At 45.0% G+C, this 70,938-nt stretch overlaps 3 protein-coding genes across 4 annotated transcripts in view; all 3 read left to right on the top strand.

The window, feature by feature from the left end:
• POLR1B (RNA polymerase I subunit B) overlaps positions 1-229 on the top strand; it is a 24,251-nt gene extending 24,022 nt beyond the window's left edge. For both annotated transcript variants that reach the window (XM_090281729.1, XM_090281728.1), the window contains exon 15: positions 1-229. This exon is cut by the window's left edge and continues 1,663 nt beyond it. The gene's annotated coding sequence lies outside the window, so the exon portion shown is untranslated.
• Positions 230-3,398: 3,169 nt separating this feature from the next.
• Positions 3,399-6,612, top strand: CHCHD5 (coiled-coil-helix-coiled-coil-helix domain containing 5). The gene is made up of 3 exons (XM_090281727.1): positions 3,399-4,264; positions 4,575-4,740; positions 6,487-6,612. Exons 1-3 carry the CDS (start codon positions 4,113-4,115, stop codon positions 6,508-6,510), a joined length of 342 nt encoding a protein of 113 aa, XP_090137853.1. The 5' UTR covers positions 3,399-4,112; the 3' UTR covers positions 6,511-6,612.
• Positions 6,613-45,489: 38,877 nt separating this feature from the next.
• Positions 45,490-60,084, top strand: SLC20A1 (solute carrier family 20 member 1). The gene is made up of 10 exons (XM_090281726.1): positions 45,490-46,120; positions 46,250-46,390; positions 46,578-46,663; positions 51,778-51,874; positions 54,247-54,366; positions 55,791-56,057; positions 56,172-56,730; positions 57,082-57,267; positions 58,049-58,133; positions 58,952-60,084. Exons 1-10 carry the CDS (start codon positions 45,787-45,789, stop codon positions 59,105-59,107), a joined length of 2,031 nt encoding a protein of 676 aa, XP_090137852.1. The 5' UTR covers positions 45,490-45,786; the 3' UTR covers positions 59,108-60,084.
• Positions 60,085-70,938: the final 10,854 nt, after the last annotated feature.

The raw sequence follows: 70,938 nt of genomic DNA, 5'->3' as shown, positions 1-70,938 counted from the left end.
CTGTGACTGGCTTGTTTCACTCAGCAGTGCCCTCTTAAGTTCATCTAAGTTATGCAGATGGCAGTATATCCTTTTTAAGGCTGAATTATCCATTGTGTATACATCGTACATTTTTTAATTAGGTTGTTTCCATAATGAATAACATTAATGCTATAATAAATTAAATGCAATATAGCCAGAATGCCATTTCAACATGTAATGAATATTAAAAATGTATTGAGATATTTTACATTATTTTTCATACTAAGTCTCTAAAACCCAGCGACTGTTTTTCCCTTTTGTATGTTTCTTTGTATTTCATTGTTTTGTACTGTCCATGGATATTTATTTGGGCTGTTCCATTCTTGGCTATTATAAACTGTGTTGGCAGTAGATAGTTTTATATACACTTGTGCCAAGTATAAGATGTTATATAAGTTAAAAAAAAAACAAACCTTCCTAAGATTATTCTTTTCTGAGTCTGGCTTTAGGTGTCTGTCACTAATTATGAGGCAGGTGTTTGTCCCTACTTATGAGACAGAGAAGACTAGACTGAGAAATATTATCCATTCAAGGTATATTCTGGTTTTGCTTCATGAAACTGTTGGAAAAAATTATGCCAAGGACCTTGAATATATTAGCTGATCCCTCCCTCTATGTTAGTAGAATCCCAACTAGATTTTCCCACCCCATTCCAGTCTGCCTGCCTCACAATCCTACCCCTGACATCTATTGTTCAAGTTTCTCCAAGTTTTTTTTAGCAGCATCAAAAATGGTAAAAACTTTCTAGGTTTTATTTTAAATCATAGAGGTACAGCTGCGAGATTCATATTGAGAGTTTACAGAGCTTAGTCCTTTTTCACCAGTTTCAGATGCACTCATTTTGTGCATGTGTGTATAGTTCTGTTCATTTCTGTGCAGATTGATGTGACCACCATAGTCAAGACAGAGCTGGCCCATTTCCACGGGTTCTGCCCTGTGCTCTTCCCTTACAGCCGTCCCCACCCCAAATCCCATCTTTAACCCCTGGCAACCAAGAATCTGTCCCTCATGTCTGTAATTTTATTTCAAGAATATTATATAAATAGAATCATAGTCGTGGCCTTTTGAGATTGGCCTTTCCATTCAACCTAATTGCCCTGAGATGCATCAAGGCCATTATATATATATCAGTTGTTCATTCCTTTTTGCTGCTGTGTGGTCCTTGTGGATATGCCAATGTGTTCAACCAGTCACCTGTAGGAGCACATTTTGGTTGTTTCCAGTTTTTGGTGTTTACAAATAAAGCTGCTATGAACACTCATGTATAGTTTTTGTATGAACGTACATTTTTGTTTCTCTGGGACAGATGTCCAAGAATGAAATTGCCAGGTCACGTGGTAGTGGTGTGTTGTTTTAGAATAAACTACTAAACTTTTTCCAAAGTGGCTGAACCATTTTACATTCCCACCAACAATGAATGATCGATGATCATTTTTTCCACATCCTGACCTGCACTTGATGGTGCTCCTGTGTTTTATTTTAGCTGTTTTGATAGGTGTGTGGTTGATGTGGTTTTAATCTGCACGACTCTTACTGGCTCATGACGTTGAACATCTTTTTGTGAGTTTTTCTGCATTTGTATCTGCTCAGTGAAATGTCTGTTCATGTCTTTTGTTAATTTTCTTTTGCTTTTTTAAAGATTTATTTTCAGAGAGAGGGTAAGGGAGGGAGAAAGGGAGAGAAACATCAATGTGTGGTTGCCTCTCTTTGCTCCCAACTGGGGACCTGGCCTGCAACCCACGCACGTGCCCTGACTGGGAATCGAATTGGACACCTTTCGGTTCACAGGCCTGCACTCAATCCACTGAACCACACCAATCAGGGCTCTTCTGTTCATTTTCTAAGTGGATTGTCTTATTGTATAATTTTGAGGCTGCATTTTATATTCTAGATAGAAGGCCTTTGTCACATAAGCATTCTGCAAATATTTTCTCCCGGTCTGTAGCTTGTCTTTTATCTTCACAGTTCTTTTGCAAAGCAAATTATTTTTACTTTGATGAGGCCCAGTTTATCAATTTTAGGTTTTTGGTGGGTCATGTTTTTGATGTCATGTCTAAGAACTTTTCACCAAACCAAAGGATTTTCTCATACAGTCTCCTACAGGTTTTGTAGCTTAACATTTGACATTTAAAAAATTTAATGTTTATTGCATTCTTTCCATTAACATTTAGTCCCCTTACACCCCCTCCCCCAGCAATCATCACTGTTGTTTACGTCCATCAGTCCCTTTTTCCTTTTTGCTCAATCCCTCCACCCTCTAATACCCACCCCCACTAGCTGTCATCTGCTCTCTGAGTCTGTCCCCATTTTTCTTGTTCAGTTTGATCATTAGATTCCACATGAGTGAAATCAGACGGTATTTGTCTTTCTCTGGCGTATTTCACTTAGTAGTGTTCTCCAGATCCATCCATACTGTCGCAAAGAGTAAAAGTTGTTTTTTTACTGCCGAGTAGCATTGCATTATGTAAATATCCCTTAGTTGTTTTATCCACTCATCTATTGATGGACACTTGGGCTGCTTCCATATCTTGGCGATTGAAACGCTGCAACAATTGCACATGTGTTCGTTTGGCCAGAGCCTAGAGGGCCTCTGGGTGCTTGCAGCTGGACCAGCGCCCCGCTCCGACCCAGGCACAATCAAGCCCAGCCGCCCACCTGGGAGCGCCGGGCCAGGCCCTCCCTCCCCCAGAAGTGTCAGCACACCGCGAGAAATTGCAGAGGAGCCAAGATGGGAACTCACATCCGCCCCCTTCTGAAGTGTGTACCCTGTGGATGGAGCGGAGCAGGGTCCGCTCTGAGGTGACGCCCCTTCCCCCGGCTCCGCGCATGCGCCAGCGGCCGGTGAGGAGGACCGCGAGCTCCTGGGCGAGGCCGAGACCCGGAGGCGTACAGCAAAGCTGCGAGCGGAACAACGTGTTGCGGGCGGGTCACTGGCTCCAGTCGGGTGTCTGGGAGCTTGTGTGGCTGTAGTCCAGCCCCACAGGGACTCGCACAACTGAGCACCGTGCTCGCCTTGGTGGGAAAGCAAAGCTGTACTTCTCATTTAGTTCGGGTGGAGTCTCGCAGCCTCCAGGCAAGGGATGTGGCCTCCGACCTGGCAGCGTCCTCATTGCAGCCTGGGGCCGGAAGTGGTTACCAGGGAGCTGCCATTGCAGGTCGGGCGGAAGCAGAGGCAAGGAGCCGCAGTGACGTGTTGGCGTTAAAAGCAATAGGGTCGCTAGGCTGCTGTGCGACCGGAAAGAAACCGGGCTGGGATGGCGCCGCCATGACAACCTAACACCGGAAAAGGTTGGGCGCTCCTCCCAGACTGACTTTTCCGGTGCCCGTCTCGATATGTGAGTAGCGAAAGTGCCTGCCTTGAATATGCCGCGCACGCTGTCTCCTTTCCGGTGACCGAGACCTAGGCCGGGACCCAGGAAGAGGGTTGTCCTTTGTTACTTGGAGCTCCAACACCCATGACTCAGCTTTGTTACCTCTTCCCTCGTGTCCAGGTCCCGCCCCCATCATGGCAACCCAGGACTTTGAGGTCCATTCTCCACCTCACCGCCCGGAGGACCCCAAGCCCAGCCTTGGAGCCTCACATTCCATCCCCTGGGCCCCCCTACCCTTTCTCTTGAGTCTTTTGCATCTGCCCCAGACCCCAGAGCTCCGCAATAGGCCTACAGACTCGTTGCAGACACTGGCCCTGCGCTGCCCTCCAGACCTGCCCCAAGAGCTCACCTGTATATAGGATCCTCACCCAGCGCTTCCAGATAGTGCCCCGAGGCCCCTGCGACCCATCAGGGCCTCCAATGTCCCTCCAGTACCGCCGCTCTAAGAACTTTGCTGGATGCAAGACCCCGACACCCACCTGTGACTCTTAATGCCCCGCGAGGAAAAGACTGGGTCCCAGGGCCCTCTGCTAGGATCCCAAGCCCGCCTTACAGCGACCAGACCTATTTAAGGGCCCCCACCACCTACCCCGAGGACCCGGCCCGCTCTGCAGACTTGCACTCCGTGGGCCCTGTTCCGGGACCCTCCAGATCAGGGGGCCCACCCCAGGCTCTCCCTTCACCCCTACCCGGACCCAGGTCAGAACTCCCTTAACCTGCATGTCCCGCAGGCAGGCGGCCCTGGAGGTCACTGCCCGCCACTGCGGTCGGGAGCTGGACCAGTACAGCCAATGTGTGGCCGCCAAGCCTGAGTCTTGGCAACGGGACTGTCACCACCTGAAGATGAGCATCGCTCGATGCACCTCCAATCAGTGAGTGCGGGACGGTGAAGGAAGTGGGGCAGCGTGGCGGTAGGCAGCTCGGGGGACGGTGCGGGGTTGGGTAGTGCTGGGGACAATTGGGGGATCAATGCGGGGCGGGAGGGGGGTGACGGGCAGTGTGGGGGCAGGGCAGGGCGATTGGTGGGCAGTACCAGCGACATTTCAGGGGTGTTGGGGTGAGCAGATCTGGGGCGGTCCGTGGGGGGGTGCTGGCAATGCGAGGGTGAGCATCGTGGAGGAGTGGATGGTGGAGTGGTGCAGAACAACGAAAGCCTAGATGCCTGAGGTCCCCTCCCTGCAGCCCAGTCATCCGTCAGATCCGCCAGGCCTGCGCAGAGCCTTTTGAGGCCTTCGAGGAGTGTCTACGGCAGAATGAGGCAGCCATGGGCAACTGTGCGGAGCAGGTGCGCCACTTCTTGCAGTGTGCTGAGCAGGTGCAGCCTCCGAGCACATCTGCATCTGTGCAGGTAAAGACCTGGTGTCACTCTCAGCCCCACCCTCCCGGCACCTACTTTGACATGCGTCCAGAATCCACAACGCTGTCACCTCTTGCCCCATTCACAGCCCCTGTTTTAGTCCAGCCACATTCCTTCTAGGACACCTGTCCCACTGTCCCCTTGGTCTCCCTGAATCCTCATGTACCTGCCTCCACACAGTATCAAGAGAGCACTTAAGAACTGACAACGTGCCCTGGTTGGGTAGTTCAGTTGGTTGGAGCGTCCTCCCATTCACCAAAAGGTTGTGGATTCAGTCGCGGTCAGGGCTCATATCTGGCTGGCAGTTCAATTCTGGCAGGGTGTGAGGATGGGTTAAAAGGTCGTACTCTTTAATGTATATGGTATCTAAACAGATGTAATATATCTATTATTTCATGGATGGGCACAATATAAAATAAATGTCTAAAATACTTATGGGGGCGGCAATATTGAAAAAAAAGGTTGAGAAACCCTGGTTTAGATGTTTACGGGACTGTGGGCTCCAAAGGCAAAGGTCACCTCTTCACTAGCCCCTCTGACATTCTTTCATTTGCCCATCTCTGTCCCTGCAGCCCCACCTTCCCTTCTTGCTCCCAGGGGAGCGGCCTTCTCTTGGGTCTCAGTGCTCTTACTCCTTCCAACCCATTCATTCTGTGTGGTGGTCCCCAAGTGTTCCGAGCAAGTCTGATGGTGTTCTGCTTTACTTAAAAACCTTTTCACAGGTACATCTCAACTCGGTGCTGCCTATGGGTGGCCATCCCCCATCTCCAGCCCTGTGTTCCAGCCCCAGGGAATAGGCACTTATTCGAGCCCATGTCTGTTCTGCTGCCAGGCTTTTATCCAGCTGTGTTCTTCTGCCTGGAATGCCCCCTAATCCTGCTGGCTGATTCCTATTCCAGCTTAGATGTCATCTCTCAGAAAACCTCCCCCAATGGCCCATCCCTTCGCTGCGCTCCCCCAGTCCTTGAGCTCCCTCATTATGGCTTCCGTGTCACTGCTTTGTAATCTCTGTCCTCCCATCACCTGTTTCATAGGAGTTCTTGCTAAAGACAGGGCGGAAGTCCTGTCACCAGGACCTCTAGTCTTGTGTTTTTATGAGGCAGGAATAACTGAAAGGTTCTACTACTTCCAAGTACTACTAGCAGGAAGGACTTGTGATTTTTCTCAGGTAATACTCAGTAATGATCACATACTATTCGTGCTAGTGTCTTAGCTGTATGTTGGTGATGTTTCTTTCAAGTTTTTTGGGCATCTGAATAGTAAAGACCCCACCTTCCCATTTAGGATTAGTTTTTCGTTCCTTCCTGGGACAAGCAACCAACCTGTCCCTATCTCATAAAATGTGCTGTTCAAACACCTCATGTTCATGAAACCAACGATTTAAAGTGCCACTGATATCCCCCTCACACACACCTCTACCCTGACTTTGTTTTCTTTGTAGATATTAACAGTTGAAATATTTTTGTTCATTTGTTGTCTGTCCCTCCCTAGAGTCAGAGATTTATGCCTGTTGCGTCCAATGCTGGGTCCCCGGTACCTGTAGCAGTGCCAGGGACACAGTAGGTGTTCAGTACATACAGCAAAGCTGCCTTCCCTGCTCCCAGTGACAGTCCACTGTCCTGTGTTCATGGGCTCTGCAAGGGCAGCCTTTGCTGTGTTTACACAACCTCTCCATGGTGGCCCCAAGGCTGGACACAGAAAAGAGGCTGGTATGTGATGATGTGTTTTTTCCCATAGGCACAGCCACTTTCTGCCTCCTGAGGACTCTGGACCACATGAAAACTGGACAGGAGTGACTGGCCACTTAGTGCCCTCAGCCCTGGAGAGTGACTAGATGCTGTCCTGAGGGCCTTGGTTATGGGCCTAGTCCAACATTAGCACTCACAATAAATAAAGACTCTGTACACCAGGCTTTGATTCCTGCCTTCAACACTTGAGGGCCCAGGAGAGCTGGCTGGGCAGAAACTCCAGTCCTCTGTGCCCCAGCATCACCAAGTGTGACAAGAAAGGTCCTACCTCCAGGGCAAAGACCCCCCTGCTTCTTCTTCCCTTGTTAACTCTGCCACAGCCATTCTTGTCTCCTGCTGCATGGACATGGGGACAGGCCCTTTCCTCCCTGCCATGCCAGCACTTGCCAAGTGTTTACTTGAGTCTTAGGGAGCATAAATAACATCTCTCCTTCCTGAGTTCAGAGGCAGTGGAGTGATAGACTGGGCAGCTGGGGCTCAGTCCCACTGCGGACTTATGGGAGACTGCACAGCACATCTCCCAGTTACTCTCCAAGGAGCAGCTCCCTATCTGCACTGAGGGCTGTTTTGGGGGCACTGACCATCTGGCACTTGTGCCTGCACTGTGGTGTCAAGTGGCTGCTGCCATCAGAAGAGCCCTGAGCAAAGGGAGTTGGTGAGCAGCACTCAACACACAAGGCAATGGCAAGTGGACATAGGCAGTGGCTGCTCCCATGACTTCCTGTCTCCTCAGGGTGTCAGGTTCCATGGTTACAGCTGGTGATCACAGGCTCCTAGGGTCCTAGAGGGCAGGTCTGCAGGAGAGGGATCTCAGAGTGCTGAGCTCAGCATGCCCAGGTTCACCATTTAGACCAGTTGCTCCTCGGAGGTGACTCCAGATCTCCAGAAATTGGGAGTGACTGGCCAGTGCTGATTAGACTGGCCATTTGAAACCTGAGACTTGTTCCCTGGCTTGGAAAAATGAGCTGGAGTCTGTCCTGGGGATTTGATCTTTTAAGACAAAAGGCAGTTGGTGTTGGAGCTAAGGTAGAAGCCCAAGTGGTCAGGGTAGAGAGGGCACTGTGGTCCCTGAAGGGCTGTGGGGACCTGGTGGCTTGTGTTCCCAGCTCCAGTTTCCTTGGGCTGTGGACTGGGCCTTTTAATTTCTGTGCATGCTTTTGGCCAACCTCAGTTTTCCTGAGTGCATTCTGCTCTGTGGAACTGAAAAGCGATGACAGATGAGATTGAGACTACGTTTCAGAATCTCTTCAGTAGGCTAGATCAGCTCCGTACACTGCTCAGGGGAGCAAAAGGGAAGCCTTAAAACTACCACACACTGTAAAAGGAAGTCCCAAGGCCACCCAGATGAGGGGGCGGGGGTGGAGGGCACAGCACCTCTTGATGGCATTTAACTGCAAAGAATTTTTGTCCATCTTTAACCATAAAAACTTCATAGTTCCTATTCCTGTGTGTTGGTAAACTATTTCTAAGTTTTTCACATGATCTGAATTTTCAAGTTGCCATAAATTTCTTGAGTATCAATTATCTTTAAGGTCTACAGAATCTAATGAAAGCCTCTTTTTCTTCTCCTTGGCTGACAGCTTACATTGATGCCACGCTAAACATTCTTATTAATATTTTTGTGGGCAGAACTCGTGTTCATACAAAAATTTCACACCAGAATATTCATAGCAATATTATTCATAATTGTCAAAGTGTAAACAATTCAACTATTCATCAGCCGATGAATACATAAACAAAATGTGGTCTATCCATACAGTAGAATATTATTAAGCCATAAGAAGTTGTGAAATACTGATACCTTCTACAACATGGATGAACCTTGATGTGATACTAAAAGAGAAAAGGCAGACACAAGGGACCACATGCTGTATAATTCCATTCATATGAAATGGCCAGATTATGCAAATCCAGAAATAGAAAAGTAGATTTGTGGTTACCAGGGGCTAGAGGGGTAGGGAACAGGGAGTGATTGATTGCTAATGAGTAGGAGGTTTCTCTTTCAGGTCTTGAAAATGTTTTGAAATTTGTTGTGATAGTCGCACAACTTTGTGAATGTATGTATTATAAGTCAGTGAATAGTGCACTTTAAATAAAGTTGGATTTCCCGGGCTGGTGTGGCTCAGTGGATTGAGCGTCAGCCTGCGAACCAAGTGTCGCTGGTTCGATTCCCAGTCAGGGCACATGACTAGGTTGCATGTCAGGTCCCCAGTTGCGGGCGAGAATGAGAGGCAACCACACAGTGATATTTCTCTCCCTCTTTCTCCTTTCCCCTCTCTCTAAAAATAAAAAAATTAATTTAAAAAAGTTGGATTTTACGGTATGTGAATTATATCTTAATAAATACTATAAAAAATTTAAATCAAGCATTTATTAAGCATCTACAAAGTGTTAGCACCATTTTACATGCTGGGATTCCATACAATAGTGAACAAGACACATAAAAGTACCTGCCCTCATGAAAGTAATAGATTAAAAGTGAATACAAGGAGAAATGCTTAGCTAAAAGTGCTATAAAAAGGATCTGTAAAAATTGTAAAGCTACCATTTGGTTTTGGCTCAGGCCAAACGTGAGTTAAATAAAGATGTGGTGGGAATCACTAGCTCTGCATCTTCAGAGTACTGGATGGCGGCCCCCTTGGTGGGGACTTCCCTAGGGGAAGGAGTCACTGGTTTAGTATCCCAATAGTGAGGTGGGCAGGGAGCAGTTTCAGGAGCTTCACCTCAGCTTGTCCCTTCATAAATGCTTTTATTCTTTGGGTCAGGATAGAAATGTGAAGATTCTGTCAGTTGTGAAGTATGTCTGATGGACTGGGAATATAAGGTTAGTCCAGGGTCTCACTGGACCCACTGTGAACTGAATTCCAGCCAAAAGTCAGCCTGTCTACTGAACACGGGGCAATTTAGCTCCACAGAGATTAGGGTTAGACACAAGTCAGTATCTACAGTGTAGCTTTCGATGGAATGAGTACAGGCTTTGAAAGAGACTAGGATATGATTCTTGTGCTCACTTTTTTTCCAGGATTTTTGGGGGGAGGGGGAGGCAAGATCTTGACGCTCCCTGAGCCTGTTTGCTCATCTGTAAGATGGAGCTAATGATACTCATTTGATTTTTGGGGAGGATTCGGTCAGACTATCCATATCAAGTATCTCCATTGTTGCCTGGAATACAGTCTGGATGACAGCAACACCATCCTCTTCTTTTGAGTAGAAAATACAACCCTCAGTCATTGCCATTCTTTCACCAAATTTTAATAACTTACATTCTATAGCATTTTCTTATTTTTCTAATTCACTTTCAAGTGTTTTACATTTAGTTATTTATAATATTTCTTGGAAGTAGGTTGAGGTGATATAAATTTCCACTTGAGAATACAGATGACTTGCTCCTTATTTCCAAATAATGAACTATACAATTTAACTTATAATTGCACCCCTATGGTAGTATATAATTTAGCAAGTTATTCTTTTTAAATGTCAGTAAGGGTGTAGGGATGTGTATGGAGTCCTGCACTGTGGTGGATTGCTGAGCTAGAAGGAGCAAGACAGAAAGATTAGAACCAAGGGGTCTGAGGAAGACACTTCTGGAGGAATCTGCATGTGGGTACAAGATGGCGCAAGGACTGTGTTTCTTGTCAGTGTCCACCAAGGGCACTCACCTCAGAGATGTACTCAAGAGCCAAAAAGATGGGATGGCTTACCTGGGGGTATTTCCCGGCTACCCTTTATTAAAACTCCAGTGCTTCTTTGGTTGATACACAAAGTAACTGCATGGGATCAAGGGGGACAAGGCTGGCCTAGCTCAACATTTAGCTGTCACCAACTGAGACCAGCACTGTGCAATATGGTGCCATCTCTGGGGAGCACATCTCTGGTGGCAACTTGGTTACATCAGACCTCTTCTATCCTGGAGGGGACAGTGATTTGTTGTTACTGACACCTGTTCCGCATGTGGCTGTACTTCTCTCACACCACCACTTTGGAAAGGCTCCCTGAAATGCCTGATTTTTCAGCATGGGTTTCTGGGTGGTATCACCTCAGAACATTGGACATGTAAGTGTGAATGAGACACAGCAATAGGACCAAATAATGGGATTCACTAGTTCTTCCATATACCATCCCATCCAGACACATCCAGTGAAGGAAAAGTTTGGAATGGCCCATTAGATCCTCAGCCCTGGCACTATCTTGGAAGCAACCTTCAGGGTTAGAACATTCTCATCCCCCCAGGCTGCAATCAATATGCTGGACCAGAGTATACAGGTCCTGGAGTCAGGGGCAGAGGTGAATGTGCCTTTTCTCCCCATCACTCACAGCAAGCCAGATGCCTCCTTGCAACTTGAGGCCCTACTGGATCCAAGGGCCCGGTTCGTGGAAAATGAACACTGCACTAGGGGAAGAAGTAAGGTTTCAATTCCTGTGGATTTATTTTGTCCTTTTTACAACTTCTCAACTTGCATTGGTCTCTGTTTTTGAGTTTTTATTTTTCTCTCTAACATGAGCGTTTAAGGCTATAAATACCTAAAGACTGATATGGTGATATTGTCGTTATTTTGCATTTCTGCACACTAAGTGATTTCTACCATGGTTTCTTCTTTGGCACATGAATTATTTAAAAGTTCATGAATTTCCAAATATGGTGTTTTTTTCTAATTTTCCCTTGCTTAATACTTTCTAATTTAATTGTATTGCAGTCAGAGAGTGACCAATCCTCCGAGATTTGGTGAAATATATTCTGTGGAATCTTTTTCCATGAGAGTTCTATGTGAGATTCAAAACAATCTGTATTTCACAGCTGTTGTTCTATTTCTGCCCCAAAGTTAAGCTTGTTGGCTGCAGAGGTTAGCCGGTATGGTAATATCATGATCTAAAATATTATAGAAAGTTATGTGGAGAACATCCCATGAATGGTAGTATTGTGCACTTGTTCTTGTAGTTCTGTCCAGTTTTTAAATTTATATACAGTATTTTGATGCTGTTTAGTTAGGTTCACATATATTTGTATCTATTTTATGTTCCTGGTGAATTAAGCCTTTTACCATAATGTGGCGATCTTCTTTATTGCTAGTGATGCCTTTTGCCTTAAATTCTATTTTGTCTGATAATAATATGGCTATATACACTTTCTTTTTGTTAGTTTGTCTAAATATATCCTTTTGCATTCTTTTACTTTAAATCTTTCAGGAAATAAAATATTTAGATGTTCCTTGTCAACAATATTAAAGCTATATTTTTATAATCCATTTGGAAAATCCTGGTCTTTTTTAAGTGAAAAATTTCAGTTATCTCTATTGTATCTATTTTATTATATTTTATTACAGTTTATTTGGTCCTTCAAACTGTACATGGACATTTGAACACGTTAAGCTCACATCGCTCCCCCATGTGTTGTTCATCTCATTATTTTCAGCCCAGCAGACATATTAGAGTATCTTCCACCATCCATGTTCTTTATGCATTTCTGCATCTCCAATCTTTTTTTCTGGATCACTTTCCTTCTGTCTAAAGTACATCCTTTAGAATTTACTAAGCTCTCCTGGGAGCAAACGCAGTATTTTGTTAACCTGAAAATGTCTTGACACAACAGGCCTGAGACTGCTGTCCTTGGAAAGGCCTGCTTTCAAGGTTGGCCCTCTGTGGCATCTGGGCCCTTGATTTTTGACTGATGAGTGGCTCATGGTGCCTACCCCGTCTGTACAATAGTTTATGCTGGCTATCTGCTTTGCTGCTGGGAGTCCGTAATTTGGGTGCATGCTAGACAAAGGATACATGCTATGTGACCAATTCCCAGTAAAAAGATTACACGTGGAGCCTCTAATGAGCTTCCCTGAGGCAGAGGTGCCTCACACACCCTAGGCTCGGTTGGAAGCTGCTCTGTCCGGCAGAGTCTTCGTGACCACGGCAGAAGGAACTCTTACCTAGGACACTTTATTATGTCCAATGAAATAACTTTTACCCAGGACATTTCTTTATGTCTGGGGGAAGGAAGGTGACTGCCTCTCTAGTGGAGAACGGCGGCTAGACCTTCATCCCTCATGCTTTTTATTGAGAAGGATACACATGGGAGATACAAGATTAACATTCATAAATCATCAATAGCTTTCAGGTGCCTAGATTACAATTAACAATAACTGATTACAAGTTCTAGTACAGCAGGTACAATGAACAGTCTGTGCCAGGGTCCATCAAACATTTCGACCCCACATTGGCACTAGGTACAAGGTTTCAAATACTCCCTGTTTGTTAGAGATTATTTATACTTAATTATAAGATAAATGAAAGCAGAGCAAGTTCTAAAGCATATTAATATTCTTTGAATCCAATCTCCACGGAAACCCTCTAAATGGTTTTCGGGTATGTCTCCTACACAGCCATTGTTGAGACTTATGGACAAGCACGGCCTGAATGCTGGCAGCAGGTCATGCTCAGGCCGGGGCTACAATTCCCTAAACCACAAGGAGCAGTTCCCCACACTTCTCTGGTGGACATTTCACATGCATATCACAACTCGCTGCTGCAGGAATTGAGTCCTGTGTGACTTTCCTGGGAGAGTGTGGTTTCCTTCTGATGGTGTTCCGTGTACCTTTTCGCTTCATTGATTTTGCATTGTATCTTCACTGTAATGAACCACAATGGGGAGTCATCTAGTGAACTGCTGGGCCTGGGGTGGTCTTGGGGACTGCTGACATAGTCTGTGCCTCAAAACACTGAATATGTTCCATTCGTCATCTTCTGGCAAGAAGTTAGCTGTAGGTCTAGAGATGTTATCCTTACATTCTCAGCACTGGCACAGTGATTGGCATATGGTAGGAATGCAACTACCTCTCCAAAGGATGAAGAAAAGGAATATATAGAAGAGACCTGGGGTTGTTAAATAACCAGAGACTTTCCCCTCACCGTAACTCACACCCCAGGGCTGCCTGAAACATTATGCAGGCCTGAAATTGAGCAAGAACCCAATTCCAGGAAGAAGGATTAGCATATTCTTTATGGGGAAGATGGGCAGCTCTGGGGCATTTGCCTGTGTCTGCTGGACTCACATTAATGCCTCATGGCAGGTTAAATGGGGGCTCTACAGGCTGGGAGCCTTAGAGGCTGAGGGTCAAGCATTGCTGAGATGCTGGCGAATGCTGTAGGGGAGTTAAGGGGCCAAGAGTAGAAAGGCAGGAAGAGGCTGGGGGTCCCTGCTTAACTTTAGGTGAGGAGTGCAGGCTTCCCATTTGCAATGGCTGGGATCTGCAGGTGTGATCAGGCCCTGGGGCAGGGGAGAAAATTGGGTCTAGGCCCATACGCTTACAGAAGTAACCCTTTCAGTGTCTTCAAGGTCTCTGGCCCAGGCCATCCTGGTGAGGTGGTCTGGGCAAGTGCCAGGAGTCAACACAAATACCCAGACCTTGTGTCCCTAAAGGGAAACCAAATGCCCCTGAATAAAGTTTCAGTGAACACTTTAGTTGGTGTACTGTACTCCTGCTTGTGACACTGCAAGGTATTTTTTACCTAACCCTGACTTGCTCTCAGGGCCACTAGTTCTACTCCACTCCCTCCTTGATTATAACCAGTATGTGGGAAAGTTACACCCTGGGCAAGACTGTCAATTCCTTGCAGATCGCTGACTGCTACTGCGTACCTGATATCTTGCACACCTGCCCTAAGGAAGCCACTGGCTGCGTCTTCAGGCTGATGTAATGCGTGGGGCTATTCTTCGGTTGCATTTGCAGTCAGGTACTGTCTTCTGCTAGTATGCAGTGGTCCCCCTCACCTGCAGAGGACACATTCCAAGACCCCTGGTGAACACCTGAAACCATGGATAGTATCAAACCCTATACATACCTACCTATGATAAAGATTAATTATAAATTAGGAACTGTAAGAGATTAATTCGATAACTAGCTAAAATAGAACAATTGTAACACTATACTGTAATATTGTAAAAGTTATGTGAATGTGGTCTTTCTCTTTAAAAATATCTTATTGTCCTGCATATACAGTGTGGAGACGCTAGACAAAGGGATGACTCCTGTCCCAAGCAGGATGAAGCAGGATGCAGTAGGACAGAGAAGATTTAATCAGGCCACTGTGCATTTTAAAACTTAGCAATTTTTTATTTCTGGAATTTTTGTATTTAATGTTTCTGGACCACAGTTGACTGTGGGTAACTGAAACTGTGAAAAGTAAAACCCAGATTACATGAGCTGACTGTACATCTGCCTTGTGCAGGAAGCAGATGTGATTTCAGGGGTGGTGGTAGGCACCTCTACCTCTGCATTGTCTCATCTTTCTGGGGACACTAGTCAGTGCCATGTCCCACCAGGTGTTGTATCATCTTTGATATATTGTTTTGGTCTGTGAAACAGTTTCAGAGGCTTCCACTTGACCTTTCCCTACAGGCTGAGGACCATGCAGGGGTTATTCCAATTGTCAAGCATGTCCTCCTCGCTTATGTATTTATAGATGGGAAAGTGACCATCCGGCGGATCCACGGCTGAAATGGACCCACTGTGTCTTGGCCTGGCCCAGGACTCCATTTACTGTCTGGCCCCTGTAATGATGCTTCAAGTCTCTGGTTTTCAGAGTTTATTTCCATCCAATAAGTCCTTAAAATGTCTGGTTGTGCCCCTGTTTTCATGTCTAGTTACCTAAGCACATGATGCCCAGGTCCCTTTGGAGAAGGACAGAGAGGTCATAACCATTGCATTTGCCCTGATGATGTAGGATCCTTCCTTGTGCCGCCTGGCCTCCCTTTCAGTCAAAGGTCTGAAAACTAGGCAACAGATCATAATTTATTAGGATGGCTGCCTTGAGCCTTTATCACCAGCCCAGATTCCCTTTGGTTATGTAGATGAAGCTCTACCTTGCCCTCAGGAGCTCTGTGTCTGTTACCATCTCTCAGTCCTCTCTGGAAGCAGACCTCTCAGGCCGGCTTGATGACCACTGTTCTTGCCATGTGTTACAGTCATTCCATGCTTCTCTCTGGTAGTGAGTGTTCTCACTGGCTTCTATTATTTCAGGATCCTGTGACCCCCTACCAGGGTCAGGAGCACAGTTCTTTAACAGCATCTCCCACCACCAGCCCTGGTTGAGAGAGGAGCCACCACCACTGAGCTTCTCACTGATGCTGGTGGTCCCTTTCACCAGCACATTCCTTAGCCCTTGTGTAGAGAGGATGTTCCCCATGACCTCCTGGACACCACAGCTGCCTGGTGGCTGTTCTGTCCTCTGTAGCCTATCTACTCTAGCATGCCCACTTCCCTGAGCCTGTTGACCCCTCTGTCCACTCTGTGTCACAGCAGTGCTGGCAACTCCATGGAGCATTGCTGTTTCTGAGCTTGCATGAGCCAGCCCATAGAGCAGCAGCACCAAGTCCAGCTCCTTGCTAGGTGTTAAATCCTGTATCACATGACAGTGCTCCTAAATCAACAAACTCCTTTTCCCAGTTTTGTGTGTCTCACTCCATGCAGCACAAGGAGATCCGGTCCCATGTCTGTCCCCCAGCTCCTGCTGGGCACATTGGCCATGCCCTGCAGGTCCTTGGTGTATATTTCTTGCCCTTTGGCAGGCCCAGGATCTTCCTATCAAGTGGCAGAGCAGCCCCTGAGCAACAGCATGGTGCCTACAGCTGTGAAGGTCAAGCACAGAGCAGGGCAAGGTGGATATGTTTGTCTGGTAAAGAAACAATGAGCCCTTTTCCAGATTAGAGAGCTTTTGCTTATATGGAGACAAACTGTAGGAGTAATCAGAGGTACCAGATCCCTATGGTCCTTGTGCAGGGTGACACCAAAACACAAGGGACCAAATGACAGCAACGTGGACAATAGTGGCACCTGTATGGGGCTGCAGCCCTGCTCTAAGCAGGAGGGAGATGGAAGGCAGAATTCTAGGTGGCCCCTGAGGTCCCTGTCCCCTCCCCTTGAGTGTGGGTGCCACCCCTAAACTTCAGAGTGCTGTGGGTAGGGTAGCAGATCCACACCCAGAATCTGTGTGCGTTAACTTACCCTCATTCCCTTTTTTTTAAAAATCCCTACCTGTGGGAGTTTTTATTGATTTTAGAGAGAAGGGAAGCGGGAAGTGGGGTGGAGGAGAAAGAAGCAGAGAAAGACATTTATTGGTTGCCTCCTGTATGTACCCTGAGCAGGGATCAAACCTGCAACCTTTCAGTGTACGAGACAATGCTCCAACCAACTGAGCCACATTGGCCAGAGTCCATGTGCCTTTTACACTGACCAAGCCGGTGATGTCAGTGCAGAGGCTGTGCAAGTCACTAGCCCTGTGTCTTTGAAATATTTATGGAACTAACATCACAATGTTGCCAGGGGCACAGAATTGCTTTTAGAATATTATTGTACTGTAGGAGGCCCTTTCAAGGACTTCAGTTGGCTGTTCTTACCATAATAGACCTCATTTCTCTTGTCAAGGAAGTAAGACTACAAAACAGGCATACAGTGTGTCTGGGACCTTACCTGACCCTCTGTGAGACAGACTCTGGTCAAGACTTGTCCTGTCTTCCTCCTGACGTCCCTGAACCTCTCCGTCCAGTGAATCACAGTGCTCCAGGGATTGGCTCAGATAAGTCTACAAATGTGACTTTCAGTACAATGAGCACAGACTGCTCCTCTCTTTTGCTGGGTGTTTATCAGGCAAGATGCTTAAGGAATTCCCTGAGCATGCTTGCTCATCTGTAGATTAAAGCCAAAAATATTCCAATCTTTGTTTGCACCAATGTGATAAGATTACAAGCCAAGGGCTCTATCCCCTGCCTAGAATACAGCCTAACAACTATCAATACCATTCACATCTTCTGAAAAGTATAAAGAGGAGTAGAAATATGTATTACTATTTATCAGTACATTAATAAATAAGTTTATGCATTTTTAATTAAATCTCATGTGGAAGGGAAAGAGAAAGAGAGGGAGAGAAACAGTTGTGAGAGAGGACGTGCCCTGACCGGAACCAAACCCAAAACCCAGACATGAGCCCTGACGGGGAATCAAACCAGTGACCTTTTGCTTTGTGGTATGATGCCCAACCAACTGAGCCCCATTGATTAGGGCCTAATTTGTCATTTTTTAATAAGACAGAATTTAAGGACAGGAATTTAGGACCAGGTCAACCATCAGGTTGAATGAATATTCTTACATGACAAGTTGAATAGTCTAAGGTCCAGAGGATCAAATGACTCAATTCTTATTTTCAAATAATTGAAAATAAGATTTATAAGAATCAACATTTACTTCTTAACATCTAATCTGTATCCCTAGTCTAGGATTTAATTTAGAAAAAATTTTCAAAAATTTGTAAGACTAGAAAATGTGTGTTGTGACCATAGCTGATGGGCATACAAATTCATGAAGCAGAGCCCATGCTGAAGTTTGTTAAACTGTGGACTTCTGGGCACTGACCCTGGAGTTTCTCATCACACAGACCTGGGGGCAGGGCCTGGGAATCTGCATTTATGCCAAGCTCCCGGATGATGCTGGCCCTGTTGCTGCTGGTCCACAGAGCACACTGAGAACCCAGCATAAATGAAGATGAGCAGCACCCACCCCAACACCTGCTTTGGAAGCTCCCCAGGGCCAGTCACCACCCTACCTGGTCACACAGGGCCAGCCTCCCAGCACCCAGGGGTGCGGTGTTTAGAAGGGTCTGCAAGAAAAAGGCAGCAGACTTTCTGGGGGCAAGAGAAAAGGGGGGAGGAGCATAAGTGGGCATAACTTGTTACAGACTCTGCTCAGTCCTTTGAATTTTTCCGACCAATTGTTAAAAACAAGGCGATGCTAATCCACATGTCACCAAACTGAGACTTAATTAGTTTCAGCTTTCCCAAAAATGGAATCTCAAACCAATCAACAAGCAAATCTGATCAGCTCTATTTAAGTAACCCGCCTGAGCATCCCTGACATCCCCCGGAGGAAAACGAAAACGACCTTGCAGTAACCAACCCACTTTTCTGCCAGTCATGACTTCCTTGTTCCCCTCTCCCTTCTGCTCAGCTCCTGGGAGCTTCTTTCTGTCTGCTAGAGGGCAGGCTGCTGATTTGAATAGAATTTTGCTCACATTCTTAACATTTTTAATATGACTCAGTTTCTTTTTTTAACACTATATATTTTATGTAGTGAACAAAAAAAGGTTAGATTCCTATTTTTGATTAGGAAAAACAAGTTATAAGAAAAACAGGCATAAAAGGAAAAAACATAAGGAATGCACACACAAGCACACACAGGTGACTAGTTAGGTCGCTGAATAGAGCTGTGTGAGAGCCTGAGACAGCCTTGAAAAAAAGCTCCCGTTTACTGAGCATCCTGCCAAATGGCGCTGGGCCCAGACCTGAGGCCCCACCCCAGCCCCAATCTGAATGGTCCCTGCCCTAGTAGGTTCACCCTGGCTCTCCCTCCTGGAAACCAGATGTTTCTGCCCTTCCTACTGGCCCATGTTATTTACAAGTGTCAAGTAACAACACTTTCTACTTATGGGGTTAGGGGTGGGGTACAGACAGGCCTACCACTGCTTCCAGAAGTAGATAATATCCTTAAGTCCAATGAACTAAAGGTCAGATGAAAACTGGGTGTCCATGAGGGAGACAGAGGACATTTAGAGAGAGAGAGAGAGAGAGACAGAGACACAGAGAGACAGAGAAGCTGTGGACTCGTTATGACATGATTTGTAAGCATCGCCAAGGAGAGTAGGTGGAGGAATTAGAGGAATTAGCAGGAATGCTTCTGCCTGGGTTGGAGACCAGGTGAGGCAGCGTGGAGCTGTGAGAGCCAGGCAGGACTAGTCTGTTAGAGGAATTTCAGGAAGAGGGGTGAAAAACTGTCCTTGCTCTCCTGAACAAAGCTGGGAGCAATTTCTACCGCAGGTAACCGCAGACCTACTTACTCACCCAATGATTATTTATTGAGCATGTTGTTGTGCCAGGCCCTAACTCAGAAAAATCATTTTGGTTAAACACAGAAGACTTAAGTGACCCAAAAATTTCTTCCTAAAGACCTTTTAGAAGGCACTAACACCAGAGGGAGAAGCCAAGGCTTCCCGGGATGGTGCCAGGAGAGCAGCAGGCCCCCTTTTCACCGTCCCCAACCACAGATGCGCAGTAGCCGGAAGACAGGCACCTCTCCCCTGCCAGATTCTTCTGTTGCCTCCAACCACAGCAGCTGCTGTGTGTGCCCGGCAGAGGGCAGCCAGGGCCTGGGCACCACTTTTCTAGCCACCTGCTTCAGAAACCGGACAGTTGGGTGCCTAGCCCCTCACTGCCTGCCCACTGAAGATTAGTTACAAAGCCCACTTGCTGGTGGCAGCTACCCTAGAGAAACAGGACACACTGGGATGCTGTGGAAAAAAGCTGTTTTGAATCCTCCCTGACCTGTGTGAGTCCTTCCTGGAAGCTGCTGGGTTCCTGCACCCCGCCCCGCTCACCTTCGAGAGGATTCAGGGATGGAAGCTGTCACAGATGGGCACAGGTAACCAGGTTCTTGGTGATCACAGACAAGAACTGAACCGAACTCACAGAGAATTTATAGCAGAGAGAGAGAGAGAGCAGATTTATTAAGCAATAGTACACTCCACAGATTATGAGAGTGGGCAAACTCCAGGCAGAGATTGGCCCCCAGGAGCAACAGGGATTCTATTCTTATAGTGCAGATGCTTCCTGGTTAGTTTCGGTGGGCTTTTATTGCACATGTGTAGGTAGTCATACTACTTTTAAGCTACTGCACATGCTATCTCCCATGATTTTCCTTTACTGGTCACTTGGGGGTGGGTTCCGCAATGCTAACTTATTATAATGTTATTATAATGAAGCAGGTGTCATGCAGCATCTTCTGTGCAGGTACAGTCATAATTCATTATGATTCAGTGCTTTTCCAGGAAGTAGGACAACGGGTCTTAGAACAAAGTCTCTGTTGTGTGTAAATGTCCTTTGTCCTAGTCCTGCGGCACATCTGGAGTTTCCTCATTCCTGACTATCTCCTGCCTCAAAGGGTTATTTGCTTCCCATCCCAGTGCAGGCTGCTGGATCTGTTTCTACTAACTGTTCAGAATCTGTTTCTTGGAGGTGTGGACTCCTAGAGCCCCAGAGCAGGAAGCGACCTGGGAGCTGCTAGCTCAGGAGTCACCATTCAAATAACTTCCAAGGCAGCAGAGACTCTAAATTGTTAAGCCCATTTAGGGTGAGATGGTGGGGACAATGATGGCTACAGTGAACTAGAGAGACAAACACTGTGCAAAAGCTCCTAAATTCAACTGCCTCTGTGTAAGTAAAACGATGCATGGCCATGAACTGAGTTGCAACACAGGCTCCAGGTCTCCTTTCATTTTGTAGAGAGAAAACTAAGGTCCAGAGAGTGGAAGCTGCTTGCCCAAGATAGGCCCCAATTCCCTCCTTCACCAGAATATGGTCTCCTTAGTGTTTGTGTCTGGGGATCATGGGGTAAACATCAAGCTGCAGTCTGTGGGGATGACCTAGACTTCCAGATCTGCCAGCCCTTGGCTCTTGATGGGCCTTGAATTGCTTCATTTCCTTCCTTGGCCCCCAATCCTGTTTGGAGAGAGCAGCCTCCCTGAGAACACAGGGCACTCCTGTTCCTCCCAGTGAGTCAGCCTCTGAGCTGGCTTGTGGGCAGCTTGACTCCAAGACAGAGTCCTTCCATCCACTGCTTTTTCCATGAGTACCTGTGGCTATGGTACTCCGCTTCCTAAGCCCACCTCCCTGTGGCTGGGAACCTTTATTTACTTGGATTTATTTCCTCCTTAGAATGAGGTCCTACTGAGAAGTACCCACACGCCTTTTAACCTCGATTCATCAGGTCTCACCAAGAAATAACAATTAGAAGCATGAAGTGCTGTTTTCTCATCATGTGACCTACAGGATATAGCATGTAGTGGCTGTTTTTATTTTTTTTTTAATTCCCGTTTACACTCAGGCAACCTGGCACTGTCCTCTCTGCAGGAGAAGCAGCCAGCCACACGGAAGAGGAGCGGGGTGTCCTGCAAAGCTTGAGTCTCAGCCTCCAGAGTAGAAGGAACCGGGCTGTGACCCCATTACCAGTCATGGGAACACCGCTGGGACCTGGAGCAAGTGTTTTTGATGGAGTCCGCCACGTGCAGACATCAGCTCACTCTCACCGTGATTAACCCCATTGTCACACGGAGCTCCTGCTTGCAACACCTCCCAAGCAGTATGTGCAAAGGGTTCTGAAAATCTAGTGTCAAGAACATCATTTGAGAGGAAGAAATAAGGACATTTACCCCTTTCTTCAGGGAAAAAGAAAGAGTGTGAATGAAAAGGGGGCCATGTACTAAAACTCAGGGGAGGCCTGCCTGGCGGGCCTTACACACCCAGAGACCTAAACTAACCATGTAAGATGGCCTGAAATTCCTAGGCCAGTATTTTTCCCTAACAAAGGTCAATCTTTACCTTAACTGATCCTGTCTGTTGTGTTTTTTTTTTTTGTTGTTGTTTTTTTTTTTTGCCCCTATGATAACAACATAACTTAGGAATATCAAAGTAATTTCCTTTTTCTGGAACCTCTCCAAGCACAAACACCTCACCGGAGCAGAGACGACAGATCCCCTCATTATTACTGTGAGGTAAAAGCCCGCCAGTCAGAAGCCAACCGTGAGACAGCTCACCTCCCCCCCACACCTAGCTGCTCTAGGCTCAGGCGACTATCAGGAGATGGCAACTGGGCCAACCACCAATCTGCTGGCCGTATAAGGAGACAAGTTAGCCTATCCTGTGCCATTTCTGCCTTCCAAGCCTCAGAACTCCTTAAAAACTCACCCCACCTGACCCTGGCTGCTGGCGTCGGACTCCAAGACCCCAGCCTGCCATGTCGCATACTCAATAAGACATCTAGTTCAGCATTTGGCTGCTGACCTTCTCTACCTCTGCCAAGCCCCCAGAACCTAACATTTTGGTGCCAAAACCCAGAAGGATGGTTGGTCTCGGCACCTGGAGGTTTGCAGCCAGGGAAGCAGTGGGCTGCAGAAACACACCCAGGCTAACCCCCTGATACTACCTCTTGAGACCATGGCTGCCTTCCTCTCAGACCCAGACTCTTGGGGACCCAGTCGGAGACGAGAAATCATGGAGGACCAACCTTCTTTTGCCTGGCTTTTCCATCCACACTTGCTAAATTTAATAAGTTTTCCCTTTTCCTGGCTATCTCCCTGTTCTGTTCCTTTGGCATCCAGGATATCCCTCCAAAGTCCTACTGCTAGGTTGAGACTGCCCACTCTGTTTGAAGGGAGCAAGACAAGGGGACGCCCTTCTCTCTTTTTTCCTCTGTTTAGAGAGCATCTGGAACACCTCTCAGTGTCCCTTGATCAGGTGACAGGGATGCCCTCATCTGTTCTCCGGGCCTGAACTCTCTGAGTTTAAGCTGCTGGGCTGCTCTTAGGGTCTGAGCCACCGCGTTCTTGAGCCACTGGGCTCTTAAGCATCTGGGCTCCCAGGAATTCTCTTACACTCCTTCATCTAATCATGGGAACTGGCCAATCCAAGCCTCCCTGAGATTCCATTGTTGGGTGTCACCTAAAATAAAACCCTCTGAAATATTAATCCTGAACTGAGACAATCAGTCCATATGGCCCCTAATGGGACCTTAGACTCTTCAATCTGCGCTAATCTAGACAATTATGGTCACCGCCTCGGCAAATGGAGTGAAATTCCGTATGTTCAGCCCATCTTTGAGTTGCGGTGGTACCCTGCACTTAGCGAATCCTGTTCTACTCACCAAATCCTCCTCCTCCACTCTCCCCTCACCAAACCCAGCTATTCTGACCCTGCTGCTCCATCTCTGACTCCCCAGACCCCTTCTGATCCCCTAGAGGACTGCCTCCTCTCTGTTCCCCCTCCCTATGCTCCTCCACCTCCTCATCTCCCCAGGACGGCCAGCCCCGGGCAGCCAGTTTCCCCAGACTCTACATTGTGAGACAATTCCTCATCTCCTCCCTTGCCTTGCAGAACTAGGCCCTTCCGGCCCCCCGGCCCGGCCCCAGCCCCCTCTGAGCCTCACTCTCTCCTCCCTCTTAGACAGGTTGCTGGCCCCAGGGACCCATTCATGTTTCCGTTCCTGCTTCCCTCTCTGACCTCTCCCAATAAAAAGACCTCAGTTCCTACTCTATTGACCCAATACATTTCATTAAGGAATTCCAGTATTTCCCTGCTTCTTATATTCTAACCAGGTGGGATCTCTATGTCATTCTCTCTCCGTCTCTGTCTGCTGATGAAAGGGAACATGTTTGGCATGTCGCAGACACATGCCAACACCCTAAACAGGCAGGACTCTAACAGTGGCCCGACAGGCCCCACAGCAGAAAATTGATGAAAACCCCACAGCCTGCCTTTCTAGCCAGATAGAGAGAAGCCCTCCAGTGTTTCACTAACGTAAATTCTGATTCCCAAAAGGGTAGCCTTCTTCTCCATTGCATTTTATTTCCCAGCCAGCCTCCAACACATGCTGCAAACTCCAAAAACCAGAGACAGGCACTCAAACCAGTCAGACCTAATTAGTCAACGAGACCTTCAAGGTCTTCAACAATTGAGATGAGGAGCATGCCTAATTGCAAACTCAGGCTTTCCAATTACTGTACTGGCTTCTCCTCTTAAAGAGTCCAGCAAACCTAACCAGTCAAAAGGTAAAAGTCAGATCCCTCCAGTGGGCTGCTTCAAGTGCTGCAAAACTGGACATTGGACTAAATAAACAGTGCCCAAACCACTGAGCCCTTCTGGGTCCATGCCCACTGTGCACACTGGAGGGCATTGGAAGTTTGTCTCTGAGTCCCTCAAGGCATGGAGGTATTGGTTACCTGCCCGGAACAGAACCCTGGCTTTGACCTACCAGAGCTTCTGGGACTTGTAGCAAGGACTGAAGCTGCCCAGAGACCACGTAGGCCTTAAGCCTATCTCCAGGATGGAGCCTCGGGTAACTCCTTTAGTAGCAGATAAGCTGATATATGTTCTTATTAATATGCTGGGCCATAATCAATCTCAATTGCTGGGGTTGACAGCATCATCCTGCAACCATCACTACTCCCATCTTTCCATGCTCCTTAGAAGAACATGTTTTTGCCAAGGTTTTCTAGCCAAGCTTAAAGCCCAGATACTCCTCTCTCCTCAGAACTTGCATGGCATTTTCCTCCTTACTCTGTCCACCCGCCAAGCTCCACTCTTCCCTCCATTATTTATGGAATACAGTGAGTATGGTCTCTCACCTTTGGGGTAAAAGAAATGCTGCGCTCTGGCGGTGCACCATTCAAACACATTAGGCCTATCTTTGGAAGCAGAAACAATGAAATCTGAAATGAGTGCTTGGTTCCGCCTGGGCTCCGAAGACAAAAGAGACACTTCCTTCCTCTGGCCCGAGTTCTCTGGCATCCGTACATAAGTGGGGGCCTCGCGGATGTGTCTGGAGTCAATCCCTAAGATGTGTAGGGGCCTTATAAAGAACTCCCATCGCTGTAATGTAACTTTGGCTCCCGCTCCTCTGGGGACATGCAAGATAAGGGCTGGTCACACAGCAGAGAAACTGAGACATGTGAGAGTGTTAGGGATAACCAAAGGGGTAACAGCCTTTAGGAGCTCTACTAATAAACAGCACACTTTGACCCAGTACATGGATTTCTTAGCCATTTCTGCCTCTAAACCTGGCCAGGAAAAAAGTCAGTTTAAATTATTGGTCTGTTGTAAGCCTGTAGCATTTCTCTCCACTGAAGATGACTTTAGCAGCTCAATTTACATCTGAATACTCTTTTCAAGAGCAGTTAGAAGGGGCAATATTAACATTGCTGAATAAGTGTCTTGATCTCTCTCCTCAAGAAACTGCCGCACCTGCAGGCAGGCACTAGTCGAGTATTTAAAAGCCACTAGGGCACTCATCAAAAGAAAGACACCTGTGAAAGGATAAGCTGGGATGTGGACCAGGACAGAATGCTAAGTTCCCCTGCTAGCCCAAGAAAAAGTCCATGCAATGAAAGAGGCACACTGCAAAGTATTCACAGTCCCATCCCTGTGACTCATTCCCCACTTAGGTTTCTTTAGTTTTTGAGAGGAGAAAGCAAGATTTTAGCCTGCAGTGAAAAGTCCTGATTTTCCCAGGTCCTGTTCTCCTAAACAGGCCTTCTCGCTCAAATTGCCTCACTCGAAAGTCTTTTTCCCTTTTCTCTGACTGATCTATTTACATATATGCAACCCCCCATTTCTATTTGCTTTACAAAGTAATTGCTGTGTTTGTTTTCCAGCCAAGCAGCCATCTAATCCCCTAAAGTCTTACTTTTTTTTCTTTTTACCTGCCTAACCCAAGCTTTGTATTCACAGCTTCAGATTAGGTCTAGTCCCACTGTGCCCACCTTAACTAGGAACAAGGGTACAAAGAAGGGAAATCTTACCCCCTCCCTCAATACACAAAAGAAAAACGTGGTACTTTTAAACCAAAGTGGCTAACGGTTGCCCTAGCCTGATCTCTCCCGTCCTTCTCCAGCCTCCTTACAGTTGTCAAGGTTATGAGATAATAGAACAGCCCACTTCCAAGCACTGTGTGTCTATCTGCCAATGGGGAAAAGAAACATTTATTTCTGAATAAACTAAAAAGAAAATTAAGAGGGACTGTATATTACAGAAAAGCTGTAAAAAATGTTTTTCCTATATCTGCCTAATAACCAAGATTCTGCTTAGTATAATAATTATGTGTCATGGTATGTTACTCAAATACTTAACTAACTTAGAAAAATTCATGTCCCCAATACTAAAACGGAAGTTTTATCAGACTGTATTGATGTCACATGCCTTTTATTATCACTCTAAATAACTAGTCAAATATCATTTAATAATATACTCCTTAAGTCAAATGTTTGACAAGATTTCCAGGGTTTCAAATTTAAGACTTTTCCTTATGGCCCTTTACAGCTGCATATTAATATTTGATATTTGTCAGCCCCTTCCCAGTTACTGGGCTCCAACTTTACTAGGAAAGGCAGACACTGCCTTTCTGGATCCACGGGTAAAAGCTGTTTTTGCATAAAGCAGGAAAAAAAAATGAAATTGCTCCTTTAGTTGCTTTGCTTTTCTCTTCCATCTCTACTTCCTTGCAGGCAGGAAGAGGCCACTCCCTGTTTGCTGAGCTGAGAACCAGACCTGCAATTTCTAAATCCACCTTGAGAGCTGCCCCCAAGGTGTGTGAGTAGAGGTGTTGGGGGGAGCGCATTTCCTTCTTCCTGCCCCTTCCCCAGCCAGATTGGTTGGTGCTCAGCAGGGACAGTGAGAGAAAACACCAGAGAAATCACGGAGGCTGGGCTGGAGCACAGACACTGGCTCTCGGCTTGGCTGGACCACAAGGTGGAAGCATGAAGAAAATCAAAATAGGAATATCTATACCACCAGACTAATGATGGATCGTATCCTAACTTTTCATCAGGCCCAATGTTCAGAGCAACCTGAAAAAATCCTTGAACAAGTGCAACAATGGCTCTAGAGGCACTGCCCTCCACAACACCCCCTGTGGAAACGAGAGTAGTCATCCTGCAGGATAAAGCCATTGGGTGTCCCCTTCTGATCTTTTCACCCCTGTGTCACCCTTCTCCCTGCACCCCCCCACCAAGCTCTGTGTTCTCACCTAGTGGGACCATTTCCCCCTTCCTCTCCCAGCCACCTGGCCACCTGATAGGACCAGCCGTGGGCTGCCTCCTTTGAGAGACTGGGACCCCTTTTCCAAAAGTGTCCTCTGTCAGGGTGGCTTTCACACTCTGTCCCATGTCACAGTCTTTTTCACCCCGGATTCACAGCTTCTTAAGGGCAGAACCCAAGCCATGCACTTCTCTACCCCAGAACAAGATGCAGTTTTTGATGATATTTGTTTAATATAGAGTAAATGGTGTTTGCCCCCTAAAGCGATGTTCCTTAAATTTTTTTAACCACAACCCTCAATAAGAAATATTTTTTACATATGAACCAGTTGACACAGATTCACACATACATATAATGGAAACAAAAGTGTCAAGAAACAATACTTATGACTTCCGGCCAAGATGGAGGCGTAGACAGACACACTGCACCTCCCTCCACAACTAAGAAGGAATACAACTACCTCAAAACTAGAAACAACCAGAAGTTCCAGAAAATCAAACTGCATGGAAGTCCAGCAAACAAAGATATAAAGAAGAAATACTCATCCAGACAGGTAGGAGGGGTGGAGCCGGGGCAGAGAGGATGCAGTGTGGTGGCAGCAGCAGTGGCAGCAGTGGCAGGCTGGCAGAAAGCACAGTCAGTTACATGTTTTAAAAAGTCAGGAGGGACACCCAGGGAGCATTCCCAGCTCCTCACCAGACCTAGCAGCTCACGGTTCCAGCACTGGGGAAAATAAAGACTCATTGCTTCTGACTGTGCAGACCAGAGGGGGTTGAGGTGGAGGCAGAAACTGCCAGTCTCAGCAGAGTCCACTTGTTTAAAGGGCCCCCATGGTCTTAGAATGTCTGCAGACCCACCCACTCTGGGAACGATAGCCAGGGCAGCAGCTAGAGAGGTGCCAGTCCAGTGTGGAAGTAGGAGAGGTGCCTGGAAAAGGAGCGAGTGCTGGGCAGATGGCATTGTTCACTCTTGGACCCCTCCCCCACATACAGCATCAGAACGTGGTGAAACAGGTCACCCTGTACTGATGAATCCCTAAGGCTCCGCCCCTTACAATGTAACAGGACTGACAGCTCTACCTGGGATGTGAAGGCAAACAACACACAGGAGGCTGTGAGAATAAGGAGACAGAGAAGTATGGCCCAAAAGGGGGAACAGATCAAGGTTCCAGTGGGAGAACTAAGTGACGAGAGATAGTCAACCTCACAGATGAGAAGATAGACAACCTAATAGACGCAGAATCCAAAAGACTGGTGATAAAGATGTTCACAGGCTTCACAGATATGCTTGAGTATGGCAAACGCATAAGGGAAGAAGTGAAGGCTATGCTAAGTGAAATGAAGGAAAATCCACCGAAAACCAATGGTGAAGGGAAGGAAACTGGGGTTCAAATCAATGATTTGGAACATAAGGAAGAAAAATAACAGTCAACCAGTGCAAAATGAGGAAGCAAAAATTGGAAAAAATGAGGAAAACTTCCCAAATTTTGTGAAAGAGATGGACATACAGGTCTGGGAAGCATGGAGAGTCCCAGGTGAGCTAGACCCAGAGGGGACCGCACCAGAACACATCATGTCTGAGATGCCAAAGGTGAAAGATAAAGACAAAGTCCTGGGGGCAGCAGGAGCGAAGCGGGGAGTTGCCTACAGGGGGGTGCCTATAGGACTATCAGCTGATTTCTCAGAGGACACTTGGCAGGCAGGAAGGGACTGGCAAGCAGTATTCAATGTGATGAAAAGCGGCCTACAACCAGGATTACTCTATCCAGCAAGGCTATCATTTGGAATGGAAGGGCAGATGAAGTGCTTCCCAGACAAGGTGAAGCTAAAGGAGTTCATCATCATCAAGTCACTATTGTATGAAATGTCAAAAGGACTTACTTAAGAAAAAGAAGATCAAAACTATGAACACTAAATGACAAAAAAAATATCACAACTATCAACAAATGAATCTAAAAAATAAAAAGAAAATCCAACTAAGCAAACCAGAATAGGAAGAGAATCATAGGTATGGGGATCATATGGAGGGTTATCAGCTGGGAGGGGGGAAGGGGAGAAATGAGGAAATGGTTCAGGGACTAAGAAGCATAATCGTTTGGTACAAAATAGACAGGGGGAATGTTAAGAATAATATAGGAAAGGGTGAAGCCAAAGAACTTATATGCATGACCCATGGACGTGAACTAAGAGGGGTGGTGTTGCTGGAGGGAAGGGGGTTACTGGGCAGAGGGGAGCAAAGGGGGAAAAATTGAAACTACTGTAACAACATAATCTATAAAATATACTTAAAAGAAAAAAGAAACAATACTTATTATGGTGGATGCACTCTGAAATTTCCTTCCTTCCTTCCTTCCTTCCTTCTTTCTTTCCTTTCTTCCTTGTGCTTGTTGGGACTGGAAGATGGAAAGCCAGGATCCTCAAGCACAAAGAGAAGTTGTCATTGCTAACGTGAGAAGAGTTTCCCTTCCATGCAGGATTCAGATTAGGTTGAAGCTGTAAAAGGAAAAAGGGCTCCAGCTCTGATGCAATGAGTCTGGGCCTTCAGCTGCAGGTGACAATGTCCTGGGCTTGTCCTTAGCAGTGTTCCTGTTCAGTCCTTTGTAACTGTCCTTCACGTCTTTGTTAGAAATAGTAAAAACTGAAACCAAGGAAGCTGAGATGCAAGATTTATTAAGAGGAACCTGCCGGACTGTCTCAAAAGAGAGAACAGCAGCTGGCGTACAGGCTGACAAGGTTTTAAAGGGAGGGATAGAGAATGACTGGAACAGGGTATCGGGGCACCTAGTGATTGGTTGGGCCTGGTGGTAACGGTGGGAACAGTGGGTTGGGTCTGGGGGTAACGGCGGGCACAATGGTGGGAACAACGAGGTACTTGGTGTTTTATTGGATATGTTGCTGGGGAGAAGGCACTTGGTGATTTATTGGGCATGTTGCTGGGGAGAAGAATAGAATAAGGGAGTAAAAAATTTTCTACCCCCTACTGGTGTTTTGCAAGATTTGAGGAACTTTTCACTAGACTCCTCAATAGTCATTATTTGTGGTTTTTACTTCCTGCTAATCAACTTATTGGGTGGGGGGTTTTGAGGCTCTTACAAAACCTAAGAGTCATCATCCCCATCTCATAAGCATTCCTCAGCAGTTGCTGCCTGGTTGTATTCTGATCACTCTTATTACACTGGACTGTAATGTAGGTCCTTCTGATGGGCTGGCCACTTGGAAGAGCTCCTGGAGGGAGCCTGCCCTGGTGAGGCCAGCCAACAAGCATTTGTTGTCTGACTGACAAGACAAATGGCTGCATGCATGGGGTCTGCATGTGCTTTTCTGCCCTCATCGCTGACTGGGCAGAGAGAGGCAGGCCAGGGAAGCTGCCTTGAAGCTGCCCAGGCAAAGACCAGAGGCTGGTGTCAACAGTAAATTTATAGAACTCAGTCATTTCTTCGTACAGAAACCTCACAATTAAGACATTAAGATGATTAACCTGGGATTCAGGTTCAACTTTGGCATTCAGAAGTAGCTCTTAGGACTGGAGTTGCTGGTGTAAGGGATAAAGAAGCCAGTGACTCTCAAGCCAGTAGGAGATAATTAACAGATGAATCATGGAAAAGGGGCGAGGAAATGACATTCTGCAGCTCCTCACACATACGTCTGGGATCAAAACAAGGACGATTGTCACCACCAAACACAGAGAAATGGGAAGATGTACCTAGAAAACTTTGCAAATAAGTTGGAGATAGACCTATAACTAGATTACCCTTAGTTAATCACACCCTGAGTTAAGTGGTTAATCACATTAGATTGTGAACCTGGGTTAACCACTAATGGAGAAACAGGGGAGAAGGAGAAGGGAGGGAGAGCTAATTGCGTTAATATAAAACCAGTTTACTTTGTCTACTTTGCATGCATGCCCCTGGCTGGCTGTGTGCCTGACTCTGCAGACTCATGAATAAACGCCTCGCTTTGCTGCTGAAGTCCTGTGTCCTGGTGTTTTATTGTGTTTCTCACACTGGGGAACCAATGAGAATGGCAGGTGACAACAAACCCAGGGCAAGGCACGAGAGTCCCAATGAGACCTGCATCGCTCCTCAAATACTCACCAATTCTGGTGCCTTTGGAGCAACATCCCTTTCACTGTGCCTGGCCTTGAGCACAAGTGAGTGGAACACTGTGTGGGAGAGTGGTCACCCCATCCCCTACCACCCATTCCAATAGATCAATATTACATTTGGAAAACTTTGCAACTGTCAGAAATGACACAGGTCAGAAAACATAAACCACAACATTGCAGTGGGGACATATGTTGTGGTCTTGTTTGCCCTGTGATGGTGATAGCCACACATCTTTTATAAAGAAGAAAACAACCACCACCAGAAACTGTATTCTATCGTGGGCCCACCACCTAAGAAAGAAACTGGGTCAGAACATTCCAGAATGTTCCATTTGGTTTCTGCCTGCTCACTTTGTGTTTTTGTCCTTTCAATCTTCTTGAATGTCTCCCAGGAGGAGAGGAAATATAATTTTTAAAATGAATTTGAGCAGCTCTATAGATTAAAAATAAACAAAAACCTAATAAATGTTCCTCTAAACCATTTACCTAGCTCTGTGCTCTGTTATGTACCCTAGTTGTAACCCGTCACATGCATTGTCTGTCACATGAGAGAGAACATGGCCCCTGCTCCAAGGAGCTTACTTTGTCCATTTAAGTAAGGACGGTGAGAAGGCCTGACCAGTGCAATACAAAGGGCCTGAGCTGACACTACGCTCAGCCACTGGCAAGCTCTCTGGTCTTGGGCAGTGACTGACAGCTTTTGAGCCCTGGTTCCTTGTTACCTGTGGAATGGGGATAAAGGTAGTGTTCCCAGGCTGCAAGGAGGAAGTGAGGGGACATACGCAGGAGCAGCCAACACTCCTGAGAAGGTGGTAACTTACTGAGGTGACCACATGAACCCACTGGCCTCAGGGCACAGAGAGGAGGTGGAGGTGATGAGCCAGACGGGGCAGAGTCAGTTTTTCCTGTTGGGAATCAGTGGAAAATAAAGCTGATGGACAGAGGAGGAGGCTCTTGGTGGAAAGCCCCAGCCAGACAACCAGACAGAGCTTGGCGGGAGGGAAAGACTTCACAAAAGAGATGGCTTAGCAGATGAATGTGGCCCCCTGTGAGGTTGGCTACAAGTGGGGTGAGGCTGGAGCCTGGGGAGTAGCTGAGTGGTCAGAGGGTGAGCACTGGACTTAGAAGGCTGGGGCTGCAGGAGGAGGGGTCCCAGAAAGACTCATATTGGGATCCCCCACTACATCCTTCTCTTGGTCTTTACCTTTCTCCTTCATGTCCTCTGTCCCTACCTCTCCATAGTAGCTAGTGTCTTTCTGTCACCTGAGTCAGTGTGTCTTGAGGCTCAGCAAATGCTCAGGTGAGTGATGCTGCTGGCAGGCCACCTAGGGGTTGACTTGGTTGGGCTGGCTTTGCTAGAGTCATCAGTGGGAGGGGCTTGGAGAGTGTCATGAGCCCACTTTTTCTTTAGAATGTAAGTGAGAAAAGCTGCTGTGGTTAGACCTCACAGGAAGCTAGAGCCAGCCGGGAGCACCTGACACCAAGCACAGCATAGCTGCTGTGTGAGAAGAGGAGGTGACACCTCTGGGCCTCCTGAGGTGGTTGCTCCCACTGCTCCAGGTCAAGGAAATCAGGTCACCCTGCCCCCATATACCCTGCCAGATGCCCAGGGATCCACTGCTGCCTCTGAGGAATCAACCCTAAAGAAGGATCACAGAACAGCAGCCAGAGCAGGCCCCTGGGTGAGGATCTCAGCCTTTCACCCTGCAGATGGATGTTGTTTGGTCTACACATCCCCCCATCACCCCCAATGCTACATGCCTCTCTCCCTCCCTTTCTACCTCATGTACTTGCCTTCTGTCTTACCCCAGAGCCTATGAGTTTACCATCCCTGTCGTAGCAGGGCATGGAGACATTCAGAGATGCTGCAGGAACTTTTGACATGGCTGGGAAAACCGAACAAACACACAGACCAAGAGGGCTGAGCAGCCAGACCCAACTATGGGGCAGACACGGTGTTCTGGAGTGGAGTTTAGACGAGACATCTTCTCCCGCAGTGGTCATGATAACAGGGTGTGTGGAGGGAGATTGCAGAATGGGCCTTGCTGGGAGGGGAAGGTCAGGAGGAGCTGGGGGAGGGTTCCAAATGGGGAAGGCCTGCAGAGCTGGGCTGCATTCCACACACAGGGGGACCACTGAGGTGTGTGCTTGGGTGGGGGTGAAGGCACAAAACCAGAAAAGGTGGGGGTCGGGGCTGAAAAGAGGCACCAATTTGGGAGAAAGTTTGAAGGCTGTAGGACTGATGCAGTGTTTAAGTCGAAGGATTCAAAGGAAGGGAGACTTGAAACTTCAGAGTATCTTAGAGACACAGGGAAGTAATGAGAAGGCTGCTTGGGGAGGCAGTATGAGTTGAGAATCTTTGCTTTAAATGTGTTACATTTGCTGGGATTTGTAACTGTGGACCAGGAAGTGGACGTGGTGATCCAGGGTGGCAATGCGTTAGGTGAGATTCCAAGGCAGATGTGGAGAGAGAGACATGGGTGGAAGATGAGCCAGGGAAGAAGGCTGAATGGAGCTGGACATGGGCCAGGAGAAAAGACAACCTTAGGAAAGAGGTCTACCAGCCTTTTCTACTGCACAGGCTGTGGGAAGACCAGAGCAGAGCAAAGGCTGGTGACAGGGATTTCAGCAGGTGTGGGACAGGGGCAATGTACTTCAGGGTCAAGGAGAGTGGGTGGAGAAGAAGGAAGGTAATGAATACAGACTATTATCTCAAGGAGTGGGGGTAGGGAGACATGACAGTGCAAAAACAAAAGGAAGCTCTTGGCTGTTTGAAGGCAAAAGGAAAGAAGGCAACTGTGGGAGAAGAACTGGCTCTGCTAAGGAGATGGGAGAAAATGAAGAGAAAGAGCCAGATGCGGTGGAAGGGGAGATGGAGATGCTGATCTTGGATTTCACAACAGGCATGTCCTCTCACCCCTCAGTGTGGTGACAGGGCTGGGCCCACCCCTGTCTCTGGTCCTCATTCTTGCAGTTGGGCTGCAGAGGGAAGTCAGGCTGTTGGCCAGCCTGGGCACCTTCTGGGACCCAGAGCACCAGCAATTATTCCTTTCCCCTTTGCCATGGAATCCTCTTTCCCTTTCCTGTCAGTTCTTCCCCTCAGAACTCCTAGCTAGAAATCATCCAGAGGGTTGTAAACATTAGTGACACCCTTTGATGGCCCCTGTTTTTGGCGCCCCATGCACAAGCAGACTATGAGAAGTGGAAGTGGGTAACCCCCAGGAAGGGAGGACAAGGACTGGGTTAATCATCAGAGTTCTTGGCAGTGAGCGTTCAGCCAGCCTTTTCTGAGATGCTAAGTAATTACAGATTTAAAGCTGGGAGCAGCAAAGTCTGTGTCTTCGGGGTCTGGTGACCCATGATGGTCCTATAGCAAACACCATGCCACTAGGCCTGTAGAGGGAGGGACAGAAGCAGCCAGGGCATGACTGAGAGCAAACATAAAACTGGAGTGGGAGGTGGTGGGGGACAGTGCTGGCAGTGGCTGAAAACTGTTCTGGGGTTTGAAAGTGGGAAGAGGATGGATGAAGTAAGGAAAGAGAACTTCATGGAATTGGGAGGGACAGTATGGAGGGAGAGAAGAGGTTAGTGCAGGAAAGATAAGAATAAAGGGAAAGAAGGAAAAAGCTTTTCCCTCTGAGTGAGAGTGAAGAGGTGCTTAGAGTGGGGCTGATGTTGGTAAAGGAGCTGTGGGTGGGCCATGAACCAGCAGCCCATGACCCTCACACTAGGACACACACACACACACACACACACACATACACACACACACTTTATCATGGACTTTTGTCCAGATGTCAAGAGACAAGAATCAGGGGCTCTATATGCAGTGACAAGTAAAAGTTACTGAGACAAGGTCAAGTGAGAAGAGCAAGTTGCATACCTGTGCACAGCACAATTTCATTTCATGAGAAAAAGAAAAATGGCATCATATTACAGAAAGATATAAATACCTAATGTGGTTGTCTATGTGCATCACAGAAATTCTTTTAGAAGCCATTTTATTGAAGTATGATTGATATACAAAACTCTGACATATTTAATGTATACAACTTGAGTTCACAAGAACTGTTAATAGTAGTTGTTTGGGGTTTAGACTATAAAGTTAGTGTTCTAAGGAGGGGAATTTTTTAACATATACCTTTCTGTTTAGTATAGTTTTTAGCACAAGCACATGTCAGTTAGCCTGATAGTTTCAGTGACCACATTTTGTGAACTAAATAGGACACAAGTCTGATAAATATAAATTCTTACAGGGACAATGGAATAGAATATTTGCAATGATGTCATCCTAGAATGTGACGTACTCTACCCTTTCTTTCTCTCTCCCTTATGTGGCCTGCAAGCTCCACCTTGAGTCACTCCTGTAGTTTAAATCTGGAGGCAACACAGGGCAGTTGGGAAGAACATGAGGTCTGGGGTCATTTACTCATTGAAGGCCTGCCCGCACCCACTGTGCCAGGACCCCAGGCCCACTCCCCCTTACTGTGTGGCCATGGGCTCTTGGCATTAACTTCCCTGTAAGACAGGGTAAGAATTCTGGCTTTGCTTACAACACACAGTTGTGAAGGTGAAATGGAACAATGTCTTGAAAGGACCTGGAATCAGGAGGTAAGAGCCCTACACTCAAACTTAAGATTTTTATAAATCATTGTCCAAGACATTATCCAAGGTCACAGTTAAAAAGCTCAATTCCCTGCAGATGGTGAGCATGGGAGAAATTAAGTGGACAGTCATGAAATGAATATATTTTGGGGTAACAGTAAATTGCCCTCAGGAATAAAGTCACTTTTGGAAAATAAAACTGGAAAGGATCTGTATATAGTGGATGAAACCACCAATTACAGAAGCATTTCATTCTAAAATATAGTAAATGTAGTTTATAGAAAACCTGGGGACCCCCAAACCCAGTTAGAGTCCAAATGCATTGCTTGGTAAACACCAGGTACAGTACTTAGCACTTTACTTAATTCATCCTTGTAACAACCCTATTATCTCCACTTTACAGAGGAGAAATGTGAGGCACAGAGAGTTTTAGTAATTTTCCCAAGTTCATAGCAGGTAATGGTAGAGCCAGGATTCTAACTTCAAGTTATAACCCTAAGCCTATGTGCTGAACCACTCCTTAGCTAAAATGCTAGGTATGCTTGCTCAGGAAAATGTGACTTAATATAGAAAAAGTGGTGGTTTTTTAACATCTGTCTGAAAAAAGAATGTGCTAATGTAGTTTCTAAACTTAACAGGTAACAAGAATCTTTCTTCTTGTAGAATCATGCATCATATAATGATGTTTCGGTTAATGACTACTGCATATTCAATGTGGTCTCGTAAGATTATCAGGGAATGGAAAAATTCCTATCGCCTAGTGTCGTAGCCATTGTAAGGTCATGGTGCCACTCCTTACTCGCATGTTTGTGGGGACGCTTATGCGAACAATACTGTGCTGACAGTCATGTAAAAGTACTGCACATACAATTATGTACGGTGCATAATACTTGCTACTGATAACAAACAGCTATTTACTGGTTAGTGCATTTATTCTAATTTTATCATTATAGTAACATGCACACTTTCTACGTATTAAAAAATGTGCTGTGAAACAGTATGCTGTGCTATGCCGGCATACAGGAACGCACAGCTGAGGAAGAGGCAAGAGAAAATGAAACCACAGAACTCCCAAGGGTTTAGCAGAAGCTTTTGATGACCTCAACAAGCTCCTTAAGAAGTATGAAAATACTGGAGTTCCAGCCAAGATGGAGGCGTAGGTAGACACACTTCACCTCTTTGCACAACCAGAAGTAGCAATACATCTACCTCAAAACAAAAACAATCAGAACTACCAGAAAATTGAACTGTATGGAAGTCCAACAAACAGAGATATAGAGAAGTAATGCTCATCCAGACAGGTAGGAGGGGCAGAGAAGGGACAAAGAGGATGTGGTGTAGCAGTGGCTGCAGCCAGCTGGTAGAAAGAGCAGTCACACATTATAAAAGCTGGGAGTGATACCTGGGGAGCGATCCCAGTCTCAGGCCAGATGGTTCCAGTGCTGGGAAAATAAAGCCTCATTGCTACTGGTTGTGTAAACCAGCAGGGTTTGGGGCAGTGGAAGAAACCGCCCACCTCTCAGGAGAGTCCATTTAGAGGGCCCCACGGTCCTAGAATGTTCACAGATCCACCCACTCTGGGAACCATCACCAGGACAACAGCTAGAAGGGCACCAGTCACATACAGGAGCGGGTGAAGTGACTGGAAAAAGGGAGAGTGCTGAGCAAGTGACACTGGTCCCTCTCAGACCCCTCCCCCACATACAGTGCCACAAGGTGGTGAAACAGGTCACCCTGCAGAATATCTCAGACTCTTCCCCTTACAATGTAACAGATGCAACAACTCTACCTAAGACAGAGGCAAACACAGGAGGCTGTCAAGTTGAGGAGACAGAGAAATATGGCCCCAAAGAGGGAGCAGATCAAGGCTCCAGAGAGAGAGAACTAAGTGATGAGGAGATAGCCAACCTAACAGATGAAGAATTCAAAAACACTATTGATAATGATGCTCACAGAAATGACTGAGTATGGCAAATGCATAAGAGAAGAAGTGAAGGCTATACTAAGTGAAATGAAGAAAAATCCATATAAAACCAATGGTGAAGGGAAGGAAGCCAGGGTTCAAATCAAGGATTTGGAACATAAGGAAGAAAAAAACCGCCATCCAGTACAGAATGAAGAAACAAGAACTGAAAAAGACGAGGAGAGATTTAGGAACCTCTGGGACAACTTTAAATGTACCAACATCCAAATCATAGCGGGGTCAGAAGGAAAAAAGGAAGGGCAAGAAACTGAAAACTTACTTGAAAAAATAATGAAGGAAAACTTCCCAAATTTGGTGAAGGAACTAGACATACAAGTCCAGGAAGTGCAGAGAGTCTCAAACAAGCTAGACCCAAAGCGGACCATACCAAGACACATCATAATTAAAATACCAAAGACTAAGGATAAAGAGAGAATCTTAAAAGTAGCAAGAGAAAAGAAGAGAGTTACCTACAAAGGAGTTCCCATAAGACAGTCGGCCGATTTCTCAAAAGAAGCTTTGAAGGTAAGAAGGGACTGGCAAGAAGTAATCAAAGTGATAAAAAGCAAGGACCTACAACCAAGATTACTCTATCCAGCAAAGCTTTCATTTAGAATGGTAGGCAGATAAAGTGCTTCCCAGACAAGGTAAAGCTGAAGGAGTTCATCATCACCAAGCCCTCACTATATGAAATGTTAAAGGAACTTATTTAAGAACAAAAAGAAGATCAAAACTATGAACAGTAAAATGACAACAAACTCACAACTATCAACAAATGAATCTAAAAAAAAAAAAGCAAACTAAGCAAACAACTAGAACAGGAACAGAACCATAGATATGAAGGTTATCTGTGGGGTGGGGGAGGGGGAGAATGGGGCAAAAGGTGCAGGGATCAAGAAGCATAACTGGTAGGTACAAAATACACAGGGGGATGTTAAGAATAGTAAAGTAAATGGAGAAGCCAAAGAACTTATATGCATGACCCATTGACACGAACTAAGGGAGGGGGTGACTGCTGGAGGGAAGGGAGGTACCAGGCAAAGGGGAGCAAAGGGGAAAAAATTGGGACAACTGTAATAGCACAATCAATAAAATATAGTTAAAAAATAAAAAATAAAATGTTTTCCAATTTGCTATGTGAAAAAAAAGTTTGAAAATATGGACCCAAAAACCAAGATTTTTATTCATAGAGAGGAAAGTTCATGGTGCACTGTCTGTTTATAAGCAAATCTATGATGAAACAAGGAACAAACCAAGCGAACCACCAGTCATATTCTGAAGAGAGACAGCTCCTCAGAAAGAGCCTGAGGCAGGTCCTTCAGAAGGTGTTCCAGAAGGAGGTGTCATCATAGGAGATGACAGCTCTGTGGGTGTTATTGCCCCTGAAGATCTCCCAGTGGGACGTGATGTGGAGGTAGAAGAGTGATGCTGATGATCCTGACCCTGTGTGGGCCTAGACGAATGTGTGTGCTTGTGTTTTAGTTTTTAACAAAAGCATATAAGGATATAAAGAAAATATTTTGTATAGCTATAAATATGTTTGTTTTAAGCTATATTATTACAAGAGTTAAAAAGTTGAGAAAATTAAAAAGTTTATGATGTTAAAAAGTTACAGTATCCTAAAGTTAATTTATTATGAAAGAAACTTTTAAAAATACATTTAGTTTAGCCTAAGTGTGCGGTATTTATAAAGTCTCCAGTGGTGTACAGTCATGTCCTAGGCCTTCACATTCACTCACCACTCATGCACCAAAGCAACTTCCAGTCCTTCAAGCTCTATTTATGGAAAGTGCCCTGTACAGGTGTCCCAATTTTTATGTTACATTATATTTTACTGTATTTTCTTATATTTAGATATACAAATACCATCATGTTACAGCTGCCTACAGTATTCAGTACAGTAACATGCTAAAGGTTTGTAGCCCAGGAGTAATAGGCTACACCGTACGGTCCAGGTGTGTGGGTAGCAGGCTATATCATCCAGGTTTGTGTAAATGCACTCTATGATGTTCACATAATGATGAAATCACCTAACAACACATTTCTCAGAACATATTCATTGTTAAGCATGACTGTAATTGCTCTTGGTCTGTAATGTGCATGTGAATCACAGGGGGACCTGGTTAAAATGCAGATTCTGCTTCAGTAGGTCTGGATGGGGCCTGAGATTCTGCAAGCCCCCTTCCTACTGGCTGGCTGGCAGACCATGCTTTGAGCAGCAAGGCCAGAGGTAGAGGCAAGAGAGTTCCCACATTGGAAACAGATTTCCCCAGTGAAAATGAAGAAATTGGATTTTGTTCAGAACTGCAGTCACCATGAGGCAGGTCCCAACAGCTGAAGACCCTTGTTGAGCCCAGAACACCTTAAACTCTGGACCTGCAAAGCTGAGGAGCAGGCCCAGGCTCTCTGGTCACTCTCCCAAAACAGCTATTTCTCTAGCTTTGCCCACCAAATTCTGAGGGGCTCTCTCCTCCAGCTGAGGGTTCAGAGGGGAGAGGGGCTCTGAGCTGGCTGGAGGTGGGGAGTCCTGTGGAGAGTAGGATGTTCTGCAGTGTGGGAGGACTGGGATGCATGTCCTGGCACCATCTTGTGCTCTGGAAATGCTTGCTGGGAGGGGGGAATGATAAATAAGGATGTACTGGAAGAGTAGCTGTGTGGCTGGATATGGAAGTGGGCAGTCTGGTGGGAGCAGAAGGTTGACTTTGCCTCCTTGGTGGTGATGTTCATGGCTGAGCCTCAGTGTGAAATTCCAGGTGTAAGGAGTTTGTGTTTTGTGAGGGCATGGGCTGGCCAATTTTGTTGGTCCACCAAATTCATAGCAGACTATTTGGTGAATGAATGAATGAATAGAAGAGCTAGGGAAAGTGATGGAGTGTCCAAAGCTGTTACCCTCTACCTCCTCCTTGGGCTGGCTGTGGGAATGACTCACATCCTGTTGCCCACTCACTTTCTCAGCCTAAAACTACATGTCCTGGGGTGTGGTGGCAGTGAGCTGACCCCTCCCTGTTTCTGCTACAGGATCTTCATCACACACAGTTCCTGAATTTCCAACAAGTTGTCTTTTATGCCTGCTTTCTTGGTATGAGCTGAGAAGCTCAGCCTGGAGAAAACAGGGTCTCGAATTAGATTTCCAGAGAGGTTGTCCTGAAAAAGTGTTTAAGAACACTGGGCTTTCCTGAAGTTGGCTCAGAGGGGAACCAGAGACGTCGGGACTGTTTCAATCTCCAAAAGCTGTGCTTCTTTCTGCCCCCTCTATCTGGGTTGTGCGTCACATCACACCCACATGTGTGAATTCAAAACCAAAGAGAAGAGACCAGCGAGGAGCAGTCAGGGAGGAGGTACAGAAAGTCTGGAGCGGATGGGCCAACCCCCCACACCTTGTGCTGGCAGAGGCACAGGTCAGTTTGCCTGGCACAACCAAAATCCATCTTTTATTTTGCGGTGGGACACTGGCTTGACACCACCCCAACCAGTGAGTCTGCTTCATAGGTTGGCTATCTGGTTGCTTGAAATCACATCCCTCTATCCGGAACTTTCTGTGGACTTTGTGGGGCAGAGTCATGGATTCTGGGTGCCCAGTCCTTCGTGATGTGGAGTGAGGGTAACCACACCCAGCGCAGGTGGGGAAGGGTGATGGTGACAGTAATATGTGGTCCTTGAGACATTGTTTTGAACCTATTGCTGTAGGACTTGACCATAGGTGTGGACAAGACAGATCCCCGCCCCCCCCTTTTTAATAGTATTTTTTTCCATTACCATTTAGTTCCCTCATATTTTCCTCCCCTCTGCAATCACCACACCATTGTCTATGTCCATGAGTTCTTTTTTCTTTTTGTTCAAAGGTTACTTTTCTTGAAAAGTCTCAAGAGAACAGTTTCCATTAACTCTAAGACATGGTCAGGCCACTGCAACAACTTGACTTCTGAAGAGAGCATGTGCCCAGGCCTCCTGCCTCTCCTTACTGGGAAACTGTGGACAATCTTGGAGTCAGGTCTCCTAGAAATACCCTTTTCTATTCCAACAGAATTTGAGGAGACTTAAAATACAGGCCATAAAAGCAACAGAGTTAATAAAAAATAAGAAGAAAAAAAGGGGAAGTAAATGTGTTAACCTAAGTGCAAATGAGAGTTAACACCCAAGGGCGTCACATTTGCCTCTGTACTCACTGACACCCAGGGAGGGAATAAGCACTTAGAAACATGAACTTTGTTAGGATCCTCACTGGTGTAACTGCTGCTTCATTGTCTGTCCTCAGTTTCATCGCCTGTAAAATAAGGTAAAAGTACATCATCAGAGGTGTATTGAGAATGTCCCACGAGATAAGACATGCAGAGCACCTAAAACCATGCCCGTAGGCATTCCATTGCATTACAGATATAGTTATTACTACCTCATTCTCTGAGACTGTAGCCAAGCAGCGGGCAGGGGTGGGCAGAGAGGAGGCTGTTCGCATCTCCTCAAAGGCTTCTACCTTCTCCTCCCTGGGTATTCTCCCCCACTCCCTCCCTGCCCCCATCCAAGTCCTAATGGACAGCCTCTGAATTGCGCTTGGTCCTGGTCTGGTTCCACAGTGTTCATATCCCCATCGAAGATCCCCCTCCTCTAAGTAGACTATTTTCAGGATGCTTACTTTATGCTTATCTTTAAAGTAAAAGGCAGAAACTAGACATCTTGGGGCTACTGCCATTGTTTAAGCTATTATTATTTTATGCTCAACTAGCTATATGTATTTTTCTATTATCTGGAGCAAAGTATACTTTTAAATATTTATTCTGGAACTTGCTTTACAGGAAGCCCTTCAGAACATGACTAACATACTTTCAGAAACTTTGATTATAAGCTACGTGACAACCAAAGCAATTGAAACATTTAGTTAAAGCCTACACCTATATATTAAGAATTAAAATTCTAGCTCCCCAAAATACTAGGAGCATTAAAATCACCAGGGGCTCAGCTATAGTCACATGACTATATAGTAGGAGAGCAGGTGGTCTGGCTTTATAGTCTATGTGTTTAACTACTAGACCAAATGGCCTCACTAAGGTTCTAGAGAGTGTGTGCTAACACCTGGATTTTAACATACCCTTAGGATCTCTACCCTTTTCCCAACATTCAGCCATAGGTCAGAACCCAGTGTCATTGTGTGCGAACTTGTGGTCCTCATACCTCTTTTTTTTCTACTTTCAAGTCACTGTAACTTCTCTTCACAGGCAGAGCCCTACTTTTCCTCCCCTAGGGGAGGTGAAGGCATCCAGATCAAGGCCAGTTCACATCTCTAAAGGCATTTCTCCCCATGTGAGATGGTAAGGACTCGTCTCACTTCCCCTTTATACCTGGGTTGGCAGAGGCACTGATCTGTCCAGGAGAAAGCATAAGATCATTCAAGAGCCTGAAGACACCGACTGAACTCACTTGTAGTGCATGGGGATTTCTGTTGAATCTCCCACTCCCTCAAACCCACCCAAGGGGCTTGGACTGTGCTCTCTCACCTGGATGGATATTTTAATGGCTACCCCACCACCTCACACAGTGGTTGTCCAGCAAGTGTTTGCCAACTTAAGGAGCTGACACCACAGATGGGCTGAAGTACGCCCATGGACAGAATGAAAAAACATAATGGTAAAAGTCCTAGGGAATTTTCTTATAACTCTGGGGACTTTTAACAGATGAGTCCTTTTATTCAAGCTTTTCATAACCTTGAAATGAAGTAGGGTGACCCTGAATGGCATGGCTCAGTTGGTGGGAGCATCATTTTGTAACCAAAGGGTCTCTGGTTTGATTCCTTGTCTTGGCAAACGCCCAGGTTGTGGGCTTGATCCCCTCCCTATTGGGGCGTGTGCAGGATGCAGCCAATGGTGTTTCTCTCTCACAGAGATGTGTCTCTCTTCTTTCCCTTCTTTCTTGAATGAGAATAAAATAAACCTTAAGAAAAAAAAGAAATAAATAAAGTAGGGTGGAGGGAGGGGGGGGTGGATGCCAGAATTACATCTGAATTGCACTCCAGGGTCAGTGCTCCTGGACATGTACTTTCTTTTTAGGACATGACCTTGGGACCTAGAGCTTTGTAAATTACTCATACAACTCCATTATAGGTAGGTTAGAGGATACTCAGGGGGAGTTTAAGCCTCCATAGATGGCTCAGACATAGCAATGACTTACAGATTTACCAGTATCTTTATTCCCGCTCTTCAATCAGCAGCTGCTGGAGATGGCAAGGGGAGGGGGAGAGCTCTAGAACATTCTAAGCCCAGTTGGTCTTTCTGGTTGGAACTCCTTAATCTCACTACAACCCTGAAAAGAGACCACGACCTTACTCTCCCATGGCATGATTGGTTGTCTTAAATCTCAAAGTGACTGATGAAATGCCACCAAATGTGTAGAGCAAATTTTATTTAATGTGAAAACCAGACTATAGAGCATGTAGGAAACAGAAGTCAATATATCTTCTGGGATGGGATGGAAGAACATGGCCTTCCATCCTTTTCTACATCCTAAAACAGGTATATTCAGGGAAAGAGAAAACAGGAATTGGCATGTACTGAACGCCCTGAGTTCTAGTCACACTCACACAGACATTGAATTCCCGCCACGAGGCAGGTACTGATTTCTAACAACGGACATTTGGGAGGGCACAGCTGGAGATTTGGTACTCGCTCCCGGTGACAGAGGGCAACGAGCAAGGAGCTAGGACTGGGCTCCGAAGCAGAGTCCTCCCCCGCACACCGCCGTGGCGCAGAAAGCACAAGCGTTCGCGGGGGTCGGTGACCGGGAGCGTCCAGTGGGCCGCGTGCGCTCTCAGGGACCGCTTGATTCTCGTGACCGTCCTCTCTGCCTCCACCCGGTGAGGGACCGAGGGAACGTAGCCAACGGGTGAATGTCCCCCTCCCGGGCGGGGCAGCGCCAGTCTGGCCAAGGGCATCACAGGAGTGACAATGTGCAGACACTGGACCCGTAGTGTCACCAACCAGGTGTGGCCTCCGGACGCGGCGGGTTCCAGATGCGTTTGAAGTGCGGCTTCAGGCGCGGCCCGCTTGGTAAATCGGCTCCGCGGAAGGAAGCAGGAAGCACCTTGGACGTGGCCTCTAGAACCCCGCAGGCGAACCCCGCATTCATCCAGCTGCTGGACTAGACATGCCAGGCGCGAGGTAATCAGCTGTCCGTGGGGGCGTGGTCTCCGGCGCTCAAGCGGCCGAGGGGCTGCGCCGCCGGGATTCCCCCTGGATTAGTCGGTCGGGCCTGTAGGAGCGCGTCACCGATGGGCGGACCTCTGGGCTGGCGCGCGCGCGCGGAGAGTCACGTGGGCCGCCCGCCGCTATAAGGTGCCGCGGCTGCGGGTGCCATCGGGGTGATGGCTGCCGGCGTACGCTGCTGGTGTTTCCTCCTGGGCCGCTGAGCCTGTGCTGCTTCGCAGAGGTCCCAACCCCTCCTGTCGGGTTCTCGCCACCTGGACCTCCCTGTCCCCGCTCGGCCCTGATCTCTTGTGGTGAGTGGGGCGCCGCGGTGACGGCACTTTCTCTGCGGGCGGGCGGGGTTCCGGCCTCGTGCTGTATCCCCCACCCCGACCGCGGCCTTTTTGGCGGTCCCAGCGCGCGGGAGCGGGAACGGCCTGTTCCAGTGCCCGCGGGGGGCGCGTGGGCGGGCGCGGGGAGGGGCGCGCCACGTGCTGGCGGAGAGTCCTGCCGGGGGCGGTGGACAGCGGGGCATGGGCGTGCGCCAGCGTGTTTCCGTGTGCCCCCAGGATGATCCCACGTCCCCGCGCGTCCCCGCTATGGCCTTCCGCGCCGCGCCGCTAGTTCCCCGGAGCCCGAGGCGACCTGGACCGCAGATGCCCGCGCGCGGCGTATAGCAGTGACCGGCCCGGTGTCTGCAGCAGTTTACAGTATTTAATTTTATGTAATATATATTATTTATTAGAGCGTCAGTGATACCTCATACTCATTCTGTTTACACGCCTGAAAGCCGCGCAGTAGTTCTTGTTAGTTAAGGCCATTGCTCTGGGGATGGCGACCACCGCGACCACGCTGGTGGCCAGCACTGTGGCCGCGGGCCCGCCGGTGGACTCCTTGCGGATGCTGGTCCTGGGCTTCATCATCGCCTTCGTGCTGGCCTTCTCCGTGGGCGCCAATGACGTAGCGAATTCGTTCGGCACGGCTGTGGGCTCGGGGGTGGTGACCCTGAAGCAAGCCTGCATCCTGGCTAGCATCTTTGAGACGGTGGGCTCTGTCCTGCTGGGAGCCAAAGTAAGCGAGACCATCAGGAAGGGCCTGATCGATGTAGAGATGTACAACTCGAGCCAGGAGCTGCTGATGGCCGGCTCAGTCAGTGCCATGTTCGGTAAGTTCTGCGGCAGGTTGTCCTCTCCGTGTTGAGTGAGCAAGTGCCTGTCCTGTACTGTTCACGTGAGAATGCACTGCATAGATAATGGAATTTTGTCATTTACTAAATAAAACTTGACCATTTCAGGTTCTGCTGTGTGGCAACTAGTGGCCTCGTTTTTGAAGCTTCCCATTTCTGGAACCCATTGTATTGTTGGTGCGACCATTGGTTTCTCCCTTGTGGCAAAAGGGCAGGAGGGTGTCAAGTGGTCTGAACTGGTAAAAATTGGTAGGTTTAATTCAGAATGGCTTTTTAATTTTTATTCTTGGTATGTTCCATGATATTATGTATGGGAGTATATTACATAAAAGGGAGGGACATGCTAAAGTTCTGAGAACAATACTAAAAGGTGAAAGTGTGTTTTGGTTTCTAGTTTTCATTAGTTGACATTTGTTCTAAATGTGTTCTATTGCAGTGATGTCTTGGTTTATTTCTCCGCTGCTTTCTGGTATTATGTCTGGAGTTTTATTCTTCCTTGTTCGGGCATTCATCCTCCGTAAGGTAATTCCCCCTCCCCCCCAACCTTATGATCTCTTTAATGGGTCACACTCAGTGGTATTCAAACCTATAGTGTTCTTGCAAATGTGGTTGATGTGTGGGTATATGGCTTTGGAAAGTTGAAAAATTCTTTATGTTCTGAATACCTTTTATATGTTGCTACGTTCTTTGAAAGAAGCAAGCTTTCTGTACCCAAGAGGACATTCCGGAGGGAGAATTGAATGAGTGTTGTGGTGTGCCAAGGAATAGGAGAGACTGGGAGTGGAAAATTAGGGAAATGTATTTAGGGTTGCTTTGTCTAACTGTATGTAGGTTATGGCTTTAAAGGATACTTTAAAAAAGTATTTATTTTTAGAGAGGAGGAAGGGAAAGAGAGAGAAACATCAATGTGAGGTTGGTTGTCTCTTGTGCGCCCCCAACTGGGGACCTGGCTCACAATCCAGGCATGTGCCCTGACTGGGAATCAAACCAGCGACCCTTTGTTTCACAGGCTGGCGCTCAATCCACTGAACTCGATCCACTGAGCCACACCAGCCAGGGCTAAAGGATACTTTTTTAAAATTTAATTTATGGGGGTGACATTGGTTAGTAAGATCATGTAGGTTTCATGTGTACATGTCTATGATATTAGATCTGTATATTGTACTGTGTGCCCACCACCTGAAGTCAAACCATCTTCCATCACCATATATTAGGCCCCCTCTACCCCTATCCCCCCCTTCCCTCTGGCAACCATGACATTGCTGTTTGTGTCTATGAATTTCAGTTTTATATCCCATATATGAGTGAAGCAGATTACTGCTTTAAACCACCCTCATACAGACCATTTTGAATCGTAAGCTTGGGGTCCAACAAGTCACAGTGTTCCCTTTGGCTTTTTCCTGGCACCACTTAAATGGAGTAGTGTGGGTCTACATAGTTAACTTCAGTAGAGCTGATTATTATAATCAGTTTATAAGCTTCTAGGTGGGGAGTCTACTTCTCATGGTGACTAGACTAATTTCTCAGAATAGGTAAAAAGAACCAGTAAAGGTAGGTTTTGTTTTGTTTTTCTTGGCCGGAAAAAAATTCAGACAGCCATTTAATTTCCTGTCCTCTTGAAAATCCCTTTTCAGGGACCCGATAGCATTTCTTTTATCAAGAAGTCTGATGCTAGCTCTGAAGTGGGCAAATAAGGGATGCTGTCATTGGACTGAGTTACAGCAAGAATAAATGCATTTTTCTAAGGAGACAAAGTTGTCCTTTTTCTGAGGTGAATAGCTCTTAACTGTCCATTGTAAGTTCATAAAAAATGCTTCTAAACTGTAGAAATCTGAGTGAAGGGAGATAGGTAAGTAGCTTAATCCCCAGGGATAAGAATATGTTTAGACCTGCTTGTTTGGTCCAGTTCTGGGCTTCTCTAGGGAAGGATTTATACTTCTTCTCTATAGAAACTGTGACTGGTAAAGTGATTCCTGATCATTCTTTTCCATGGCATGAGTCTGGCAGAATATAGCAGTTTAGTACTTTGAAAACTTGAAACATTTGTAGCCCAGAATAATTGGAGAGGAAACGGTTCACTGATATTTACTGACTCAGGATTTGGTATTGTTTATATAGCAAGCTGATATGACTACAGTACACCTACTCTTCCACTTCCCACAGTTGTCTCATTTGACAATGTGATGCTTAAAATGGAAGCTTACCACTATCCCAGACCAGACGTTTTAGTATTCTTCTAGAGTCACACAGCTTCACCCCAGAAAACCAGGAGAATTGATAGGGATTCTTGTTTATATAAAAGTTTTACATTGGGTCTCTGTTGATTGATTACTGGGAAGCAGATGCATTTGATTCTGGAGGGGTTTTGTGGGTCACAAGACAAAAAAAAAAAAAAACCTGTCATCTTCCTGGGGAATGGAGGTGCTCTGAGGTACAGAGAGAGATTTTGAGGTGCCCAGACCTCTTGTTTGAGGGAATGCTTGCCAGATATTTAGTTACTGAGAGCTTCAGTTAGATATATTAACTTCTTAACTCTGTCCTTGTTTGGGTATGAGGGTAGACATGATCAAGAAAGAATGAAATAGTGTTTATAGAGTTTAAAACAACATTGACTTTGAGGATCTTCCTTGCCTTTAACACTGTCCATCCTCCTGCCCTGGAGTGCTCGTTTTTGCACATACACTCTGTGTCCAATCTATCAATAACATGAGTTTTCAGGCAATGAGTGTGAACACTTCTGGTAAGTTAGGTTTTAAATCTCAAGAAAACATCCTTAGACAAGTAACTTTTGAGGGTCCTGGCTGTTAAAATCTTCCAACCTAAGTTTTTGTTTTGGAAATTGTCATTGAAATTGCTTTTTTAAAAGTTACTGTTCTCTGTATGTCTGTTTAAGGGTGCTGAAAAAATGGAATGGAGGTGAGATACTTCTCCAAGGACTGGGGCAATAAACAGGAATAGGGGAAGGGGAAGTTTTCCTGTTGAGTATTTAAATTCTAGTCGAAGAAAATGGGTCGTTCAGGAGAATACTTCTATTGGGAATCACATTCACATTGAATATATCTAGGACATCATTTTTATTTAAAAAAAAAGATTAAAAAATATTTATTATTTGTTAAAAAAGATTTTTATTTATTTTTAGAGAGAGAGGGGAAGGGAGGGAGAAAGGGAGAAAAACATTGTTGTGTGCGATTGGTTGCCTCTCGTGTGCCCCTGACCAGGGACCTGGCCCAGGCATTGTCCTGACTGGGAATCAAACCGGCGACCTTTAGGTTCTCAATCCACTGAACCACACCAGCCAGGGCTCTAGGACGTCATTTCAACCTCAGAGGAACCTCTTTAGACAAAACTTATTGGAGCATTCAACATGTAAAATATAAACTGTTCTGGTTAAAAATTGGGAGTTATGAAGACCCCTTTCCGATTCCACATAAATGGAGGATGAGACACATTATTTCCAGGTAGTTTTAAGGCCAGGGTATAAGGGGGATAAGTGGTAATAGAAAAATACAATGAAAATAAATTCTAAAGAAGTCTTAGGGAGTGTTAGATGGGTCATAGGATAATATTTTATAAAATTGTTAGGTCTGGTTACTTCTTGGGAATGACTGAGGAGTCTGGAGTTAAAGGAAGAGCTAGATTGCTCAGATTTTTCCTTTTTCCTAGACTCTTAATGAACCTTGACTTTTTAAAACCATGAGCTTGTCATTTCCTAATAAATTATTATTATAGGAGTCCCTCGCTATATCATGCTTCACTTATTGTGGCCTCAATGTATTGCGGGATTTTAAAAAATATTATATTTAATTATTTATCGCGGGATTTTGCGGTAATGTATACATATGTTGTTAAAGTTACGGAGGTTTAAGAGTAGAATAAATGTAAGGTTCCTACTTCGCAGGGGAGTCTGCAACGTAATACCCGCGATAAGTGAGGAAATACTGTAGTGTCATTCATTCCCTTTCCCATCCCCAGGTAATTTATTACTGGTTATCTTGGAATAAGTAATTGGACAATACAAAAAATAAATACATGGGCTACTTCCTCTTTGACTAACCAGTTACAATTTGATTTGATACCAAAATACCGAATGTTATTTGAAAATCTGTTAAGAGAAGTCCCTACTTAAGTTTATAGAACCCTAATGGATTTTGACTAGGGAAGGGGTTTTAAGTTCCTTGGAGAGTTTTCTTAGAACCATGGATAGTTCTTAAAAGAAAAATGTATATACACCTCAGGTTCATAACCTATCGCCTGCCCTTGGGGTGTGACCCACATTGTTGCATTGCTCAGGGATGCTTAACAGTGCCTAGGTTGTATAGGTTATTTATTTTTTTTCATTTTGGCTATTTGTAGACAGAGGGTCTAAAACTTAAGAGTGCTTTTCAGTGACGGCCCATCTACTGACTTCGAGTGGCACCTTTACTTTTTCTTGTTTTGTTTATCTTAAGCCACTGCCTCCTTCTTCCCAGTGTATTGGTTAATTTTGCTAGAAGCTTTAGGATCACTTTTGGGTCTTTCCCTCTCTCTCTTCCTCCCCAAGATTTTCCATTGGATTGTGATCAAGGTGGTAGTAAACCTTTAGGCTAACATTTTTATAGTTTAGTCTTTCCATGTGTTCAGATCCATGCTCTTCATTCTTTAAGTGTTTGACTTCAGTGTTTTCCTGTAGAATTAATATACATTTGTTGTAAGTGGAACTCTTCTTGTCTCTAGTCACACTGGCCTCTTTGCTGCTCCTTAAACATTTCAAGTTTTTGCCTCAGGACCTTTGTACTTGCTGACATTAATTTCTGGAATGTTCTGTCCCCCCCCTCCACCCCCCTGGTGTATACATGCTTGTTGCTCCCATCTCCCCTTCTTTTGTCACTCCTTCTGCTTTTGTCACTGCCCCCTTACCTTTCTTTATTTTTCTTTATAGCATTAGTACTTTATATTATCCCGTGCTAAAATGTAAACGTTAGTTCTTTGAGAACAAGAACTTTGTCTTATTTACTTCTCTATTTCAATACCCAGAATAGTGCTTGGAACAGTCTGTTGAATGATGGGTAATCTAGTGCATGATTGGTTTTTATTTTAGCACTTTGGTAAATTGTTTAACAATGGTGTGTTTATCAGATGTCTAGTAAGATGGTTGTTAATAGATAAATTATACTGCATACTGAATTTTTAAGAAAAGTGAGAAATGGTCTAACATCTTGTGGTTTGCTTCTTGACATCTCTTACAAATCCCTAGTACACCTCCAGATGTGTGTTCAGATTTACATCTGGACAACAGGTATCTTAGAACCCTGAACGTTGAAACCAATTTTTTGGAACATTGCCTGCCAGTCACTGGTATAGGTAGCTTGTTAAAAACCACACACAAGAAAAAAACAACAAACCAGACAAAAACAAAACAAAACAAAAAAAAACACATTCACAAAAAACATAAACTATATTCAGGTAGCTATAGATCAGCTTTGATGACCAGAACTTCCAGGAGCAGATGTGAGGAAAAGCCCAACTGGCCTTGGGAACTAGTGTGAAGAAATGGTTATTGGCACTGGAATCTCTAATCCTGCCCCTTTACAAGGCTCTGTAGACATGGTCTAATTTTCACAACTTTTTAAGGTATTGATCTTAATGTTATTTTACAGGCAGATCCAGTTCCTAATGGTTTGCGAGCTTTGCCAGTTTTCTATGCTTGCACTGTTGGAATAAACCTGTTTTCCATCATGTATACTGGAGCACCTTGTAAGTACATATCAAAATATTTAGATGTAAATTTAAAGTTGTTTATAAAACTTGCATTAAATGCCCAATTTACCCCTTTTTGCTTTACAGGGCTGAAATCTCCTAGAAGGTGGCTGGCCTGCACCCATTTCAGAAGGCTGCAGGCTAGTGTATGCTGAGTTAACCTAGATAGTTTTTCAACCAAAGAAACCTGCTCAGATTCTAAATCACTACAGACCTTTACTCTTTAGTCTTCACAGGACCCAAGATAATATGATCTTCTCTTTCCCTTTCTCCTATCTATGCTAAAAATACCGACATTGGTACTGGCCTTAACTGCTGACTGCTGAAGAGTCCTTAGTTTTATTTAATCTCCAAAAATCAGCTATTTAGCACTGGTGTGCTGGATATTCTCATTTTTCTCTTCCAAATGGAGCTACTTCTGTTTCTAAGTACTAAATTTACTCCCCCGAACCTGCTTGAATGAGAAGAGTTGGGATGTTTAACACCTGGTCTAAGTGCACGTGGATGAAGAATTCATGCAGCTAAGAGGAAGAGTAATTTGTGAGAATGTAAAGATTGAAATATTGATTCTTTTGGGGGGGGGTTAAGGCAATTTATAGATTAGATTATGATACATGTTTAATTTAGCAACTGAAAAAGGTTGACAACTTGTAACTTGTCCAGCAGGGTGTACCTGTGTTGATCAGCTCAGTTGTGCTATTTAGTTTCATTTAGTGTGAGGATCTTTGACTGTTGTCAGTGCTCTTTGACTGATGCCCTGGAAGAAATACATGTATGTTGTTGCCTGGGACGCACGTGCATATAGCGAGAAAGAAGGGGAAAAGGAACTGGAATAGTATCTGGAAGCTATGTGATTTTACTGTGTGCTGTGCACTCATATTTTCAAGTAATTCTTTTCAGTTTTTTTGTTTGTTTAGTACTTGTTGTGGCCCACTAAATTGATTTCACTTCTGATGGATTACCTCACTGAAGTAATATCACTATTCAGAAATGGAGTTAGCTAAGTATTTTTAACTTTTGTCTTTATATTCTTTATAATAATCTTTCTTAGGGCACACCAGCCTCCTTACCAAATAGTGCAGGCAAAGAAAAGCTTGCATGCAGCATTTCCATTCTCTCTTAAATTGGGTTCTTCATGCTAAACTAAGAAGTCTCCCGAGAGGTCGTAAGCCCTGGTGTTTATGTAGTGGCAGCCAAAGCTCATAGTTTAGTGAAATTAGAAACTACACTTAATATCATTTTTGAAAAGGGAACTTGGATATTTTTGTTCCAACCTTTGTGGATTATTTACTATAAAAAAAGTTCATTTCCCCTTTTGACTTGGAACATGGGGAATTTTAAATCGTGGTGGAAATTGAATTTCATGTGTATTTTAGTTTGTTTGACTTAACTATGTGATCAAGCTTGATAGCAGGAATTAAAATGAAAATATTTATAGTTACTATAAAACTTGCATTTTGAAGAGTCCTCAATTTATATGATTTTTAACCAGTAATCATTTTGGGGGTGCCAGAGGATTTCTATTTTTATAAGTAATTCAATTCCTAATAGGCATAAGAAACTAGAACAACCATAGTAACTAAGCACTTGGATAAACTAGAAATCGTAACATCTTTTAGGCTTAAATAAGATTCTATGATGTTTTGCTTCTGCTATTAATAATACACTTGGATCCTCTTGGCATTTCAATGATAAACAGATGGTGACTAATATTAACGATTCTTGAGCCTTATGAAAAGTAGACAAGTTTCTAAGATATGGCTTGTGAGTGGAACTGCCACTAAACTTATTTTTGTGAAAGATAACCTTTTGAACTATTCTAATCTTTTGATAGATAATATCCCTGTGTTCTGTATTTTAGTTTGATAATGAGTCTAAAAGATAATCTTGTTAAAAGATTTTGCTGGAGGCTAGAACAATGGCTGTGATAACTCCACAGAGAATTGCATTAGTATGACAGATGTGACTATGGACACCTTTCCTATGCAATATGCACAACCACCGTCTGGAGGCTGTGGAGTGGGGTGGTTCCATATTTTGCATAACTAGTTGTAGATTCTCAAGAGTATAGTAATTCCCACTATTATCTAAAGCAAAGAAAGAAAAAAAGCTAGTTTGGGAAGGAGCTTGGGAGATGTCAGTCTAGCAGGTGTTTTAAAGTGGGCCAGACTAGTGTGGGTTTCAGGTGACAATTGGATTTTCCTCCCGTCTGTATAGCCATGAGCTCAGTAGATCCTGTGGACCTGAGGCTGGCAGCTGCTGTAAGGGTGTTGGGCTGGAGTGGGGACCCTGAGTCCCTATAGGGGGTTTTACACATTGTTGCAAGGGCTAGCCCTGGGGTTTTCAAGATGCACCATTTTATTTCCTAGTGCTGGGCTTTGACAAACTTCCTCTGTGGGGCACCATCCTCATCTCGGTGGGATGTGCAGTTCTCTGTGCCCTTATCGTCTGGTTCTTTGTATGTCCCAGGATGAAGAGGAAAATCGAACGTAAGTAACACAGCATAGTGGAAAATTTAACTTGTAATGTTGTTGTGCTTATTTTTGTTTGGCCATCTATAAAAATCCACTGTTTAGATAGATGGTCAAAGTCAGAAATTTTAAATGAATATTTGAGGATATGGGTTTATCGTCCGAAGTGTATTCTTACTGACTTAAAATGACAGGAGACTGGTCAGAAGCAATGTTGTACTTATGCTTTGGACAAAAGCTGGGCATTCAGTCTGTTATTTTACTGTACCTTTACCATTTGCTGTGGTAGACAAATACAGACTTTGTAGCCTATATTAAGTGAGAATACTTAAGGACACTTAAGGGTACCTTAATGAAAAATGGTACAAAAATGCTTTCTTAGAGGACGTTATTACCCTAATTACTTCTGTGTGTAACTTCAGATTTAGACATGCAAAGCTATGGCTAATGTATATATCTGAATTTATAATTGTCAGAATTGTAGCACAAATTATAGAGGTGAACATTTTCAGGCGTCATTTAGGCAGGCCATTACTACACATAGTATTGTAGTATAAGTAGACACTAAATAAATTTTGGTTAGTGTCAGTCTTAAATCTTGTATTCTTTCCTTACTGGTGGAGTTCTCTTAATATAATCTTTCTCTGCCCTTTTCACTTGTAAATGCTCAATTAGCGGTTTAGTTTACTCTTTGGAAGGGAGGCAGCCTGGCTGCAGTGGCCTTGGGAACAGTGCTGTGTCATGCAGCTGCACTGAGGCGCCAGAGTGTGCACTAGGAGTGGGGCTCTTGGGCCTTGCTGACCTTGTTTCCCCTCAGTCTGGGAGAAGATGGTACAAGTCTCACTAATGTTATATATCCTAGTCTGTAGTGTGACTGTGATGCCTGAATGAGCATGTAAACGCACCAGGCGTTGGCACGATCAGCAGAGAATACTCCCACCTGGCTGGTTGTGGAGTTTAGAATCATAGGCATATCTCTGTTTTATAGAAGTGGAAATTAGCCTTCAGTTACCTGCACTGAGTGTGTTGTTTTGCTTGAACTCATGGAGGGAATTTTGGGGGAATTCCTTTTACAAAAACATGAACTAGATACAGTCCAAATTTTTAATTCTATACCAGGCCTGTCTGGAGTTATCTTTCACTACGGAACGGGCCAGCAGGGAGCTCAGCATGGTTTAAGTGTAAAGGGTTTGTAAAGAACAAGACATAAGACACTCTGGTCCTGTACACAGAGGCTTTGTAACCCCTGATACCTGGTGTCCTGCATTGCTGGTTTCCTCCCAAGAATAATGAAATATGGCAATTGCAAGAAGATTACTCCAGATTTGTACTGAAGTTTACATATGTTCATGTTTTGAGATGGACATTTTTGAGGTAGAGAAAGAGGAGATGCGGAACAAGTTGGTTTTATTCAAAACCAAACAAAACCCCTTTTTTTCTAGGAGAAATAAAGTCTAGTCCTTCAGAAAGTCCCTTAATGGAAAAAAATAATAGCTTGAAAGACCATGAAGAGGCAAAGTTATCTCTCGGTGACATTGAAACCAGGAGTCCCATTTCTGAGACAGGGCCTGCCACCTTGCCCCTGCGGGCTGTGGTGGAAGAGAGGACCGTCTCCTTCAAGCTAGGAGACTTGGAGGAAGCACTGGAGCGAGAGCGACTTCCCAGCGTGGACCTGAAAGAGGAAACCAGCCTGGACGGGGCCACAAACGGTGAGTGGAATTTCTTGGGGGGCAGAAGTAGTTTCGCTTTTCTGCTGGTGTGGAGGCTCACTGTTGGGTCCTGATGCTATTTTGTGTTGAATGTTACCTTTTGGTCTTGACCAGGTGCAGTCCAGCTGCCGAATGGGAACCTTGTTCAGTTCAGTCAGGCTGTCAGTAACCAGATCAACTCAAGTGGCCACTACCAGTATCACACGGTGCACAAGGACTCCGGCTTGTACAAGGAGCTGCTGCATAAGCTGCATCTCGCCAAGGTGGGCGACTGCATGGGAGACTCTGGCGACAAACCCTTGAGGCGCAACAACAGCTACACTTCCTATACCATGGCGATCTGTGGCATGCCTTTGGATTCATTCCGTGCCAAAGAAGGTGAGCAGAAAGGTGAGGAGATGGAGAAACTGACGTGGCCCAACACGGACAGCAAGAAGCGGATTCGAATGGACAGTTACACCAGCTACTGCAATGCTGTGTCTGACATCCACTCAGCCTCTGAGATGGACATGAGTGTCAAAGCAGAGATGGGTCTGGGTGACAGAAAAGGAAGCAGTAGCTCTCTTGAGGAATGGAACGACCAGGATAAACCAGAAGTGTCTCTCCTCTTCCAGTTCCTGCAGATCCTCACTGCCTGCTTTGGCTCATTTGCCCATGGTGGCAATGACGTCAGGTCAGTGAGTGAATTTTAGCATTGCTCATTATGTTTGATAATAAATTTTGAATTGTAAGATGAGAAAGTGGGGTGAGTTTGTAGGCCTTTGGCTTTAGTTCTGTGATTCGGAACCTGTTGTTGGAGCCCGTGGTTCTTCAGGCTGCCTGTGGGAGGCAGGCCCTGCAGGCGTGCCCCCCTCAGAGAAGCTCCTTCCCTTCTTTTCTGCATGTGGGTTTCTTCATTTCCTGTTAAGTGGACCTGTTTGCTAAATGAGCTTCTAGCCTTACTCAGGACGAGTAAGTTACTCAGCAAACTGGAGCTTGTCATTCCTGCGTGAAAAAGGTATCTCTGCCCTCGTTTTTCTTTCAGCAATGCCATTGGCCCTCTGGTTGCTCTGTATCTGGTTTATGACACCGGAGATGTCTCTTCAGAAGTAGCATCCCCGATATGGATTCTGCTGTATGGTGGTGTTGGGATCTGTATTGGCCTGTGGGTCTGGGGAAGGAGAGTTATCCAGACGATGGGCAAAGACTTGACTCCAATCACACCCTCCAGGTGAGCTGGACAAGTAGGTCTTGTTCTGACATATGTAGTGCTGTTTGGTATTGCTGCACGGGTCACTGGTGAAGTAACCCAGTCTGTACATGTTTTTTTTAAATTTTTATTTTATTTATTTATTTTTTATTTATTTGTTTTTAGAGAGAGGGGAAAGGAGAAAAAGAGGAAGAGAAACATCAATGTGTTGTTGCCTCTCACGTGCCCCCAATTGGGGACCTGGCGTGCAACCTAGGCATGTGCCCTGACTGGGAATCGAACCAGGAACACTTGGTTCGCAGGCTGGTGCTCAATCCACTGAGCCACAGCAGCCAGGGTGTACAAGTTCTTGATGTTCTCATTGTTGCTGTGAACTTTTTCTAGATTTTGCTTATTCTCTGCCCCTTAAATCTAATTTTTCTCAAATATTCAACTCCAGTGGTCTCACAACAGGAAATTTTCTGAGGAAGATAGGTGTGCTAAGAGTGAATTGCTGTATACACTCAGCCTTTGTTTTATTTGGGAGCCAAGAGTAATGTTTACCAAATTCTAGAAAATAAAGGGTGAATGTTATTAATGGGTTTCCAGAAAACCTTCAAACCTCAAATGTTAAAGAAGAAGGAGAAGAGAATTCCCATGGCCTGATCGAAAGTAGATTTTAAGAGTTCTAGCAAATGAAAGAGGTCCGTGGAGGCTTTGTCACTGAATGGGGCATAGCAGGATGGCATTAATTTTGAGGTAGTGTTAGTTTATCCAAAAACTAAAATTTCATTCTTGACACGTCATTGTTTTGTGTCCACAGTGGCTTCAGTATTGAACTGGCATCTGCCCTTACTGTGGTAATCGCTTCCAACATTGGCCTTCCCATCAGTACAACGCACTGTAAAGTAAGTGTAATGTCACATGCTGTGTCATTTGAGTAGTTCTTGTAATATGCAGGCTCTTTTTTTTTCTCCTTATACTTTAGGAAGTTTTGTGCAGTGGAGTCTTGAAGAGTGGCAAGTATAGGATATGTGTCAAGAATGTAAAGGCTTACATTTTAGTTTCTTATGTCTGTTACTCTTACTGAGGCAGATAATATGATACATATTCTCCCCAAATGATACAGAAGTCTTTGCATGTGGAGCCAGCAAGTCTGTGAGCCCTGCTGGACAGTTGAAGGGAAGTTTATTTAGAGCCTGTCAGGACTGAAGCACTAAGAAATGTATTGAGCCCTAAGGTTGCTTGGTGACCATATAGTAACTGCAGGGAAAGGAAGAAACATGTCCCTAAGAGGGGAGTTTAATTTGGCTCATCATAGAACCTGTGAGTCACCCTTTTCTTTCAGGTTTTCTTGCCAGAAGATGGGCTTTTAGGTCTAATATCAGCTTCCCTCTAGAATGATCTTTGGAAAACGTACAATTTAAAGTACCTTATAAAGCAGCTAATTATTACTAGTTCATTAAATTCCAGGAGCTCAGAAGGGAAAAAGGAAGTGTTTTTTTCCTATCACATTTTACCCCCGTTAACAAATTTAGTGGTTGGGTTTTTATGTTGCCTTCATCCTCCCACGAGTAATCTCCTTAACCTGTTACAAAGCAGCTTTCATGGGCTCGGTGTATCTAGTTCATCAGTCTGGGGTCTTGACTTACTGGAGATCGTGGGTCTCTTTACCAGACTACAATCAGCACTTAGTAACTAGTTCCCTTCCCTGTTTCTCTCCTAGGTGGGCTCTGTTGTGTCTGTTGGCTGGCTCCGATCCAAAAAGGCTGTTGACTGGCGACTTTTCCGCAACATTTTTATGGCCTGGTTTGTCACAGTCCCCATTTCTGGTGTAATCAGCGCTGCTATTATGGCAGTCTTCAAATATATCATCCTCTGACCCTGACCAGTGTGGCTCCATTGTTTGGGTGTTGTCCTGCAAAGTGAAAAGTTGCCAGTTTGATTTCTGGTCAGGGCATATCCCTAGGTTGCACATTTGGTCCCTATTTGGGGTGTGTGCAAGGGGTAACCGATCGATGTTTCTCACATCGAGGTTTCTCCCTCTCCCTTCCCCTCTCTCTAAAAAATAATTTAAAAAATAAATGTCATCCTCTGAGTGGGAAGCTATTTGAGATGAGAACCGTGTAATTGTTTGGGCCACCTTAGCATTCCTGCTCCTCTGAATGACTACAGTGTTACAGAAGACCCAGGACAATCTTTAAAATTTGGGAGCTGTGAGAAGTGTTACTTGTGCTGCAATTGCTTTTGTGCTAAATATGAATTGTCTCAAAATTAGCTATTTAAATAGCCATGTGTCCACTGGTTTCTATTGGCTGTGACTTCTGTACATATTTATCTACTTTTTGTACCCAGCTTCAATTCCATTATGTTTTAATGTCGTCTCTGAAGATAACTTGTGATTCTTTTTTTTTAAATGCCATTCAGAGCCATCTGACAGAGTGTGCTCTGCGTGGTGGTACCACCAGCTTCTGCCTCAACACACAAAGGAACTTAACAGCTAAAATGTATCTGACGCTTCCCTTGTAGTCTCTTAGACAAATAGTAATCTGCACTCTGCCCTCTTGGCAGTGGCAGGTTCTGCTGGCATTTGTGGAAACTTGTGAAGGGATGAGGTTCTTGGGCACAGTGAGACTTTAAATTAGTAACTTCTTTGCAACCAATTTACTGACTTACTGCTCTGAGGAAGTAGGAAGAAAAGCCTCTGGCAGTTGTGGTGATTTCTTTAAAGAGATTTCTGGCAGTGTGGGATGGATGAATGAAGTGGAGTGTGAACTTTGGTCATGTTAGATGGGACAGCCTTTCATGTTCATCTGTCTACCTCTTAACTGAATAAAAAAGCCTACAGTTTTTAGAAAATTTGTTCTTGTGGTTTTTGTTCATGTGTGAAGCATTGGGGCTCTTGATCAGTTGTCCTTATATACCATCGACAGGTGAGACCTACACCCAACTTCAAGTTCTTCACTCCTCCCTGTTACGGTTCCGGTGATCTCAGGATACATGACATCCTCCATGGGGATTATTGGGAATGTGACATTTTTTCCTTTAAAATTTTATTTAAAGAACAATTTTCCAATTATAGTTGACATTCAATATCATACTAGTTTCAGGTATATGCATTTTTTTCTTTAAATAGCATAGTCTAGTCATTCTCAGTTGGCACGTACAGATGTACTCACTTTAACATCCACAAGGTTTTCCTGTTTGAATGGACTGTTTTATGATTGTTTTTAGCTTTGCTGTTACAAAGAATGCTCCAATGTGTGTGTGTGCGCATGTGATGGCCTCAGCTTCATTTAAAAATCCTCAGTATTGGATTCTTCAGTCCTCACCATTATAAGTTTTACTCTTGGTCAGAATTCTTAATGGCAAGTGTTGCTTTGCATACTAGGCTGTTGGTTTCTGCTGCAAGAGCTAGTTTTGGGAAGATGTTTTTTGGCAGCCAGACTGTAACAAGGATAAGGTTCTGCCTGCCTTCCCTATGACTCAGGGATGAGACCACTGGTTGGGTACCCGCCAGGGAGTCCCTCAGTAAATGTTCCTCAGGCCCTGCACTAAGCTTTTATGCACATTTATTTCTTGAGACCTGCATGGGCTTCAACTTTCTTTTACAGATGATTAAAGAGGCCTGGAGAATGTCTTACAATATTTTTTAACAGGAAGTGGATGCTAGTTGGGAGTAGCCTTGTGGTTGTGTTTGAGGAAGGAGGCGGGGCTGTGATAAGAGAGGAACCTGGTTGCTCCGCCCTGAACTGAGGGTGTTGGAGGAGACTCTTGAGTTTTGGTACTGGCTTCCTCCTGGAGCAATATGACCTTACATGATCCTGTCTACCCTGTGATTAAATGGAGAATAGTGACCCTCAACATTTTCCCCCTGGCTCAGGAAAGGACAGCTGGGAAGATACTAGAACCAAGGATGTGAAGAGCACCTAGATCCTTGGGGAGGAGGAACCCCAAGAACAAAGAAACCAGAGGAAGTGTTTCCATATAGAGTTCTATCTGCCATGGCCAGGGATGCATGCTGGTGGGAATCCTCATCTATTTTGCTTGGGTACAGTTGTTGCCTTTTTATAACCAAAAAAGTTTATTTTTATTTTTAACGAAGGTTGTATGCGTGCATATTAAGGAGTCAGGTGATTCAACAAAGCTTGTAACAACAACCGGTCTGCCATTACCATTTTTGGCTCTCCTAAGGCACCCACTTTGAATCCTGGTTACTTCTGTATCTCAGTGACGTTTAGTTCCGTCTTCTCTTACATACACACCCTAACCTCCCACCTTCACTGTATAATTGGGTCTTAATTTTGGTAAGATCAATATTCTGAGATTTAAAAAGTAGTGCTGAGCTGCTGAGTCATACAGTGATTATACTGTGCTCACTTTTCCTTACATTTTGTTTTTCCTGCATTAAGCTATTTTTGGTCATTGTCACTAATTCATCTCGAAGCTCCACTGATTGTTTAATTTTGTCTTAGGTCCATCACGAGTGACAGGAATGGTCTCCATTGCTTAAGGAAGCCTCACTCACAGCTCCTGATCTGCTCCAATCTACACAAGTTGCACATCTGCACTCTAAAATCTTCCTTATCACTGGGGATTTCTTTTACCTCCATTGTTAAATGTCCCATTTCCTGTAACCCAATTTTTTTTTGTGGGGGAGGTATACCCTTGTTTTTGTGGAGAATACCCTTTAACGGCTTCCTTAGAAGGAGTGTTGGGGAGGATTGTTTTTTTAGACCCTGTGCATCTGAAAGTTTTTTATTCTATCTTCATGTTTAATCGATAATTTGAGTATAGAGTCTAGGTTTGGAATAATTTCCCTTTAGAGTATATTGATGGCACTACATTAAGTGCTGCTGTGCAATTTTGAATCCTTTCTGATGACTGTGCGTGGAACCTGGCTGAAAGCTTATTGAAATAAGTTACTCCTTTGTATTGGAAACCTGACAGTGAGGAGTGAGTTTATATTTCAGTGGCCTGAGTACTTCACTCCTTTGAAGCCCAGAAATTCAAATCCTTCAGTTCAAGGAACTTCCTGAATTATTTTAATAGCCTCCACACCTTCTTTCTTTCCCTTCCTTCGTTCCTTCGTTCCTTCGTTCCTTCGTTCCTTCATTCCTACCTTCCTTCCTTCCTTCCTTCCTTCCTTCCTTCCTTCCTTCCTTCCTTCCTTCCTCCCTTCCTCTCTTCCTCTTTCCCTCTTTCTTTCTTTCTTTCTTTCTTTCTTTCTTTCTTTCTTTCTTTCTTTCTTTCTTTCTTTCTTTCTTTCTTTCTTTTTCTCTCTCTTTCTCTCTTTCTTTCACTTTTTAAGCTATTGAACTAATTTACCAGTTCTTTTAAAAAGTAAATTTTATTGATTGTGTTGTTACAGTAGTTCCAATTGTTTTCCCCTTTGCTCCCCTCTGCCCAGTAGTCCCCTCCCCTCAAGCAACCCCGCCCCTCCTTAGTTTATGTCCTTGGGTCATGCATATAAGTTCTTTGGCTTCACCCTTTCCTATATTATTCTTAACTTCCCCCTGTCTATTTTCTACCAACCGATTATGCTTCTTAATTCCTATACCATATCCCCATTCCTCCCCCTGCCCCTCCCAGCTGATAACGCTCCATATGATCCCCATACCTATGATTCTGTTCCTATTCTGGTTTGCTTAGTTGGATTTTGTTTTTATTTTTTAGATTCCGTTGTTGATAGTTGTGAGTTTGTTGTCATTTTAGTATTCATAGTTTTGATCTTCTTTTTCTTAAGTAATTCCCTTTGACATTTCTTATAATATTGGCTTGGTGATGATGAACTCCTTTAGCTTCACTTTGTCTGGGAAGCACTTCATCTGCCTTTCCATGCTAAATGATAGCCTTGCTGGATGGAGTAATCCTGGTTGTAGGTTGCTTTTCATCACATTGAATACTGCTTGCCAGTCCCTTCCTGCCTGCCAAGTGTCCTCTGAGAAATCAGCTGATAGTCCTATAGGAACCCCCCTGTAGGCAACTCTCCGCCTCGCTCCTGCTGCCCCCAGGACTCTGTCTTTATCTTTCACCTTTGGCATCTCAGTCATGATGCATCCTGGTGTGGTCCCCTCTGGGTCCTACTAGCCTGGGACCATCCATGCTTTCCGTACCTGTATATCCATCTGCTTCACAAAATTTAGGAAGTTTTCCTCATTTTTTCCAGTTCTTGCTTCCTCATTCTGCACTGGTTGACTGTGTTTTTCTTATGTTCCAAATCATTGATTTGAACCCCGGTTTCCTTCCCTTCACCATTGGTTTTGTGTGGATTTTCCTTTGTTTCACTTAGTGTAGCTTTCATTTCTCTTATGCGTTTGCCATACTCAAGCATATCTGTCAAGCCTGTGAGCATCTTTATCACCAGTGTTTTGAATTCTGTATCTGTTAGGTTGTCTATCTCCTCATCTGTGAGGTTGGCTATCTCCTCATCGCTTAGTTCTCCCACTGGAACCTTGATCTGTTCCCCCTTTTGGGCCATACTTCTCTGTCTCCTCATTCTGACAGGCTCCTGTGTTTGTTTGCCTCCACATCCCAGGTAGAGCTGTCACTCCTGTTACATTGTAAGGGGCGGAGCCTTAGGGATTCATCAGTACAGGGTGACCTGTTTCACCACTTTGTGGCGCTATATGTGGGGGAGGGGTCCAAGAGTGAACAATGCCACCTGCCCAGAACTTGCCCCTTTCCAGGCACCTCTCCCACTTCCGCACTGGACTGGTACCCCTCTAGCTGCTGCCCTGGCTGTTGTTCTCAGAGTGGGTGGATCTGCAGACGTTCTAGGACCATTGGGGCCCTTTAAAGAAGCGGACTCTGCTGAGACCGGCAGTTTCTGCCTCCACCCCAACCACTGGTCTGCACAGTCAGAAACAATGAGGCTTTATTTCCCTGGTGCTGGGACCTTGGGCTACGAGGTCTGGTGAGGAGCTCCCCACGTATCCCTCCTGACTTTTTAAAATGTGTGACTGTGCTTTCCGCAGGCCTGCTTCTGCTACCGCAGCTGCTGCCACCACACCTCGTCCTCTCCGCCCCGGCTCCACCCCTCCTACCTGTCTGGTTGAGTATTTCTTCTTTATATCTTTGTTTGCTGGACTTCCATGCAGTTTAATTTTCTGGAACTTCTGGTTGTTCCTAGTTTTGAGGTAGTTGTATTCCTTCTTAGTTGTGGAGGGAGGTGCAGCGTGTCTGTCTACGCCTCCATCTTGGCCGGAAGTCCTTATTTCCCAGTTTTTTTTTGCTCAATACATTTTTGTTTCTCTGACCTTGTCCTTTATGTTCTATTTTGTGGGTGCAATCAATATCTTTTTTTTGAAAATATTAATGATAATTTTTATTTGTTAAAATACTTCTTATTTTTCACTCTGTCTTTTTGCTGTGGTCTGTGTCATGTCAAAGACTTTCCTTGGCTGCATCATCTCATATTCAAGAACAGACTGAAATGTTGGTTGGAAACTCAGTGCATGGGAGGCATTGCTGGGACTATGGGGCCATTGTCTCAGTCAGAGGTTCTCAACTAGTTGTGATGTTGTTTCCCTGCCCCCCAGAATATGTGGCAATATTGAGAGTTTTGGTTGTCACAGTTGGGGGAATTGTCCTTGCCAGAGATGTTGCTACAAACACCCTCCAGTATACAGGAGTGGCCCCCCACAACAAAGAATTACCTGGTCTAAAATGTCAAAAAGTGTTGAAGTAGAGAAACCCTGGGTTAGGGTGATCTGACTGATTGTTTCTTGGGGAAAGCCCAGAAAAGAGTCAGAAAGGTCTAAGTCTGACTCTCAAAGCTGTGGGGCTGGGGGAGAAGAGGCCACTGTAAAGAGTGGGGCAAAACTAGGTTTACAGTTGTGAATACACAAATGTTTACTCTTGTATTATGAATTAATATTGTATTAATTTCCAGACGAACAACTATAAACCTACTTTTGTCTTACCCTGTACCGTGCCCTCTTCTTCCCCAGCCCCACAGCTTTGAGAGCCAGACTTAGACCTGTATTTATATTTCCCTTTTTCAGCATGGGTAGTTCTTGCTTTGTTGCTGCAATACGTATGAATTCGATACCACAGTTTGGGTAGGTAACCCAGTCCTGCAATACCATGGTTCAAGTTTCAGTTGCTTTGGTACATTAACGGTAAGCATGTGCACGATGTACAAACTTGAATGCTATCTCTTTGGTCCAGAAATCGCATTTACAGAACAGATGCACATCAGCATCAATGATCTAACCGGTTACTTCTTTCAGACTCTGTTGGTGATTGGTTGCTGTGCATCTGTTGATGCCTTCACTCACATATGACAAAGCTTTTGTTGGTGTCGCCTCCTGTTCTCCCAGCAATGGAGAGATGCTGCAGAGATAATGCAAAGCGGCACTGATGGGTTAGCGCCAGATTCTCTTAGGAGCTTGAATGAAAGTGTGGAAACCTGTTTTTTACCATCAAATACAACTCTCATCAACTCAGCCAGTGGGCAAAGAGGTTATTTCAACTTTTCATGAACTTGGACAGGTTACTGATGCTACAACTGGAGATTTTGCAATTTTTTAGCTGAGGTTTGAAAGAGATCGAAAGCATCATAGCAAAAAGTGACAGTAATATGCAGTGTGGCAGATTTCAAACTGAACATAAACTGACTTGGATTTGACCGTTGGAAGGCTGACACTTCTGCTTTCCTAGAGGAAATTAGTGAAGATGATCTTGTCAGCATGAGGGAGGAAAGTGTTATGAAAAGGATGTAGGTGTCCCAGAGGAAGTGACTGACCGGAACTACAAATGCAGAGACTTCTTGGAAGTGGTTCACAGCATTGAAAAAAAGCTGTGGTGTTGGAAGCCAATCCCCAAATACTTGAACCCCAATATTTCTAGTGATTTAAATTACAGTGTACTAAATAAATAATAGTTTCACTCCTTTTTAATTTCCATACACATAACTCATTAAATTTTTTTTTACAAAGAATTTTAAAGCTCATGGGACAACCATGTTACCTGTTGATGCCTCCTAATCCATGGACTCTCCATTGTGCCCTTTATAAAATAAACTGCCAGCTAATGCTGCATGGAGGACAATGCCTGACTGCAGCCAGGGCATGGGATGTGGTGGCATAACTGCTGCTGCTTAAAAAAGTTTAATTGTGAAGATTTCAAATATACATGGAAATAGAAGAGTATAAGGAAACCCAGGTACCATATACCTACCACCTATTTCCAAAAAGTCAACATTCTGCTCTTGTTTCTGCTCCTCTTCCTCACTTTTTAAAAAAAATCCTTACCCAAGTAGTTTTTTTTCATGGCGTTTTAGAGAGAGAGGAAAGGAGAGAAACATTGATTGGCTGCTCTTCCCACCCTGTTGTGTGCCCTCACCAGGGATCAAACCTGCAACCCAGGCATGTGCCCTGACCAAGAATCAAACCCACAACCTTTTGGTTTATGGGATAATGCCTGACCCATTGAGCCACATTGGCCATGGCACACTAACATTTACTGGAGTATTTTAAACCAAGCATCATCTCACCTGTACATTATTTGAGGATATGTCTTAAAAGATAGTGTTTTGTTTTTAAATGTCACCACAAGTTGCCCTGGCTGCTTCCTAGACTGTTACCCTTTTTGGTTTACCCCTCATGTCTCTTCTGGAGTTACCTGTCCTCTGATTCAGAGCCTTCCAGTGTCCAGCTTAGCCTCTGCTGTCTGGTCGGCTACCTGTTCCCATGTGCTATTCAGCTGCCACTGTTCTGTGGTTTTGTCTCCTAGCCTGATGACTGTGTCTCTACAATACAATAATCCCTTATTGCCATTTTGGTGTTGTTTCAGAGGGATTTTAAGGTAAATGTTTCAATCTGCCTTTACTTAGGAATTCTTGACTAATTGGCATTTCAGTAATTTTTTTTAAAGTGAAAAATTTATTGGAATGTTTAAATTGAAAAAAAGTTTTGAGACCTGGCTGCTGTGGCTCAGTGGATTGAGCGTCGGCCTATGAACCGAGTGTCGCTGGTTCGATTCTCAGTCAGGGCACATGACTAGGTTGCACATCAGGTCCCCAGTTGGGGGCGCGTGGGAGGCAGCCGCACATTGATGTTTCTCTCCCTCTCTTTCTCCTTTCCTCTCTCTAAAAACAGATAAATAAAATAAAATAAAATAAAGTAACCTTGTTAAAAATTTTAAAAAAACAAAAACTTGCACTTGTAATTAATAAAGTGGAATTAAAAAAAATTTTTTTTTGAACAATTAAGCATTTCCCGGTCCCATTACCCAAAGGTCAATAGCTTGCATATCTTCTTAGCATTTTACCTGTGCATGTGTGCAACATACGTGTGCACATGGGCACATACACATGTGCACACACACTCAGAATTTTTCTGAGAGATGAAGCTACTTCCTAAAGCCCCCTTAGTATCTGAAAGTTAAATGGTGTCATTCACAGAGTGAAGAGGCCAGTGTTGAGTCACCTAGTTAACTTACTACAGTAGCTTAGCTGAGAACTAGATAAATGTTACACAATCATGCACTTGTTTACTTGCAAGTGGCCATCACCTTTGCAAGATAGGTTAAGCTTTAGGCTGAGCTGGTGGTTGGCAGCAGTTCATTTCCTGATTGGCAAGGAAATACAGTAAAAGGATTGGTTGTCATCCTACTGCACCCTTGACCTCAGGCAACTTAAAGTTGCTTAGAGACCAAAGGTGACAGTTAAGACTTGCTCGCTAAAAGCTGGTTTGTGGTGTTTTCCATAAAATCCAGTGGCATGGAGACACCCAGTCTATTAACCTCTTCTCCACTGTGTTGGTGCTGCATGTAAGATTTGCAGATACCTTAATTGCCAATGATTTTCTCTTGCCTCATGCCTAAATCTTGTTCAGTACTCCACTGAACTCATATTCCAAGGTGTGAAAGTCATTACTCTTTAGCACCGCTTGCCTCGATGTGAGAGACTGAGAGATCTAAAGTCTTAATTCTTGAACCATTTACTGTTTCACCTGGGACATGAGTGTCTGAAAAGCTAGGAAGGGTCAGCTAGCTGGAGAAGGCTGAGTTGTTACTACCAAAGTTACTTTTGTGACAGATGGAGACTTTTGAGACCATTGTCTATGGAAATAAAACACTAGAGCTGCTGACTTGCCTTTCTAATGCTCATGCTCTTGTGCAAACCCCTTTTGTTATATTCAGATAGGATGTGGAGTTCTTCATCTCATCGGAACAGACTGGTGCAGTGCAGAGTGCTGCTTATTCAGAGGAACGAGATGGTTATCTTCTGGGGACTGCCGAAATTATAGCACAGCCTCCCCTCCCAGAGTATTATTGCTGAAGACCTAGATAGCAGCCTTCTACCTCCTATTCATTCTATTTCTAGAAGCAAGCAAATGCTCTCTAATTGCAGGCTTGGGCTGAATGCCTCAGCAGTGTTTCTCACTGTGCTAATTGGAAAAATATAATTTTCAACTCACTGTGTCCCGCTTTGCAAAAGAATAGTTGGCAGCTGAGTTGCCAGTTTGATTCCTAAATGAAACACTACCATTCAGCACAAAGGATAATGGACGTTTGGAACTCCCGGGGAGACCTGTGCTGTGTACAAGGACCATTTTAGAGATTAGACTTCAGCCTATGAGAACCAAGTGCTTACTGATTTAATGTCCTTTTTTTCTGGACTCTTTCATTAAATTAAATTTCAGTTGTAAATTTTGCGAGGCCAACTTCTGGGAATATTAGTCAATACTGCCCGTCAGTTGAATAGTCATATGATGGGCCTGTGTGTTCCTTATTGATTTGGAAGGGAGGTAATTTTCTTTAGGTTAAGATCTTGGCTTCTGGCAGGCTCTGCATCAGCCTCAATGTGGTTGGCCTTGCCAGCTATTTAGAAAAACTGTCAGCTTGTGAGTATATAAAGTTGGTGTGACACTTGGTTTTTCCTCAAGTGGCTCTGTCACATCCACATAGAATGAATCACTGTCTGGCATAGAGAAAACTTTAAATTCAAAGTTTCCATTGGAATCATGTCCAGTGTGGTGTGGTGGTCAGGCCTGTCTGGGTTCTGGTTCCAGCTTTACCACTTCAGCCGCATATCCAGGAGGCTGTTTAACCTTTCTAAGCCTCAGCTCCCTTGTCTGAAGATGGGTGATGATACTGGTACTTATGTCACTGGATTGTCATGCAGATTAAGTAAAATAATGCACATAAATTGTTCAGTGCCTAATACTGCATAAATAGTGTTTATTAACTAATCTCACCATTCACATATATGTAACTTTTCTTGATACAGTAATGTTGACCTTGACTCTGATTCCTTAGATACCTTCTTTGGCTGGTGTGACAAGTAATTTTCCTAAATGATACCTTTATTTCTTCAATCTGAAATGGACTTAATTTAATGGATTGCCTTTGAAGACAGGTATATAAGACAGTGTATCAGTTAGGATTAGGTTTAACTGAGTGGCAGAAAATACCAAGAACAGAGAAGAAAGCCTTTTCCCTCAAACTGTGAGAAGCCCAAGTGCTGGTATAGCGGTGCCAAGGTCACCAGGGTAGGAAGACAGGCTCCATCTTCAACGTGTGATTACCACCTCAAGACCCAAGGACCCAAAGATGTCAGCTGCCATTACTGATAATGTTAAATTTGATCAAATAGAAGCCTGATGCCTTGATCAGATAAAGGTACACACACCGGAGGGTGCAGTGATAGGATCCCCACTCTAGGTACCAACCTCTGCATCAGAATCCAGTCAGAAGACAGAAGCCATAGGGGTTTAACAGGATTTAATCACAGAGTTGTTAACCATGTAACTGAAATGGCTCAAAGCAAACCCTAAGGAGTCATGGAGGTAGCAACTACAGAAGCTGAGAAACAGACAAGAGGTGGGAGTTATTAAAACTTCAGGAGTTTGGAAAGGAGCCCTGAGGCTGATAGACCTCTGGGGTAAGGGCACCACGTGCCTGGCGCTGGCCTCTTGGCTTGAAAGAGGTGGTGGGCCTGGGACCCACACCCTGTGGTGGGCATGGTGGTGGCTGGTGACTTTGAGAGGCTGATGCTTTGAGGGCTGCAAATCTGCAAACAGGATCAATTGCTGCAGAGGAGGGAACTGCTGCGTCAGAGTGAAGCAATGTGAGGTGACCTTCATAAGGACAGGAAGCAGGCAAGCAGGAAGTTGTGCGCTCTGCAGCTCCTCTCAGCTCCCCTGTCACACACCACAGCAGGGAAGCAGCTGCTGACAAAGGTGGACCCAGGAGTCTCTGACCCCAGCATCACCCCAAAGTACAGAGGCTTAAAAACCTCCACTTTCAAGTACAATATCGTTGGAATTAGTATTTGATCAAGGGGTGAAACTTTCAGATTGTGTGAATATCCAGTCGTTTTTTGTCCAGTGGTCTTAGTGTCTGCTGATAAATCTTGCCTGAATCAGTTATTAGGTGGTTGTAATATGATTTTTTATTTTTCTTGCTTCTTATACATTTATTAGTTGGCATTCTTCAGTGAAGGAGAGCTTTTCTTTCTCCCTCACCCCTTGCCCTGGGAAATGTGTTTTTTGCTTGAGTGGCCACATTTCCAGATGGAGTTGTACTGCTGTGAATGGGGAAAGCAGATACCGGTTAGGCGCTGGCCCTGCATCTCAGTTCCAAACCCAAGCAGTCTTATCACTGCATTTGAATCCATGATTGACTAGACTTGTAAAAGCTCCAGAGGGAATGAGAAGGAATTAATTAGTGTTTTACATAGGAAAGCATGACAGCACACAACCT

The sequence above is a fragment of the Furipterus horrens genome, unplaced genomic scaffold, assembly GCF_987537825.1.
Source record: "Furipterus horrens unplaced genomic scaffold, mFurHor1.1.pri manual_scaffold_6, whole genome shotgun sequence".
NCBI classification, from domain to species: Eukaryota; Metazoa; Chordata; class Mammalia; order Chiroptera; family Furipteridae; genus Furipterus; species Furipterus horrens.
The sequence above is the reverse complement of the archived record's forward strand: the minus strand, read 5'-3'. Positions and strand labels throughout refer to the sequence as shown.

Excerpts from the sequence above, each read along its gene's own strand:
- CHCHD5 (XM_090281727.1), top strand. The coding sequence starts at position 4,113 with ATGTCCCGCAGGCAGGCGGCCCTGGAGGTCACTGCCCGCCACTGCGGT. Across the intron at positions 4,265-4,574 it reads GCTCGATGCACCTCCAATCA|CCCAGTCATCCGTCAGATCC; the intron begins GTGAGTGCGGGA and ends CCCTCCCTGCAG. Across the intron at positions 4,741-6,486 it reads GCACATCTGCATCTGTGCAG|GCACAGCCACTTTCTGCCTC; the intron begins GTAAAGACCTGG and ends TTTTTCCCATAG.
- SLC20A1 (XM_090281726.1), top strand. The coding sequence starts at position 45,787 with ATGGCGACCACCGCGACCACGCTGGTGGCCAGCACTGTGGCCGCGGGC. Across the intron at positions 54,367-55,790 it reads GATGAAGAGGAAAATCGAAC|GAGAAATAAAGTCTAGTCCT; the intron begins GTAAGTAACACA and ends CTTTTTTTCTAG. Across the intron at positions 56,058-56,171 it reads CCTGGACGGGGCCACAAACG|GTGCAGTCCAGCTGCCGAAT; the intron begins GTGAGTGGAATT and ends GGTCTTGACCAG.